General features: G+C 48.0%; 4 protein-coding genes across 6 annotated transcripts; 1 reads left to right on the forward strand and 3 right to left on the reverse strand.

The window, feature by feature from the left end:
* Positions 1-17,346: 17,346 nt before the first annotated feature.
* S100A9 (S100 calcium binding protein A9) lies at positions 17,347-20,216 on the forward strand. Of its 2 annotated transcripts, none has more exons than XM_039218897.1 (3): positions 17,347-17,467; positions 17,767-18,005; positions 19,842-20,216. In XM_039218897.1, exons 2-3 carry the CDS (start codon positions 17,856-17,858, stop codon positions 20,097-20,099), a joined length of 408 nt encoding a protein of 135 aa, XP_039074828.1. In that variant the 5' UTR covers positions 17,347-17,467; positions 17,767-17,855; the 3' UTR covers positions 20,100-20,216. The 2 variants fall into 2 exon arrangements, with proteins under 2 accessions (XP_039074828.1, XP_039074827.1); XM_039218896.1 differs by having other exon boundaries at positions 17,363-17,467; positions 17,840-18,005.
* A 13,499-nt stretch (positions 20,217-33,715) lies between these two features.
* On the reverse strand, positions 33,716-35,160 carry S100A12 (S100 calcium binding protein A12). The gene is made up of 3 exons (XM_039218960.1): positions 35,057-35,160; positions 34,369-34,515; positions 33,716-33,972 (listed from the first exon to the last, which is right to left on the reverse strand). The coding sequence occupies exons 2-3, from the start codon at positions 34,504-34,506 to the stop codon at positions 33,832-33,834; spliced, it is 279 nt and encodes a 92-aa protein (XP_039074891.1). The 5' UTR covers positions 34,507-34,515; positions 35,057-35,160; the 3' UTR covers positions 33,716-33,831.
* A 24,248-nt stretch (positions 35,161-59,408) lies between these two features.
* Positions 59,409-60,415, reverse strand: S100A8 (S100 calcium binding protein A8). Its single transcript, XM_039218961.1, has 3 exons — positions 60,335-60,415; positions 59,758-59,920; positions 59,409-59,608 (listed from the first exon to the last, which is right to left on the reverse strand). The coding sequence occupies exons 2-3, from the start codon at positions 59,896-59,898 to the stop codon at positions 59,480-59,482; spliced, it is 270 nt and encodes an 89-aa protein (XP_039074892.1). The 5' UTR covers positions 59,899-59,920; positions 60,335-60,415; the 3' UTR covers positions 59,409-59,479.
* Positions 60,416-66,532: 6,117 nt separating this feature from the next.
* On the reverse strand, positions 66,533-68,997 carry LOC120221528 (protein S100-A15A-like). 2 transcript variants are annotated; one of them, XM_039218975.1, is made up of 2 exons: positions 68,755-68,997; positions 66,533-66,807 (listed from the first exon to the last, which is right to left on the reverse strand). In XM_039218975.1, exons 1-2 carry the CDS (start codon positions 68,902-68,904, stop codon positions 66,631-66,633), a joined length of 327 nt encoding a protein of 108 aa, XP_039074906.1. In that variant the 5' UTR covers positions 68,905-68,997; the 3' UTR covers positions 66,533-66,630. The 2 variants fall into 2 exon arrangements, with proteins under 2 accessions (XP_039074906.1, XP_039074905.1); XM_039218974.1 differs by having other exon boundaries at positions 68,746-68,997.
* Positions 68,998-69,982: the final 985 nt, after the last annotated feature.

Raw genomic sequence — 69,982 nt, forward strand, 5'->3', positions numbered from 1 at the left:
TCTGAGTTGAATTGGTGGTCTCCAATCTTCCGGCGTCAGCACGCAGTGGCCTGAGCAGAGGCCCTGGGCCAACGCATCTGGAGTCACTGCCTGCATGTTTGCAGGATGGCTGAGGCCTGTGCGGCCGGCAGGTGGCTGTGGTGATGCTCGTGCCTTCTCACACTGAATGAAGGTCCTCGGGTGGAGAGCACCGGGGCGGGGCAGAGAGTCGGAGGGGAGGGGCCGGGCGGAGAATCACTGATGGGGCGGAGCGCTGGGTGGGGGGGCAGCGGTATGGAGACCAGCAGCATTGAGGGGAGCGGGCTGGTGGAGACCTGCTCTCCTCCTCTCTGAGGCTGGGCCAGGCTGGGGCTTTCCTGGCACTTGCTGTTCGTGCAGCAGGGTCGGCTCTGAGCTGTGTCTGCCAGTGCTGATGCAGCTCCTTTTTTTTTTTTTTTTAATATTTTTAATGTTTTATTTATTTCTAGGAGAGAGAGAGAGAGAGACAGCGTGAGCAGGGGAGGGTCAGAGAGAGAGGGAGTCACAGACTGAAACAGGCTCTAGGCTCTGAGCTGGCAGTCAGCACAGAGCCCGACGCGGGGCATGAACCCACGAACCGCGAGATTATGACCTAAGCGAAAGTTGGACGCTTAACCGACTAAGCCACCCAGGCGCCCCTGATGCAGCTCCTTAACTACATCTGAGAACCAGGCAAAGGCGCTGGTTTTAATCTGTTCTCCATAGAAGAGGGTGGAGGGATTGAGTGGTCTCAATCAATTGATTCATCAATTTCACCTGAATGTAATTTCCTACGTCTCATCCAGGTGTGTGGCCTGGAAAAGTAGTGTAACCTTTTTGCTTTGAGTTTCCTGTGTGATTATGGTAAGAAATAATGAGAAAATGTGTTTAAAGTAAACAGCTCATTACTTGACACATAGAAAACACTGAAAAGTCATAATTATTATTCATTAATTTTGTAGAAATTAGGAGTATAGAGGAGAGAGGAAAAGAAGCAAAGATGCTATGGGAAGAATGTTGATATTCTCACAATCAGATCTGCTATAACTCAAGTTCCTTATTTGGGGATCCAAATACCCCAATTCTTCAACCGATGAGTGAAACATTGAGTAACATGATGAGTAACATTGTGATGGTCACCTATTTACTTTCCAGTTTCAGCAACTACACATCTACATAAAAATACATACACTTTAAAACTTTCCACCTACAGGAAAGATGAAATTCACCAAGCCGAGAGAATCATTTAAGGCTCTGCAGTGTCCAATAACAGTTTCTGCATCCCAGATATTAAGCTCATTATGGAAACCTTGATCCCTTTAATACTATTAGTGAAGTTCAAATTCCTATCCTTCGACAAGTTCTTCCTGCGGAGAAGCAAGCTGATTGAAGTCAATGGGAGTTGGGGATCAGTAAACAGATGGGAGCTTGTGCTCTCGGATCAAATAACTTCTGTATTCTCTCCACATGAGCAGTTTTTTCTGTTCCTTCATTTTAAGACAGAGGCACTGTACACTGGTGAGATATTTCTTCACCCAACATCTGTGACGAATTTTTGGAAAACTCATTGGGATTTCAAACACACAATCTACATATTCAGCCATTAGATAATCTGCCAAAAATTGTAAGAAAGAATGAACCAATGAATGACTTCAGGTCTCTACCATTTGCTTTGCTATGGTGTAGCTTGTCACTTTCTGCTACTCCAAATCTATTTTCAAGAGGTCTGCTTTTTAAAGTTTTTTTTTAATCAAATAGTAGAAGATTCATATAAGATACCATTAAAGAAAACAGAGTACAGCATAATGGAACCATTACCAACTCCCTATGTGTAAATTCAGGCTTAGTCTTTGTCTTACATCTTTATCATCTTTCAGGATACAGAGAAAGACACATATACTCACACTAGCAGTGAGGGTGGGCCTCATCCAGTGCACTAGGCCTGAATACAGCAGAAAGGGGAGTAAGCCCCTCTCTGCCTGGCTGCTGAGAGGGACCCAGTCTTCTCTGCACCCAGACCAGAATGTGCACCTGCCGTACTTTCTCTCTCAGGCCTCCTGGCTCAGGTTCTGACCCACACCACCAGCTCCCGGGGCTGCAGCGGGCCAACTGCAAGTCAGGGGGCTCCCAGCCTCCATAACTGTGTGAGCCAATTTCTTATAGTACACACACAGGTACACACACACACATGCACACACACACACCACACACACCACCAGCTCCCAGGTCTGTGTGGGCCAGCTGCAGGTGAGGGGGCTCCCAGCTTCCTTAACTGTGTGCACCAATTCCTTGTAATAAGTGTTATATGTTATGCTTCCCTGGAAAACCCACACTAAGACCCTCACGCTCACTATAAAGACAAGAACCAAAATTATATTTCCATTTCTTTCCCAATTTTCACAATTTTATGTACATAAATACATATATACACATGCATGACACAGTTTAGGAAGAAACACAGCAGAATAGCCTTGTGGGTAAAACTGAGTAGTAGGACTCTGAAGAAATATTGCTATTGCTTCTTTATCCTTTATTCTAATTTCAATGTATAGTACAATCATGATTTACTTTTTTCAGAAAATAATAAATACCCATTTTCTCTAAACTCATACTATCCACTGTTAAAGGCATTTATTTACAACCAACACACACATGGAAACCACCCAATGTGCACCCACTAGTAACTGAATAAACAAGAGGTGGGACCGTGCATACGAGAGACCACACGGACACGAGCAAACCCCTGGTGTGCATCCCCCCGCATCACAGTGAGGCTCAGATGTCCTGCAGAGAGTGACTGTCCTGTCCCATGACCCCGAAGTCAAGTACAGAGAAATCTGGTGGACAGGGAGGGAAAGTAGATGTGTATTTGGCATGGGGTGAGGGGGTTACTTTGAATGGACATGAGGAGACTCTGGGGGGGGAAGGAAATGTCCTGGATCATGGAAGTGGTCTCACAGGTGTGCACATCTGTCAAAACTCACCAAATTGGACATTTTAAATCCATGCAATTGACTGTATGAATGCTATGACTTATTAATGCTAATTTTTTTTTTAAAAAGCAAAAATGCCTGGGGACATCTGGATGGCTCAGTCGGTTAAGCATCCGACTCTTGGTTTAGGCTCAGGTCATGATCTCATGGTTCATGAGTTCAAGCCCCACATTGGGCTCCATGCTGACAGTGCGGAACCTGCTTGGGATTCTCTCAACCCCCCTCCCGTCCCTCCCCTGCTTACTCTCTCTATCTCTCTCAAAATAAATAAATAAATTTTTATAATAAATAAATAAATAGCATGCCTGGTTACATTTAAGTATTTGGATGAATGCGTGAACAAATGAGTGAAATCCAGTGTTGCCTGTCATCTTCCTTATGAGGCCTGCATGTTGAGTCTGCCCCTGATTCGAGGGTCTCAGGGCCGCACCCACACCCTAGCTGCCCTGGAGGCCTCCCTGACTGGGGGGCTCTCTGGCTGGGAAAGTCTCTGCCTGAGGGCAGCCTTCTCCTCTGGCAGCTGGGAGTCAGCAGACGGGACATCCTGAGGTGTGGTCCACAGGCTCTCAGAAGGCCCCAGCAGGATGGACCCCACTTGTCCACAGTTGAGATCTGCTTCTCCCCCACCACCTCGACAACTGGCTCCCAGTACACGAGGCCCTCCTGTGCTCAGCCCTTTACCCCTGGTATTTCAGCTTGGGAGGAAGGAAGGGTAGTACTCTGGATGCAGTCCCCTGACGTAGTGAGCAAGCATGGGAGCAAGCTGTGAGACATGGAGGAGAGAGTGCCAGGCCACCTGTGCTCACCCATCCCCCACACTCATCCTGGTGGGGTCCCGACACTTGGAGACAAACGGGCCTGACTTACACAAGACACAAGAACAGCCACCGTCTGCCTCATGTCAACATTGGGTGGGATTATGTGTCAGCCGTGCATCTCATGCTAATGCCTATTCACTCACTGGTTTGGTGGGTTTGGGGGCTTTTCTGCTAAATACTCTCATTTAATTTTATTCCTTCCAAAAATAATTATCTGTTATATGTACCAACATTGATATGTTCTTAAACCAGGCAAGGGTTAGGGTACTGACCCCTCACACAAAGTCCATGAAAAACTTCTGACTTCCCCAGAACCTAACCACTAATAGCTACTGTTGAGCAGAAGCCTTACTGATTACATCAACAGTTGATTAGTATGCATTTTGCATGTTGTATATATCATATGCTGAATTCTTACAATAAAGTAAACCAGAGAAAATAAAATGTCACTGAGGAAATCATAAGGAAGAGAAAGTATATTTATAGGACAGTACGGTATGATTTTTTTTAATCCACCAAAAAAAATTTTAAATATCCACCTACAAGCAAACCCACACAGTTCAAATCTCCATCCATTACATCTGGATAGACCCTCCAGAGTCCCTACAGATTAAGAATTACTATTTTATGGGTGTCTGGGTAGCTAAGTTGTTTAAGCGTCTGACTCCTGATTCCGGCTCAGGTCATGATCCCGGAGTTGTAGGAATGAGTCTCAAATCAGGCTCTGTTAGTGGTACAGCCTGCTTGGGGTTCTCTTCCTCCCTCTGCCCCTCCCCTTTGCTCATTCTCTCTTTCAAAATAAATAAACATTGGGGCGCCTGGGTGGCTCAGTCGGTTGAGCGTCCGACTTCGGCTCAGGTCATGATCTCACAGCTCGTGGGTTCGAGCCCCGCATCGGGCTCTGTGCTGACAGCTAGCCCAGAGTCTGGAGTCTGTCTCAGATTCTGTGTCTCCCTCTCTCTCTGCCCCTCCCCTGCTCACATTCTCTCTCTCTCTCTCTCAGAAATAAAATAAAACATTAAAATTTTTTTTCAAAATAAATAAACATTAACAAAAAAGAATTACCATTTTAAAGTGTGTCTCCAGACTTTATATACCCACTTAGCCACAATGCTTATATAAAATCACTTCCAAACATGTTTATTTTATTATTAGGGAAGGACATGGGACTCTTGGTTGCAAGTGACAGAAGTTCAGCTCGCAATCTCAAATCATCGAAAGATGCTGCAGGTACAGCTAGATCCAGGGGCTGAGATGCCACTGTTGGGCTTCCTCCTCTCCTCTCTCTGATTGCCTTTGGTTCTGCTTGTGATTGGCCTCCCTCTCCCATCGTAATTCACAATAACGACAATGACTCTCTCTCCCCATACTGACAGTCTCATGGAGGGACTACAGTTGGATCTCATGCCCAACCCATGAAATTATACCTGAACAGGATGGGGAGTCAACTGATCAGACCTGGATCACCTGACTAAGTTCGTGCAGGGTGTGTCCATCATCTCACAGAACCTCGGGCTGGGTGGGAAGAGCACCCTGGCAGAAAGGATGGTGCTGAGTAGACAGAACCAGTACAGGTCCCAATGTGTTAGAGCCAGAGGGTGAATGTGTGATCACAGTGCATCCTTTGGGGCATGCTTTGCTGCCATAATAAAGAGATCTGAAATACAGTGGCTTAACGAAGTTTACTTCTAACATAACATTGCCAGAGGGGGACAGGTAGACTGTGGGCAGGGTGGCCATCCTCCACCTGTGGGGAGGAAGGGCACGCTCACCGATTCAGTGGGACAGGAAGTGGCACGCATCAGCTCTATCACATACCAGTGACCAGAACTTAAGTCACGGGGCCGCTTGCAGCTGCAAGGGAAGCTGGGACATGCAGCCGCTAGCTGAGTGACCGCGAGCCCAGCTACAGGTGCACTACATTAAGGAAGGAGAAATAGATCTGAGTGCACGATTAGGAACCGCTACGCACACTCTAGTGCAATTAGGGCTGTATTAAACGTACGTTTAAACTACTCGCCCACCCGAATTCTAGAGCTGACAATACTCCATGCTGGAGAGGATGTGGAGCGGCAGGTGGGGGCATGAAATGGTGCAGCTGCTTTGGAAATTGTCTCAGGAGCACCATTACAGGCAGACAGGCTCATGCTCTCTAACCTGGCAGTCACTCTTCTGGGTGTTTACCCAGCAAAATAAGGGCACATTTTCACCAAAGGAGTGTGCAAGAATCTGTAGCAGCTTTATTATAACCTCAAATTCAGAACCATCCAGGTGGACAACAGCAGAAAGGCAGAGGAATCCTGGTGCGTTCACACAGTGGAACACCACTCAGCTGTGGAAAAGGAAGGGTCCACACCAGGAAACAGGTGAATCTCTGAGAAACGGCTCTGAATGTCAGGAGTCCCACACAAAGGGCACAGTCTGTATGTTCTATCGAGTCTGTTTAGAGGACCCGCCCCAACTGGAGCGTGCCTGGTGGGCCAGGGCTTGGGCTTCCCCACCGCCAACATGCAGGCAGCATGTGTTGCCCTCATTGTCTGGACACGTAATTGTCCAAATGGGGGCAAGTGGCTTTGGCAGGGGTGGGGGACACATATTTTCATCTGTCCTTGTTAATAAGGCAGGTGAGCGCTTCACTCCAGGGGAAGCTGCCAGGTGCTTGCCCGGTGGCCCGACCGCCTACACTCATACCCGCACTAGCCTCCTGCTGCTGGGTCCCGGCCAGTGTGCACGCTGCCCAGGTCAGTCTGTGCTGGGGCTGAATCCCAAGGAGATGCTCCTGGCATTTCCCAAATGTATATGGTGACAGAGGATTTCACAATTCTGGTGGGAGAAATATACTAGCCTGGGAGACCTTGCTGACAGGTGGAGCCAAGTCTCAGACACATCTGCACAGGGTTCTGATCCAGATCTGCTGGAAGTCCACATTTTGGGGAGCCCCCAGAGAAGCTACCCTTACAGCTGGCCCTGCCTGCATCCCCTGGCTTCATCTTACCTGCTGGAGAGGATCTGTGAGGCCACTGATGCCTCAGCAGGATTTTGTCGGGTGGAGACTGGGCACCAACTCCTTGGATCACTTTTGTTTCAAAGACAAAGTGTGGGATGCAGGATTCGAATGATGAGCTACTGTTGGCTTTGTTGCTCATGTTTTCATGTTCTTCCTTCCCTAATCCAAACACAATCAGGATTTGGCCTTATTTAGGAGCTCTGAACATAGGCCCTGCCTGAAATAAAAAGCAGTATCTGGGACCCTCCCCACCCAACCCCATACTCATTGGAAGACACTGCCCTCTTCCTACTCACTGGCTTCTCACAGCTTTACCTGCCAGAAGAAGCCAATTCTGCATTTATGTAGCAGGCAGAAAACCCTTCAGCTCAGAGAAGAGAGGGTTCCCACATCCTCTGGTCTATACTAGTCACAGCAGTAATATCCCTTTCCTTTCCACCAGTTGCTCCCTGCCAGGCCAAAAAAAAAAAAAAAAAAAAATCAGTGGGGCGCCTGGGTGGCTCAATGAGTTAAGCATCTGACTTTGGCTCAGGTAATGATTTCACAGCTCATAGGTTCAAGCCCCACATCGGGCTCTGTGCTGACAGCTCAGAGCCTGGAGCCTGCTTCAGATTCTGTATCTCCCTCTCTCTGCCCCTTCCCTGATCACATTCTCTCTCTCTCTCTCCCTCTCTCTCTCTGTCTCTCTCTCTCAAAGATAAATAAACATTAATTTAAAAAAATCAGCTGGAGACTCCATCCTTTCACCTAGCCCCTTTCTTCAATTGTGGGATATTGATGTCATGCCTGGAGCCCTGGTAGCAATTTTGTAACTAGGAAGAGGCCAGCATGAGGGTTAAAAGTCCTCATGCTGGGAATGGAAGCAGAAAGTCAGGACATGCCCAGCTGGGGGGCATCATTCAGCTCCTACCCTAGCTCTATTTCATCAGTGACATCACTAAATGCCATTACTGTAAGAGCCACTCTGAGATGGGCTTTCTCATATTTACAGCCCAAACTTCTTGTTTGGAAATAGCAGGTTCAGAGGAGCTGGGGGTATCACCTCCAGATGGAAGAGAGGTGGGAAGCTGCCAGCTGGCCCTGTGGATTGTGGAGTCTGTGTGCAGGTAGGGGAGGATCTGGACAGGCAGTTGTGTCCTGGGGAGGGGGTGGAGCTTTGGGAGGGTTGGCCTCTTCCTGGGTCCCCGCAGCCCCCCAGGCAGGCTCTGTGGCCCATGAGACTCCTGAGGCTCCCATGGATGAAGCCACATAGCTGTGCCTGCTTCTCATGGGACACTTGCTCAGGTAGTGTCCACGTGACAAGCTGGATTCTACTGGCACCCAGTAGAGGGACCGTGTGGGGAGATAGAGAGAGAGAGACTGAGAGAGAGATACAGAGACAGGGCTTGACCTGTGTGTGGTATGTCGTTCAGAGGCCACGTTCCAGCCTCTACAGCCCAGGTCTTAGTCACCGCTCTGAGGGGCCCTGGACGGGATCACTGCAGCGTGGCTGCCCCTGGGACATTGCATTGCACCTCGGGCGGTTGCTGGGGCAGCTGAACAGAGAATCATCTCAGGCTGTTGGAGGTTCCGGGGGCCTGGTGGAGCAAAAAGCAGACACATCACCTGGCCCTCTGGCCTCAGTCTGCCAGCATCTAAAAGCTTCTATGAGGAGGGCAGGGCTGGCGAGAGAGCCAGAGGATTGTTTGCTACTGAGGGCAACTGAGCTCGAACCACCGAACTAGACTTTGCAGGGACCACCCACCAATGTATCCAAACCACAGAAATGCCCAGATGCAAGCAACAGGCATGTATTTTTTGCATGCTTCTGTATGTGGCAAGTGGGTCCCCGCTGATTTCCCCTGGGGTGCCAGTGGCTCTGCACATGTTGGGATGTCTCCAGGCTCTCTCCATGAGGGGTCACAAATTCTAATGCACTGGGCGTCCAGGCAGGGTCACTTGGGCCAATCCCCATGTTTGGAGCCAGTGCAGAGACCAGCACAAGTGACACAACTGCTGAAGCAAAACCCATGGCACATCTGGCCCACATCTGGTCACTGCAGGTGGATGTCCTGGATGAAGGATGGGGGTATCCTTCCTGTCAGCCTCAGCTTAGCAGACAGAGGCTCACAGGGCTTCAGTCCTAAGGGGTGATGGCCTTGCCCCTTCTGCTGACCCACCTCTATCTGTCTACCCGTAGTCCCTGGAGGGCAGGCAACGGCACCATTGGTACGAGACACCTTAGGAATCGAAGTGAGGACTGGAGACACATTCTTGTGGGCCTGTTTGGACTTTACACCTGTGTCCCTAAAATCTCCATACAGGCTGGTTTTATTTTACTTTTAAAACTTAAAAGATTTTAGCTAGGACTGCATGTATTTAGGGTGTTCGGCTGATGCAAGGCACATGTACCAGTGATCTGATGGCTGGAGCCAAGCTCTCCCCTGACTTGGTTACCACCTGTGTGTGGTCGCAGCACCTGAGGTCATACATACTCAGTACAGGGCTCTCGGATGGCCACCGTGCAGGGTGCCAGGTCTCCAGGCTTCCTCCTGCATCACTGATACTGTGTGCCTCGCAACTGTCCCTAACCCAGGTAGATCTGTGCTGAGCTTCTGCCTGTTCTTCCCATTCCACGTGTGAGACCATGCAACCTTTTCTTTGTGTGGCTTATTTTATTCAGGCTGACGTCCTCCAGATCTGCCCATTCCTTTTTACTGCTGAGCAATATTCCTTTGTATATACATCAATCATTGGATGGACACTTAACCTGTTTCCATGAGTGATCATTGTGAACAATGCTGCCATGAATGTAGATGTGCAAAGATCTCTTCCGGAAATCTTCCTTTCCTTTGGGTAAATATCCAGGAGTGGAATTACTGGACCATCAGTTGGTTCTATTTTTAACTTTTGGAGGAACCTCCATACTGTTCTCCACAGTGGCCGCACCAGTTTGAATTCCCAACAAGAGTGCAGGAGGGTTCCTTTTTCTCCACATTCTCACCAATATTTGTTATTTTAAAATAATGAAGATTGCAGCAGTGCCAGCAAAAAGCCAGGACGCACCAGGGAGATAGTCTTTTGGCCTGTGAGGAAATAGCCAGAATGTCCTGAAATTCATTGAGTGTGGGGAGCCTCTCCTGGGCACCCACTTTCCCTTGTCTTTGACTGCTGGCTTGTAGGAATCCTCAGCAGGAAGTTAGGGACAGGGGATGGAAAGCCAGAGCGAAAGGGATGAGAGACACACAAACAGGGAAGGTGCTGGAGAGCAGGTGCTGTGTGGGCAGGGAGGCCAGTCGCTGCCACCAGAGCTGCTCCAAAGCCGGGGGTCACAGAGGTGCTGTCATAGTCTGTTGGGTCAGAGCTGGTGCCTTCCCAGCCACTGTGAACGTTTATGGGCAGGGAGGCCATTAGACATGTTGGTGTGTCTCAGAAGGACCTGATCCAGGCCTCGAAACTGCAGACACTGTGGTTCTAGTAATTATCATGCCAACAGCCTTTTAGTGTCCGTGGGTGTTTCCTTTGTCCACACTCACAGTAGTGATCATGAGCGCATCATGTCTGACAATCCCGAGCACATAAGGGAATGCAGCCTCTTGCAAAGTTTCACCAGCTTTTCCATTTCTCTGCTTGCTTCACGGACGCCAGGAGAAGGATGGGAGCGGAGCAGGGACAGCGCTGAGGGCAGAGCAGCGCCTGCCTGGAGGCCCCACAGCTGCCCACAGACCATTCCTCCACAGGGGACATTCAGGGACAACAAATCCATCCCACTGATGGGCTTTCCCCGGAGATAAATCTCCAGCAATGTAAGACCTGAATCCAGAAAATCCCAAGGGAAACTCCTCAAGATCCAACTTGGGTGAGAGCTTTCCCCGCTCCAGTTGTGCTGTGCAGCCTCTCAGGCACATCAGAGGCTCAGCTGCACATGCTGCAGGCCTGGGCACCCCTTCTTCTTCCCTAAGGAGTGGAGCCCGGGATTTTCCTGCAGGTGCACCGGGCCTCCCCAAGAGCATTTGGCTTTGTCTCTTCCCTCCAACCTCAGCTCCCTGTAACCAGGGCAAGGAGGTAGGATAGAGGCCCCTGGGTGTGTGCAGGGGGGTGTGAAGGCAGGTGGGTGTGTGCAGAGGGACAGATAGGTGCATGCAGGGGAGCAAGTGAGTGCAGGCGGAGGGCTGGTGGGTGCATGCACGGGGGTAGGAGGGTGGGTGTAGGGGGGCTGGTGGGTGTGCATAGGGAGGGTGAAGGCCTGTGGGTGCATGGAGGGGAGCAGGTAGGTGCATGCAAGAGGGCCCATGGGTGCTTGCCAGGGACAAGGTGGCAGGTGCAGGGGGCAGGTGGCTGCATGAAGGGGGGAGTGACGGCAAGCTTTGTGTTCAAAGGGGCCAGTGGGTGAGTGCAGGAGTGCAGGTGGATGCGTGCAAGGGAGTTTGTAGGTGCATGCCGTGGGCACAAAGGGGCAGGTGTGTGGATGCAGGGGTCAGGGAGACAAGTGAGAGCGTGCAGGGGCAGGTGGTTACATGCACAGAAAGTGAAGTCAGGTGGATGCGTGCAGGGGGCAGGTGGGTGAGTGCAGGGGGACTGAGGGGGCAGATGGGTGTGTGCAGGGGGCCAGGAGGCAGGTGCATGCATGCAGGGGGAGTGAACGTGGGTGAATGCATGCAGGGAAGCAGGTGGGTGCATAAAGATGGACGGGGTGGGGGCAAGTGTGTGGTGCAGAGGCCAGGGGGCAAGGTGGGTGCATGAAGCTGAGCATGCGGAGGTCAGTGTATGCAGGGGGCAGGTGGGCGCATGTAGCGGGCAGGTATGTGTGTGTGCAGTGGGACAGAGGAGCTCCTGGGTGCATGCAGGGGGCAGGTGGGTGGGTGTATTGGGGATGGTTGGTGCATGCAGGGGCAGGTGTGTGCTTGCAGAAGGGTGCTTACAGAGGCGTAGGGGGAGCCAGTGGGTGCATGCAGAGGGAAAGAAGGCAGTTGGGTACATGCAGTGGGACAGGTAGGACCATGGAGGGGGGCAGGGATGTGAGTGCAAGGGGGCAGGTGGGTGCATGCAGGAGGGCAGGGAGCAGGTGGGTGGTTGCAGGGGGCTCGTGGGTATGTGCAGAGAGCAGGTGGATGGATGTATTGGGCTGGTGGGCGTGTGCAGCAGGGCCAGGAGGAAGGTGGGTACATGCAGGGGACCAGGTGGCTGTTTGCAGAGGGGCAGAGGGACAGGTGGGTGTGAGCAGGAGACAGGTAGATGTGTGCCAGGAGGTAGGTGGGTGCCTGCAGGGGGAATGAAAGCAGGTGGATGCATGCAGGCGGACAGATGGGTGAGTGAAAGGGGCAGGGGGGCAGGTGAGTATGTGCAAAGAGGCAGGTGGGTGTGTGCAGGAGGGTAGGTGGGTGCGTGAAGATGGGCAGGGGGTGGGTCGGTGCCTGCACAGTGGCAGTAGGTGCATGTAGGTGGGCAGGTGGGCGTGTGCAGTGGGGCAGGGAGGTGGGAAGGTGTGTGCAAGGAGACAGATGGGTGCATGGATGGGACCAAGGAGGTGTGGGCATTGGGGCAGAGCGGCAGGTGGGTGTGTGCCAGAGGGCCCTCGGGTGCATACATTGGGGCAGATGGGTGCACTGGGGTGTCCACAGGTGCATTCAGGGGGCATGGGTGTGTGCAGGAGGTCAGGTGGGTGCACACAGGGGGCTTGGTGCATACTGGGGGGCCCACGGATGCATGCAGGGGGCAGGTGGGTGTGTGCAAGGGGGCAGTGAGGCAGGTCGGTGCGTGCAGCAGGGAATGAAAGCCGGTGGGTGCGTGTCAGGGGCACTGAGGTCAGGCTCATCATTGTCCTGGGGTCAGTCCCAGGCAGGGTCTTGCCAGCCCAGGGCAGTCCTTGCTGCTCAACGGTGTGATATGGCTTCCAGCTAGGGATGCTTTGCCTGTGGGGTCTCTTGCTGGAGGTCAGAGGTGGCTGGAAAAAAAAAACTGAGTCAATTGGACAGTGCAGACCCCAGTGAGAGTGGAGGCAGTGAAATCCTCTTTCTGTTCTTCTTGGCGTCTTCACTGTTGACGCTCTACCCACCACGATGCCCCTCAGGGAGGCAGTTGGCAGTTTCTGTACCTGATTTGTGCTGGTGCAGGCCCGTGATGGGGCCTGTGTGGAGTCCTCCCTGCAAACACATGCAAGGATCCTCATGGAACGTGCTCAGCCACTGTGAGGGATGGAGAAATCACGTCGACTGTTTCCATGTGACTCACAGGGACAAATACACACTATGGCACCATCTCCCAGAGGCACACATGGCTTTCAAAGAGAAGGGTGTAATTACACCCAGACACAGGAAGATGCTGGTATCAGCAATCCTGACACTACTATTGGCTATGGGCCTATAGGGGTCAACCTGCCAGGTCTCAGGAAAGAATAGATTTGGGGGCCATGAGCAGCATAGAAATATTCAGCCAGGAGCCCAGAAGTTCGCTATGACATCTCCATCACTGGGATGGAGATATAGAACTGGATTGTGAGCCAAAACTAAGCCTGATCCACACAATTGGCCAGCCCCTGAAATCAACCCTAAGCCTGACTGGCACCCTAACCCATGCCCTCCACTCAGCCCTTCAGGGAGATCACGGGAGCACTCGAGGTTCAGGCCGTGACACCTCCCATGACCTAATTCTAACTCTAGCCATGGCTCTGACCCTAAAGAGGCCCAACTCTCAGGTCTAAGGAAAAAACAGATTTGGGAACCATGACAGGTGCAGAATCAATGAGGAGCCCAGAAGTTCACCGTGACTTTTCAAAGGGATGGAGATACAGAAGGGGATTCTAAGCCAAAACCTAAGCATGGACCATACAATCAGCTGGCCCTGAACTCGAACTCTAAGTTTGACTCACACCCTAACCTCTCTCACTCTACTCAGTCCTCAGAAAGATCACAGTATCCCTGGCAGTTCAGGCCCTGACATCTCCTGGAACCTAACCCTAACCGTAGCCATGGCTCTGGTCCTATAAGAGCCCACCTGCCAGCTCTGAGGAAAGAACCAGTTGTAGCCCATGACCAACAATGAAATATTCAGTGAGTAACCCAGAAGTTCTTCATGGCATTTCCAGGGTTGGGGTGCAGCTGTTGCAGAAGGGAATCCTGAGTCAAACCTAAGCCTGGACTTCTCCATAAACTGGCCCCTGATCCTGAACCCTAAGCCTGACCTGCACCCTAACCTTGGCCCTCAATTCTGCCCTCCTGGCATATCACTGCGCTGCTTGTGGTTCAGGACTTGATACCTCCCAGGACCTAACCCTAACCCTAGCCATGGCTCTGGCCCTAAAACCTGCCAGATCTGGGGAAAAAACAGTTGTGGACCAATGACCGGGGCAGAAATATTAAGCGTGGAGCCTAGAAGGTTGCCATGATATTTCCTGGGCTGGGATGGAAATAGAGAAGGGGACCCTGAGCAAAACCTGAGCCTGTCCCACAAAAGGGGCCAGCCCTGACCACGAACACTAAGCCTGACCTGCACCCTGACCAGTGCCATAAACTGAGCCTTCTGGGGAGACCACTACACTATTGGCAGTTTAGGCCAACACCTCACTGGACTTAACCATAAACCTAGTCATGGCTCTGGCTCTAAAGAAGCCAAACTGCTAGGTCAGAGAAAAGAAGAAATTTGGGGCCCATAAACAACACATGAAAGTTCATCAAGGAATCCTGAATTATTCCATGGCATTTCCAAAGCCAGGATGGACCTTCGGAAGGGGATTCTGAGACAAAACATAAGTGGGGCCTATACCATCAGCTGGCCCTGAAAACAAACCTAAACCTGCCCTCAACCCAACCCTAAAACTTAACCCTGACTCTGACCCTAACTTCTAACCCCTAACCACTAAACCAAACCCTAATGCTATCCCTTACCCTTAACCCGAACATCAACTCGGACCTGAACCCTAACCTTACATTGACCCTGAAACTAATCTTGACACTAACCCTTCACCCTAACCCTAACCTTAACCCCTAAAATTAACCCAAACTCTAACCCCTAAAATTAACCTTATCCCTAACCCTAACAGTAACTCTAAACCATAACCTTGACCCTGACCCTGACCCTGACCCAGACCCTAACCCTAACCCCTAAGCCTAACTCTAACCATAATCTTAACCCCTAACCCCTATTCCTATCCCTAATACTAAACCTAACTATAACCCTAACCTTAATCCTGACTCTGACCTTGATGCTGACTCTGACCCTAACTCCTGAACCCAAACACTAACCCAAACTCTAACCCTTTTATAAACAGGAGTTTTCATATAAAAATTCGTATTCTCTAGGCCTTAAGGTGAGCTGACAGTGCCTGGCCTCCTTTACCAAGTCAAGCTGAGGCTGACAGCACCACGTTTCCTTCAAGTTAAGAGCAATTGCATTCGCAGGCCAGAGCCAGAGCCCTCACGTTAGTTGCCACACGCCGCCTACTGGTGGCGCTGTTGTTCTCAAGCCGGCAGCGTCCCAGGTTTGCTCCAGTTCCTTCTTCCTGCGAGCTCGTGTTTGGGGTCCTTGGTCCAGAGTGAAACGCGCTCGGCAGAGCCGGCAGAGGGCGCTGTGGGAGCGCACGGGAGAGGCGCAGCCGGCACCTGCCGGGGTGAGCAGGGTGTGGTCTGCGCTTCCTCCACCCGTACAGAGTCAGGGCATGAGTTCCTGGGATGTACCTACATTGTTCATCCAGTCATGGGTGACTTACTCATCCATTCAAGCACACATTCAGCAAGTGGTTAGTAAATATTTGCTGTATGTTTGGCACTGTGCCAGGCCCTGTCCTTAGCTCCCAAGAGTTTAAAATGTGATTAGGAATTCAAGATATAAGACTATGCCCCCGCCATTTTATTATGACTCACTCACCAAGCTCCCCAAAAATATCTAGCACTACTTTCTGGCACACAGTAGGTGTTCTACCAATACTTGTATTAATGAATGAAATGATAACTAATAAGAATGCCTGTCATTTACTGAGCTCTTCCACCTGTACATGTACTGTCTCCCTTCTCAAGATAAGTTATCTTCCTGTTTTAATGATAAAGAAGTGAGGCACAGAGAGGTTATTTGAACTGCCTGAGTTCACACAGCCAGTGTGAACTCTTAGCCACAATTCCATGTTCCATCTCAGCAGTGCAAGGCAGGATGTGCTCAGGGCCAAGGTGTAGCACACACAGGGCTGTCTTGGACTTTCAGAGGCCAAGAAGTAAGACAGGTTGAGAAGGGAGGGAAGGTTTCATGAAGACTGGACAGAGGGGAGATGCTGGACGGAGCACAAAGTTAAGGGACAGCACCCATACAAGTCCTCCACAAGCGCTTCCTGGGTGGAGAGGGGAGGCTGTCAATAAGGACACGATCCTTCAGCAAATGTGAGGTCTCCCATCTGCCCAGCCCTGGGCTGTGAGCTCTGGAGGGTACGAACATGAAGAAGAGCTTTCCTCGAGGATCTACAGGCAATTGTCAGACAAGGCAAAATATGTACAAAACCGACTCCAGGGGAGGAAGTGTTGAGAGCCGGAAGTGGAGTGCAGCAGTTTTTCTGGAGGAACAGTTGTTTCCCATTGGGAAGACCAGAGCAGGCTCCTGGGCAAGGTGGCATCTGAACTGAGCCATGAGGGGTCGGCAGGACTGCACCCTGTCATGGACAAAGGGCACTCGGGTGACAGCACCAAAGATGAAGGCCTGGTGTGCATGTGGCAGGTGGCCCCTCTGTGACCCCAGGGGAGGACAAGGGTGCGGGAGGGGAGGCTGACGGGGCAGGACAGGTGCTTCCTGAGAGCTCTGTGTGCTGTGCCAAGCAGCTCAGCTTTCTCCCCGCCCCCGCCCCCGCCCCCTCCCCGGAGCAGGGAAGGTTTGTAGCCAGGGAGGGACAGGTGTTGCCCAAGGAGAAGCTACATAAAAATATCCGTCTTCTGTGTTGTAAATTGCTAGAGGGCAGGGATCCCAGGTGGGGTCAGGAGTTAGAGCAGTAATGCTGAGGCCTCTGGAAACGTGTTCACCCTGGGGATCTCTTGCTCAGACTGGAAGAGGGGTGTGTAACCAGGATCGCCCCTAACCAGGAACCAGGATGTCTGGGCCCAGTTCCTGCTATGTCACCAACCTGGTCCCTCTCTGGGCATAGTTTCCTCATCTGCAGTGCGAAGGGGTGGAGTACCTCTAACGGCCCTCCTAACCCCGACTCATTCCCTATGAATCTAAGAACCCCGTGCCCCCACCTCAGCCTCCAAGGAGTACTTATCACAGAGCGAGGCAGGCAGGGGAAGGCTCAGCCACCCTTACTGGGTGGCACACATGGGGGAGGCAGAGCCAGCAGCCACTGACTGACCCAGCCTCAGCAGGTCTAGGGGAGCAGTGAGGGTTTCCAGAGGAGAGGCGGCCTGCTGGCTTGCTCAGGTTGGGCAGGGGATTGGGGTGGAGGGGAAGTGAGCTACCCAGCTTCCTCCCAAACCAGCTCCAGACCCAGGGCTGGGCATTTCACAAAAGAGCCCAGGGAGCTTTGTGAACATTTCCTGTCCCACCCCAGCCCCTTTCCTGGCACTGACAGCCCAGCTCAGGGTTACCACACTGCTCACCTGTGAAGCAATCTTCCCGCGAGAGCTGAGTATCCGACCAGGGGCTGCCTATAAATGTTGGACACACACAGTGCTGTCAAACCCCTTTGTGTGGCTTCTTGGCAGGTAAGTGAGCCATCAGCTTCCACAAGCAGGAGCTGCCTGCTGACTCTTTCTTTACTTTCCTTCCACCCATCTTCTTTTCAAGGCCTCCTCCTGGAAGCCCTCCTCGATTGGCCCACACAGTTAAAATTTTCCTCACATTTTTTTGGCTCATATTCTGCTGGAGCCTCTTGTCCTCAACTGCACTGCTCTTTGGCATTTTCTAGATATTCCATCCCTCCTGTGTGTGGAGCAGCATCTTCTCTCGGGCCAGTTGGAGCTATTCTTTCTTTTCCTTCTGTGTTTCCCCTTTTGTTCCTAAGGGCAGCCTGTGGGAGGGGAGCTCTGCAGCCTTTTCTTCTCAGCACCCGAACCCTTGCCCGCCCCCCTCTGCAGACAGAGTGGCAGAAAGATGGCGGACGAGCTGTCACAGTTGGAGTGCAACATTGAGACCATCATCAACATCTTCCACCAGTATTCTGTGCGGCTGGGGCACCCGGACAAGCTCAACCAGAGAGAACTAAAACAGATGGTGAAAAAAGAGCTGCCAAACTTTCTCAAGGTAGGCTGGGCTCCTTGCAGGCCTGACACAGCCTGGAGACAGTCTGGGCTAAGGATGGAGGGTGGGGTGCAGTCTGCAACGGTCAAGGAGAAACGTCTAGCTCCTTCAGCCCAGCCTCCCTGTCACTAGAGTTACTCCAAGTTAGACAGCAGACAGAGCTGAAAAGGATTGACTGACAGAAGTGCCGTGTGGGGGGCCCTGTCCTGGGGAGGGGCGCATAGTGGCAAACAGGGACCTGCTGTCTATAACATACAGCAAAGATGTTGGCCAGTAAAGAGCACAGGAAAACCCAGTGCCAGTAAGTCCCCCAAAGAACGTAAGAGAGAGTGCTGTGGGTGACATGGGCTGGGCGGGGACAGTGGCTATCTGGGTGGACAGAAAGGGGCCCTCCAAGGAGGTGATTTTGGGCTGACGCCTGAATTGAGGAGGGAAGCAACTGAGGACGACCCTTGGCGGGAGCTGAGCAGACACCAAACCTCAGCTGGTGTTGGAATGCAAAGGCTGAGGGGCCTTTCTAACCTAAGTTTCCATAGAAACACAGGCACTACATGCAGGAAGCACCCAGCTATCAGTGGCATGCACAAAGCACTCAGTAACATGTTCATTTATTCCCTGATCTGAAAATAAGAGGCAATTCTAGGAAAAAGGATTAGTTCCACTTGATCTTTCAGTTTTCTTTATAAGTTTGGGGACTTGGGGTACAGAGGCCTGGACCAAGAAGGGTGAGACGCCCGCGTCCCAGACTCAGTTCTGTTCCTAGAGCCGGTGGCAGCCCTCCCTTCCACTTCAGTAGGCAGTACTGGGGATGCTGACTCGGGGTCAAGGTGCATAAGACACTGGGAAGAAGGGTGCTGGGCCAGGATAAACAAGAGAGATACAGTCAAGAGTTTGTAGGGTGGGTTCTCCTCAGGGTGACCCCTCTGCCTGCCCCACCACCCACCTCCCTCATCCTCTGCCAGAAGCAGAATGGTAGTCCAGGAGGAGAGGCTGGGACCCAGCCAAGCAGCTGCTCCAGAATGAGTTCTCTGGCCGGGCAGGGGAGACGTGTAGAAAGAGAGCTGTGTGGGAGCACCGCAGACATGGGAAGGGCCTGGGAGCAGAGCAGTGCTGGGAGGGGACCTGGCTGAGCTACCCCAGCCAGTGGGTAGGACCCACTGAAGCTCCCCTCTGCCCTGCCTGGACCCTCCCCTGCCCTGGCTGCTTCATAGCACCCTGTGGGGTCAGTGGAGAACCAACACTGCTCTGTGTCCCCACAAGCTATGAGCCATCTTGCTTTCCTCAGGGGCTTACCCACTGTGCAGGCTGAGATGCAGATGGGTGTCCCAAATGAGAGACCTAGAGAGGGAAGAGAGGGGGGGAAGGGGAGGGAGCAGGATGGACAGGTAGAAGGACTGGGACAGGGCAGGGCTCGTTTGTGCTCTGCAGCTCCCAAGCTTCCTCAATCTGCAAAAACCAGCTGCCTTTTTCTAAGTGAGTTTCCTCAAGTCTTCCTCAAGGAAGATACCAAGTCCACCTGTTAGACTTGTTATAAAGACCAAATGAGATGACATTCTGTACATACTAATTGTGTGACCTCAAGCAAGTCACTTGACCTCAGTTCCTCTGCAAAATGGAGAGAATCGTAGTGCTCACATCATATGCAGACTAAATCAGAGTGTCTAGAGCAAGCTCAGCATCTGCTACCCTGTGGGCATCAGTCAATGGTCATTTTTAATTTTATAACTGAGGTCCAGGAGCCAGGCTTCCCTGTACCTTTGCCTAGGGTCATTTGCTGAGCTCCCTGTCCCTAACGCTGGCAGCACTCAGCCCTGACTGCCATGTCACCCCCACCCACAGAAGCAGAAGAAGAATGACCATGCCATAAACAAGATAATGGAGGACCTGGACACAAATGGAGACAAGGAGCTGAACTTCGAGGAGTTCTCCATGCTGGTGGCCAGGCTGACGGTAGCCTCCCATGAGGAGATGCACAAGAACGCCCCGGAAGGAGAAGGCCACAGCCATGGGCCAGGCTTTGGGGAGGGTACCCAGGGCCACTGCCATAGCCATGGTGGCCACGGCCACAGCCATGGTGGCCATGGCCACAGCCACTAATCAGGAGGCCAGGACACCCTTCCCCCACCGACCTAGGGCCACAGGGTGGCAAAGCCAAACTGCCTTAGCTGGGGGGCTGGGAACAGGGAGCAAAATAAAGTCTTCCATCAAGTCAGAGCTCTGTGTGCTTCTTTCAACTCTCCCTTCCCACCTGTCCTTCTGGGGGCCTGGGTGTTACATGGCCCTGCCCGTTAACTGGGGCTCAACCCCTTCATTTGGTAATAACAGAGTGAGAAACCACGATAATGCGTGTCTGCTCTGAGCCCCTTGGGTTCACTGCCCTATTTCCTTACCTCTGACCTTAGGCACCATGGCTCAGTCCCAGTCAACCCACTCCAGCTCAGGACTTCCTTGTACTGCCTGTCAAATTGGCCCTTGTCTCCATAAAAAACAAAAGGGGTTATCCCTGTCCCTCGACATGCCAGCCACCCCCTACCTAGCCTTGACCTCCCCCTTCCCCCAGTGCTGTCCAACATCTTCCACAACCACCTGTCTCCTAAGAGAACCTTATTTCTCTGGAAATTGTCCAGAGATACACCTATGGCCACATCTGGGGAGGAACTGTATTGGGTGTATTTACCCACAAATTTGGTTTTGAATCAATGGGAGCAAATACGTGTCTTTCTGTAGACCTAGCCTCCTTATCATGGATGGACACTGGGGCAGGTGAAGGCATAGATGAGAGTGGGGGATTCTGGCCCCACACCCATCCAGCCCCAGCAGGATGGAGAGAGAGAGCTCCTGCCTGCTGATTGGAAGAATGAACTCTTCCAATGGCCCTGCAACTATAAAAGGCTCAACCACCACCATGAGGAAGGTGGACTTTGGGTCCAGGGAACCTATTGCGCCTGAGGATTCTAATTCTAAGCCTTAAGGGCAAGCTGACCTCCCTGAGGTGACTGAGGTTCCTGAAGTCCCTGGTGGAAGGCTGAGAATCCAGCCTAGCAGGGGCATTTGCTCCCAGTCACAAAAACAATGCCAGGGCTTGGCTCACAGCTTCCCTATGGCTGCTGCTGAAGCTGCTGCTCCTGCCTCAAGCAGCCTCCATGCCCAGTCTCTCATTTCAAAGACTCTCAGACGACTCCTCTGCCACCTCTGGCCTGAGCGCTTCAGCAGAAAGTGCCTTTCCCACCAGGCTGGGGTTGGCCTTCTAAAAATCAGAGCCCAAATCAGGGTTGTGTGCCCTGCTCTGCCTTTCCAGCAGAGAGAACGCTTTGACAGATCTAGGATTTGGGGAGCTGGAAAGAGATCAACACTCATCTATCCCCAACAAATGAAGGGAGTGAGACACAGAGTGGAGAAGAGACCAGTACAAGGCCATAAAGTGATGTAGCTGGTCAAAATAGTGCAGAAGGGAAAAGGCCTTGAATCCCATCTTCTCCATAAGCTAGATATTCCAGCTCCTTCCTCATTGCTGAGCATGGGGAGAGTTGCAAGTCAGGTTCCACCTTCTCACACTGCTTGGCTGTAGTCAGCGGACTGTGCAGGTCTCTGCCCAAAGGGCTCAGGGGCCTCTGCTATGGGCACAGGGATTTAATGGCGCCCACTTGAGGGTGTTTCCAGGAACTGCTCCAGGCTGTGAGCTTGGGGAGCAAAGTTGTTTTTGCTTTGTCTTTGTTTTTAGCTTATTTATTTATTTTTTAGAGAGAGAGTGCAAGCAGGAGAGCGGCAAAGAGACAGGGAGAGAGAGAATCCCAAGCAGGCTCCGCACTGTCTGCACAGAACTCAGTGCAGGACTCCATCCCACCAATTGTGAGATCATGACTTGAGCTGAAATCAAGAGTCGGATACTTAACCGACAGAGCCAGCCAGGCACTCCAGAGAGCAGAGTTTAGAAGCCCCCAGTCCCTTCCCTGCCTGACTTAAGGAGCCAACAGCTCAGGAAACTCATCTTCTGACAGCCCTTCTCCCTAACCCTCACGTCCAGGCAGAGGTCACCTTCTGGATGCAGCTTGCTAGGGGAAAGAGAACCAGGGATTGGGATACCCCAGGTAGGGCAGCTGCCCCCACACCCTCTACCGACCCTCACTTTTCGCAATGTGCCGTAAATGTTTGAGACTCTGCCTCCCCACTATCCTGTGAGCTCCATGAGGGCCAAGTGTCTGCTTACCTCTGCTCTCGTGGGCGGTGTGGAGAAAAGGAGGAGGAGGCAGTGGATTACAATTGGCAGATGGAAGGCTTCTGTATATCATCACAGAGTCTCACACTGGAAGGTAGGGGGCAGCAAGGTGATGAGAATCTGAAGCCCACCACCCCCAAAGCTTTATTCAGTCATCCCAGCTTTATCTGTTGCACGCTAGAAGCTTCCATTTGTAGAAAAGGGGATTTATCTTGAAAAAAGTTCGAAAATTGCTGCTTAAGCCCAACCTGCTCCACCCCCGTGCTTGATGGATTCTCCCCAGTGATGATTCGGGCTGAACTCCTCCAGGTAGGGGACCATCTTAATGTGACATCTAGAAAGTTCTCCATCACACCAAGCTAAAATCTGTCTCCTGTGCCTGCTGGGCATTAATCCTAGTTTCCCTCCCACATCCTTAGGGTTACAGAATAATTCTAACCCCCTCCATCCATGCAGCCACCCACCCACTTTTTCAAAGTATTTTCTGCAAATGGTATCCAGGCCTTCTCCAGCCTCTGCGCCTTTACACCAGGAATGCTCTTACCGCCCTGGTGTCTCTAGCACGTCTCCTGGGACCTGTGAAGGCCCAGAGTCTGTCACTCCCTTCACGAAGATGTCCCTGACCACCTCCTTCTGCAAACATGCAGGGTCTTACCCCTCCTACCATTGCACTTCTAATAGACTTGTAACCCCTTATCAAATCTGATGATGGTGCTGAAGGCAGAAATTATGGCTGACTTGCTCCAAATCCCCAGGTGCTGGAATGAGCGTTACAGATGAGCAAGTAAAAGTAAGGTGGTCCTAGGACCCTGTGGAGCCAGAGAGGTTCCTGGAGGGGGCAACTGAAGATCGAGAAGGCAGGGGACAGAGCTTCATAGATGCCAAGGGTTCTCCCCTTCCCTTCCCCCTCTCTGCTGCACTCAGTCTGAGAGTAGGACATGGTTCTAGAACCCAGGGGAAGGTCTAAGAGTAAGCCACTTTTACAGAGCCCTGTGGGGTTTTCCTCAAACACAGTTCAAGAGAGCTAATAAAGGTGATTTAGCCTTTCCCATCCCATTAGCCCCTTCCATTCCAAAAGGCTGGTTCTGCAATTGATCCTGAAAGTTGTATGGAACTACAAAAGACCATGAATAGCCAAAGTAATCTTGAGAAAGAATAACAAACTAGGACGCCTGGGTGGCTCAGTGGGTAAAGCATCCAACTTCAGCACAGACCATGATCTCTCGGTTTGTGAATTCAAGCCCCGCATCAGCCTCTGTGCTGTTGGTGCAGAGCCTGGAGCCTGCTTCAGATTCTGAGTCTCCCTCCCTTTCTGCCCCTCCCCTGTTCACACTTTGTCTCTCTCTCTCTCTCAAAAATGGATAAACATTTAAAAAAAATTTTAAAGAAGAACAAAACTGGAGGTACCACAATTCCAGATTTCAGGCTATATACTACAAAGCTGTGGTAATCCAAACCGTGTGGTATTAGCACAAAAATACCACATAAGGGCACCTGGGTTGGTTAACCCGGTTGGTTAACCATCTGACTTCAGGTGAGGTCATGATCTCACAGTTTGTGAGATGGAGCCCCACATTGGGCTCTCTGCTGTCAACATAGAGCCTGCTTCACATTCTCTGTCTTCCTCTCTCCCTGCCCCTCCCCACTCTCAAAAATAAACATTTTTTAAAATTAGACACATAGATCAGTGGAAAAGAGTAGAGAGGTCAGAAATAAACCCATGATTATATGGCCAATTAATCTATGACAAGGAAGGAAGAATATACAACGGAGAAAAATAGTCTCTTCAACAAATGGTGCTAAGAAAACTGGAAAGCCACATCCAAAAGGATTAAGTTTTTCTAACTTCCTTAATGCCATAGACATAAATAAACTCAAAATGGATTAAAGACCAAATGTGACCCCTAAAACCATAAAATTCCTAAAACATGGGCAATAAACTCTTGTACATTGGCCTTAGCAATATTTTTCTGGATATGTCTCCCCAGGCAAGGAAAACAAAAACAAAAATAAGCTATTGGGAGTTCATCAAACTAAAGAGGTTTTGCATAGTGAAGGAAACAATCAACAAAACAAAAGCAACCTACTGAATGGTAGAAGATGTTTGTAAATTATATATCTGATAAGGGATTAATATCTAAAATATAGGGATGGCCTGGGTAGCACAGTTGGTTAAGCATCCAACTTCAGCTCAGGTCATGATTTCATGGTTCATAGGTTCAAGCCCCACGTTGGGCCTGTGCTGACAGCTCAGAGCCTGGAGCCTGCTTCAGATTCTATGTCTTCTTCTCTCTACCCCTTCCCCATTTGTGCTCTCTCTCTCTCTCTCAAGAATAAATAAACATTAAAAAAATTTTAATCTAAAATATATTACATAATTCATATAACCCAACATCAAATAACTCCAAATAATTGAATTAAAAAATTGACCAAGGACCTGAACAGATATTTTCCCAAAGAAGACGTACAGATGGCCAATAGACCCATGGAAAGATGCTCAACATCACTCATCATTAGGGAAATGCAAATCAAAACCACAATTAGATATCAATTCATATCTGTCAGAATGGCTGTTATCAAAAAGAAAAAAAATAAGAATGTTGGTGAGGATGTGGAGGAAAGGAATCCTGGTGCACTATTGATGGGAATGTAGATTGGTCCAGCCACTGTGAAAAAGAGTATGGAATTTCCTCAAAATTTAAAAATAGAAGTGATTCCATTTCTGGGTATTTACCTGAAGAATACAAAAACACTAATTCAAAAAGATATATGTGCCCTTATGTTTATTGCAGCATTATTTACAATGGACAAAGTATGGAAGCAGCTCAAGTGTCCATCAGTAGATGAATGGATAAAGATATGCTGTGTATATAATATTGACTGAGTAATATCCCTCTGTGTGTGTGTGTGTGTGTGTGTAGTATCTTCTTTATCCATTCATCTATGGATGGACATTTTGGACTGATTCCATAGCTTGATATTGTAAATAACACTGCAATAAACATGGGAGTGTATATATATTTTTTAAATTAGTGTTTTCATTTTCTTTGGGTAAATAGCCAGTAGTGGAATTAATGGATCATATAGTAATTCTATTTTTAACCTTTTGAGGAATCTCCATAATGTTTTCCTCAGCCATAAAAAAAAAAAAGAATGAAATCTTGCCATTCATAACAACATGGATGAACCCAGAAGAATTATGCTAAGTGAAATAAGTCAGAGACAAATACCATATGATTTCATTTATATATGGGGTCTACAAAACAAAACAAGCAAACAAACAAATAAAACCAAAAGAAGCACAAACAGACTCAAATACAGAGAATGAATTTGTGGTTGTCAGAGGGGAGAGTGAGTTGGGGGGATGAGCAAAACAGGTGAAGAGAAATAAGAGGTGTGAATTTCTGGTAATAACATAAATAAGTCACAGGGACAAAAACTACAGCACAGTGTTGTGTGATGACTGACAGTAAGTACACTCACCGTGATGAGCACCGGGTAACAGTACTATGTTGTATGCCTGAAACGAATAGAATATTATACATCAACTAGACTTCGACTAAAAATTAAAAATTAAAAAGCTGGTCCTGTTGAGTAGACAGGAACCAGCTTCCTGGTTCAGGCCAAGGTTCGGGTTTCCACCCCACATGAGAATCATACCTCTGTGATTAAGGAGTCCTTTTGGGAAATGAGAACTTTTGGGGCTTCCCCACCTCATGGTGACTAAAGAATGGAGAACCTGTCATGAGATGGCTGCCCCCTGGTTCCTATAAGAGGGAGTTGCCCTCCCTAGCAGTAGAACCTGAACTTCTGGGTAGTTTTTCTGGGAGGGATGAGGAAGAGAGGCACCCTAAGCTGCCCAGACGCTTAATAGCGCTCTGAATGTGCTCTGGGGCCTGGGTGGCGTAGGATGCTTTAGACTTGGGGGAAGAGGTGAGTTATCTTATCATTCACTTGTTTGTCTATTCATTCATGCATTCAACATACATTGATGGGGGTGGGGGAGGGGCATGGGAAATAAGGCCTTGCCCTGTAATTAAGAAGCCCCCAGGCCTATAGGTCAAATAAAACAGCTCCTCAGATTATTTTAATAGGGGAAATAAAAGACCAGAAAAGGTAAAATTTGGTGGGACTCTGAGGTGGGCATGCTGTCCTCCAGTGGGAGCTGGAGGGTACATATTAGAGCTACATCAAAGCTGTGGGCAACCCTGAATAAATATGTGGGTGCTCAGAACAAGGAGAATGTGTGTGTGAAGGCCTGGAAATGGGCAGATATGGGATCTGATCAGGAGCGAGGAGCCGTCGGGTTGGGAGAGGGAAGGTAGGAGAGGCAGAGGGGAGGAAGCCAGGTTCTAGACCTGGAGCTTGCACTCTCAGCAGAAGGGAGGGCAGAAGCAGTGGGGGTTTTAGGAAGGGATGTGATTTAACCATACTTTAAAGTCTCTTTCTGTGTGGCTTATGGGATAGATTTGGGGTGGGAACGAGCAGGCAGGCCCTGGGCAGGTGAGGAAGCTACCAGATAGTCCAGTGGGAGTTAAAGAGAACCCAAGGTGGAACTTCTCAGAGAAGGTGAATCCAGCAGGGGATCTCCAGTTCCCAGGTCCCACCTCATCCAGGACAGACATGTTCCCCAAGCCCTGCAGGATAAAGAAGATGATTCTGTACTGTTTCCCAAGACATAACCAGGAAGAAAGGCCTCAGCTTTCAGCAGCCTGGTGAGGCAATCTTACACAACCCTGACACAAACCCTGCTCTGAGGTAAACTCCAAACCCCCACCCCTCCCCGAAATTGCTGTAAAGAGCCCTGTGTCATGGGTTTTGACATTCCAACTACCAAAGTGACAGTAGACCTGAAACACATGGTTGCTCAAGTCGTATTGCCTCTCAGGGCTCGGGCCTGGGACAATCCCATACCCCAAGACTCCAGCTGGCTCCACTGCCTGATGGGACCCCGACCCTGTCTGCAGAGATCCCCTCACATACAGGAGACAGGGAATGTGAGCACCGGGGAGGGCCAGCTGGCCCCTTCCTGCAAGCACCCCCACATTTTCCCCATCTGTTGTGAGCTTCCCGTTTTTACCCATGTACAAGAATTGTCACATGCAGATCAGTGAGAAAGGGGATTGTGGCCAAAGCCTGAAGGAGAAGCATGGGACCCAGTTCCAATCCATCCCTCTCTCCTCCTTTCCTAGGGGCTGCACTGTCCTTCTCCCTTCAGTCTACGTTCTCTCTCTGAGTCTTTTCTTCATATGTTGCTTTCTGCCCTCCTGGTCTCAGTGGCAAAGTACAGTGCCAAGTAGCTGGAGTGTTTCCAGGAAGGGCAATGCCTTTAAGAAGTAATTCAGAGTCATTTCTAGCCAAAGATGATTCTTCCAAGGCAGAACATGCTCAGCTTCAGAGGCACCTGCTAATAGCGGAAAGAGAAAATCACAAGGAGCTGAGGGTCGTGAGCCTGAAAATGAGAAGCAAGGGGAGCAGGGGCAGGATCATGACAACAGCCTTCAAATATTGCTGAGGTCCAGGGAGAGGAGTTCACCACACAGCAAGACCTCCAAAATCCTCTGAGGTGGGGCCCATCTGTTGCCGGAAAGTTCTGTCCTCCCGACCACAACCACAAGCATCTCACTTGCATTTTGGATCAGCTGCTCATTCCCCCAGTTAGAAAACACTGACTTGATTCCACTAAACCAACACCCATTGATTATTCATTGATTCAGCAGCCGGGTGTTAAGGAGCAACCCCCTGCAAACACTGTCCCTGGTGCTGGGCCAACAGAGCAGATGAGTCCCTGCGCTTGTGAGTTTATGTCTAGAGGAGAGTCAGACAGTAAACAAGCCAAGGAATAAAGAATAGATAATTCCAGAGGTGATGAGCTCCATAAGGAAAATTAAAGAGCGAGATGTGATGGAGTGTTGTGTGGGGCGGGGAACCAGGCAGGGCCTCCCTGGGAAGCAATATGAAAATGAGCCCAGATGACAAGAACCGGAAAGGTTCTGGCAGGTTTTAATCAAGTGACACAATGTGATTTGTGTGTGGAGGAGGGATGGGGTCTAGACTAGAAACATAGGGACCATGTAGGAAGCTGTTGCACTGAGCCTGATCTTCACATCAAATACTACATTAGGTCTCTGCCGTCGAGGAGCCCTTGGTCTGATGGGGGCAACAAACACCCCAATAGACATTTACAATATCACGGTATGGACAAAGGAAAAGTGAAGGTGGGTTATAATCACAAGGCGCCCTGGAAGCACAGAGGAACCACCTTTTGTCTGTCTTCTCAGCTTGGGTAGAGGCTGGGAGAGAGAGAAAGAAGGTTGAGGAAATCTCCTGCAGATTAAGGCCCAGGTGAGTGCTGAAAGGGCAAGAGTTGAGCTTCTGTGTGCCCAGAGCTGTGTTAGGTAATCACAGAAATGAGAGAAGCATAGTCTAGTTTGCTTCTTTTGACTTGGATGACTTTTTGTCTTGGCTAAGCTAAAATGATGAGTCCTAGTCATTCTTGCACTGGGAGCTCCCGAAAGCCATCTCGTTGACTCCAGGCCTTTTCCTAACTTCCAAAGTCTCAATATGTACTTTGGCTTGGCTTGCCTTACCTTTGTGTGCCAGCAGCCTGCCTGAGATATATTTCCAAAGGGCAAGGTATTGCACCCAAGACAGTGACATTGGTGTCCTTCATCGAATAATAACACCTTTAGGCAGGCACTCTGTCAGACTAATCATGATGTGCAGACAAACCCCAGAGTTCCCAGGAAACCTCCTCTGGATGGGAGAGTGGGAACATGTGAGGGATGTTAAGGGGTGAGTTCCCTAGTGGATGTGACATTTGGGTGGGGCCTTAGTGGGTAAGCAAGAGATCTAAATCTCTGTGATCTGGTGCCAAGATCTGGTGCATCTTAAAGGGACGAGAGGGCACTTCAGACAAAGAGGACAATAGTACAGCAGGTGAAGAATCTAAGAGGTCCAAAAGTTCATGGGGAAACTGGAGAACATTCTGGAATGACTGGAGACCAGGGCTCAGAGTGGTGAGCACGAAGTTGATGGCACGATGCTGGAGAGGACAGGTCCAGTCTCTGGGGTCCTATGGTTCTAACAGTGCTCATGTCTGCCCTTTTGTTTCCTGAAGCCTGCCATCATTGGGGGACAAGGCTCTGCATTTTCATCTAAGTCCAAATTACACTTTTCAGGAGGGAAGACTGAGGCTCACACAAAGGAGGCCACTTACTCAAACTCACAGAGCCAAAGAGCAGTGGACCTGGGAGGCTATCCAGGCACATTTGATTTCAGGCAGAGGTGCCTTTCATTGCCCTCAAGTGCCTCTGGCTGATAAATTTTTACCAAGTGCGAGGGCCCTAAAAATATCTCTAAATAAGATTTAAGTTAAGTTGGCAATTCAGTTGGCTGTTTTGAAACTAAATCATGGCTGCTGAATTTTTCCACAAGGGCAAATACACTGGGTTTTGTTCTTATTCGTTGACTGTTGTTTTCTACCATATTCTGATAGGACTCTGCATCTCAGGAATGCTCTGGTTTGGGGAACAACAGCCTAGTCTGGTTTCAAGGCCTTTAGGGAAAGATAGTGCTTAGCTGTCCTTGATTACTTGTCCAGCACTGGTCAACTTTATCCAACTTTATCCCAAAAATAACCTCAATCTTTGGTTGAGTTTAAAGTAAACTGCATCTATTGTGGCTGCAGCAGCAAGTAGCCGACCAGCTATTACATTCTACAAGAGTTAGTATCTTACTGTTAATGCTAATGGCTGTTGGGCGCTTGCTTGGTATCAGGAGCTGCGCTGAGTGCTCCACACAGTGACTGGTCCTCACACAAAGTCTGGAAGAGAGGGATCAGTGTTATCTCCACTTTATTGATAGGAAAACTGGGACTTAGAGATTTTGAGTGACTTGTTCAAGGTCTCACAGTAAGTGGTAAAACTAGGGTCTGAACCCAGAACTATAACCCCAACCCTTTCGCTACTGGCCACTATCCTTTAGTGACCCAAAACTCCCTATCTTCTGACCCTTCTAGATCTCACTCAAAGTTCTCCTCCATCTTATTAAAGTTTCCAAACCAGTAAAACCGGATGACACCTGAGTGTTCATCTAGTCTAAACTCTTCAAAATGAGTTTCTTGAATTCCTTTGGATTCTCCAAAAATGAATAAAACAGAGATGCAGAGAGGACACTGTGGTCACCCAGCGAGTAAGGGCCGTCCCCAAATGTCTCCTCATTCTCATTTAGTAATGGAACATTTCCAGGCTTGGACCCTTCTCGGGGTCCTGAGTCCCTTCCTAACCCTAACCCACTGCACCCTGCCTCAGCTATACCACAGAGCCACACCCCACAGAAGCAGCAGTTTCCTCAGGGAAGGGGCCCTGCAAACCTCCGGCCCCGGCCTCAGGGGTCAGGACCCATCACTTCCTGGGCACTGTCCTCAATCCCAGCTTCCTCTGCATCACCTCCACAGGGCTTTCCACGGAATAAACTGAAAGACAGGCCCACCCCTCCCCCAACGGGAAAAAACAAACAAACCCTTCTTGCTTCGCATATCATACCTGGGTTCCAGAAAATTACCTGATCTTTCTCAAATTGTGTCACAAAGTCTACCCCTTTGGCCTGTTCTTCCTGCTGAAGAGCCCAGGGGAGCCAGAGGGTCTGCCAGAGCCCAAGGCTGTGCCCTGGCTGCTGTTTCTGTGGCATCTTATTCTGCTCAGGCTGCTAGAGAGAAATGCCATTGACTGGTGGCTTCAACAACAGTATTTCTCACCATTCATCAGACTAGAAGCCAACATGGTCAGGTCATGGAAAGGGCTCTCCTCCTAGCTTGCAGACAGCACCTTCTGCTGTGTGTTCACATGGCCTTCCCCCTTCCTTAGAAGGGCACTAATCCCATCATGAAGGTTTCACCCTCATGACTTGGTCTAAACCTAATTACTTCTCGAAGGCCCCCTCTCCAAATACCATTACAGTGATGGGCCCACAAACATTCAACCCACAACATATACGTATTCTGACACCCAACTGAATGGAGTGTGATCCAAAGTGGCACCCATCTTCCCCAGACCAGACTTGGCACCAAGCAGAGATTAAGGGCAGGGACACTCCCCAATGATTTCTGCTCAATCAGACTGAATGCACTTCCCGCCAGGGAACACTGACACTGTCCCTTAGAGGCCATGTTCTTTCTTCTTTCTTCTGGGACCATTTGTAAGGAACCAAACCAATAGCCATACTGATTTCCATACATTCATTCATGTAAGAGATATTCATGAAACCCTCCCACGTGCCAGGCACAGTGCTACAGCACCTGCTCTCAAACACTCTCGTCCACTGGAGATAGACATTTTTTTTTAAACAAAGTTTGTTTGTTTAATATTTTTATTTATTTCTAGGAGAGAGAGAGAGACAGCGTGAGCAGGGGAGGGTCAGAGAGAGAGGGAGTCACAGACTGAAACAGGCTCCAGGCTCTGAGCTGGCAGTCAGCACAGAGCCCGACGCGGGGCTCGAACCCACGAACCGCGAGATCATGACCTAAGCGAAAGTCGGACGCTCAACCGACTAAGCCACCCAGGCACCTCCACTGGAGATAGACATTTAACAATGAAAGCAGCGAATGCAGACTCACAACAGGAGTGAAGAGCACAGAAGAAGAGCGGTAGAGTCCTAGAACCTGGCCTAGGCCACACTGAGGAGGGAGTCTGGGCCCGAGAAGTGTTCCCTCGCCTTGCCCTGGGCTGGAGAGAGCTAACCCTCTTCTCCATAATCTTGTGTCCCTTGTTGCTCTCTACGCCTTCCTGTCCCTTGCCCACCGCCTTGAGAGAACCAAGGAAAGTTTCATGTAAATTCTGCATCATTTCCCCTCTTCCAAAGTCCTGCCACAAATTTCGTGTCCAAGGGATCTCCTCAGGAACCCTAACTGACCCCCCCTAACTGACCCCTAACCCTAACTGACCCCAAGGCTGGGCCACTCCCCTGTCCTCCTGTGCTTACTTCTGTCGAAACAAATATGACACCGTGTGAGGATTTCTGTTGCTCAAGTTCTCCCCTGGCAGAGACTTTGTCTCTCATCTCCGTATCCTCAGCATCCAGCACATGTCTCAGGGAAAAACCTTTGCAGTAATCTTTGATTTCTCATTTCCAACCTTCAAATGTTTGCAGAGCCTGCCTACCCTTACTACCAGCATGCCTTCCACCCTAGTCCAGCCCCCTCATCTCTCAAATGGGCTAAGGCTGCACTTCCAATATGATCACCATGAGCTCCATGTGCCAGATGAGGCGTGCTGGACTTCAAAGGCTTAGGGAAAAAAAGAAAGAATGCAAAATATCTCAATAATAACGTTTATGTTGTTGAAGTGATACTTTCTTGTTCTACTGGGTTTTCAAAATGTATTGTTAAAATTAACTTCCTCTTTATTTTCACCTTTTTAAAAATATGACCACAGGTAAACTTAAAATCACAAACTTAGGGGCGCCTGGGTGGCTTAGTCGGTTAAGCGTCCGACTTTCGCTTAGGTCATGATCTCGCGGTTCGTGGGTTCGAGCCCCGCGTCGGGCTCTGTGCTGACTGCCAGCTCAGAGCCTGGAGCCTGTTTCAGAGTCTGTGACTCCCTCTCTCTCTGACCCTTCCCTGCTCATGCTGTCTCTCTCTCTCTCCTAGAAATAAATAAAACATTTAAAAAAAAAAAAGTTAAAAAAAAATCACAAACTTGGCTCATAGTGTATTTCTACTGGCCAGCACTACTCCAGAGAACTGATATTCACTGTTCTTGCTTCCTCTCTGGTCCGACCCCTACAATTCCTTCTCCACAAAAGGAGTGAAATTTTGAAATATAAATGAAATCATCTCAATCCCTTGCTCAAAACTACCCAGTGGCTCCTTAGCACCCTTAAAATCCGAAGTCCACCCCATGGTCTTCGAGCCCCTGCTCCCTGCTTCCGGCCAGTGCACACCCCATCTCAGTTCCTGCACATGGTCTTTCCTGCTGGCTTTTGAGCAGATTAAATGTGTGTCCACCTCAGGGCCTTGGCCTCCCACTGCCAGCAGCTCTTGGCCCAGATATTTTCAAGACACTCTCCTTCCTCTCTCCGGTTTCTGCCCAAATGCATTCCTTGAGCATCGTATTAAGCCAGCATGCCCCTCCTTCTCCTTCCACCCCAACCTTACCTCCCTCTTTAGCTTACTTCATATCCCTCATCACTACCTACCACTGTATCATATGATGTACTTTTATTTTTTTGTCTATTTGTTTGTTTTCTATCCTTCTCCAATAGAACACAAGCCCCAGGTGGACAGGGATTTGTGTCTTTGGACTCTGGCTAGATATTCAGTGAATATTTGTTGAATGATTGAATAAATGAACAAACAGTGTACATTCAATAGTTGGTGAACAAATGAACAAACAGGTAGGGGGTTTCAAGGGTCTAAATTAGGTTTATAAGAATCACAGGGGCGAGTGTGATCCAGTTTGGGGACCATGGGCATGGAAAGAAAGTGCACACTGTTAAGAACTTTTCAAGAATATATTTATTAACTCTCATTTCCCTCACATAAGGCTGGGCTTTGGTGATTAGAAGGAAAAGCCTTCTTGGGAATGTTGCTGGAGAAAAGCCCCTCAGAGCTTTCTACTCTTTGTGGATATTCTCATGGGCGGTCCGTAGCACGCGGCACACCAGGACTACAAATTCATCAAAGGTGACCTGTCCATCTTTATCAGCATCCAGATCTTGGAATATCTTGTCAATGGTAGGTTGGTCTTTGGTATTCTAGAAGGGGACATCAGAGACAGTAAGCTCAGACTCTCCTCCCCTTTCTCTGGGCCTCTCATCCCTCAGAGCTCAGCTCAGGGAGGTCCAGGGACATTAACTCATTCACCAAAACTGTGTTGGAGAATCCAATGTAATAAAATAGAAGATGGAGGGAAGCAGCTGTCATGAGCCAACATAGAGCCACACAAGTCCCGACCTAGAAGGTCTCTGTAGCTCACTAATCCCCACAGGTAAGGAAACAATCCCAGAGAGAGAGGCGAATAGAGCCCAAGGTGGCAGAGTGAGCTATGGAGAGAGGGAGGCAGATCCCCTGCCCCACAGCTAAGGAGAGCGTCCTCAGCCAACTCCACCCCCGTCCTTCAGTGGGCAAGTTTGGAGAAGGGTATCACCTACCTTGATGGAGTTTGTAAGTTCCCTTGTGATCAGCTGCTTCAGCTCACCCTTGGAGAGGGTGTCAAAATGCCCCACTCGGACTGAGTACTGGTGGAAGACATTAATGATCCCCTCCAAGTGGTCTTCCAGCTTAGTCATCCTCCCAACCTTCAGGAGACAAGAAAGTTCTAACGCAATCCCTCTCCCACCCCACCCCACATCCACTCTCTCCTCTCTTTCTGGTTTAGACAAAGGATGACTTTCCCCATGTCTGCTTTCTGTTCTTTCTGCTCTGTTTGGTCTGTGGTGAATTTTTCATTTGTAGACAGGCTAGCAGAGAGGGTTCACATAGTGCCGTCCAAAGTCTAAAAGAATCAGCCCCAGCTGCATAGCTCCTCTGGAGTATAACTCAGGGGGTGTTATTCACCCAAGCACACCTGGGAAGGGCTTGGAGGTTAGCCAAGCCGTTCCCTTTACCCAGGTGATGGCATTTTGGCCGTAGGTCTCTTACAGACATTCACCAGTCCCCTTCCACCTTCACCATCCCTAAGTTCTGAAAGTCTACCTAGCACAGCAAGGGCTGGTCTCCTTGGGTCCAAAGTGCAGTCAGACCAAAGAGGCTCTGGCAGGCAAAAGGCTGTGGCTTCCAACAGCCTTCAGCCCCTACCCTGTGAGTCCCTTGAAGGCACAGCCAAGACAGGACACTTACCCTTCAATGTGCAGGAGAGTAGAAATGTAGCAAGAAGACAACACTGGTGAGGAGTACAGAGGGAGGTTTTTATAAGGTACTCCAGGCTTCAACTTCAACTTCAAGTGAAGAAATCTCTCTGATTCATCTTGAGGCAATTGCTAGACAAGGCTTTGTTGCTCAACAGAAGCTTCGGACCTGTGGCTTTTACTGCAACACCAGCAGCCCATATTGCTCCCATGGCAGAAGCCAGCCCTGCTCAGACTGACACAGAGCCCCACCCCACCCCAATCCCACCCACCCACAGGGCCTCATCTCTGGGGCAAGATCCAGGCTTCTGGTTCAGCTCTGTCCCCTGCTTCCTACTAAAAGGCCATGGGGACGGGTTTTGCTGCTTGGGTGGCAACTGACTGGAAAGGAAAGGACTGGGAGAGGTGCTTGTTGAGTTTCTATTACAAGAAAAACAATAATGATAATAAAAACAATCAAGTTAATATGTAGTCCTGGAACAGAGAAAGGCCACTTACTTAAAACTAAGGGAATCTTAATACAGTATGGAATTTAGTTAATAATAATGTATCAAGAAAGGTTTGTCAATTGTTACAAATGTATCATAGTTAAAAGATATTAATCATGGGGAACTGTGTGCAGGTATTTGGAAACTGTCTACAGTATCTTCTCAATTTTTCCATAAATCAAAAACTGTTCTTAAAAACTTCAGTCTCTGTTTTAAAACGTGGGCACATTTTCATCATTGCAGACACTGCTTTATACAAATTCTCAATTCTCCCAATAGCCCTATGGGATGAGTGCACCCATTCTGCAGATGGAAAAAGTGAGTTTCTTTTTTTTCCTAATGTTTATTTATTTAATTTTGAAGGATAGAGAGAGAAAGAGTATTAGCAGGTAAGAGCAGAGAGAGAGGGAGACACAGAATCCGAAGCAGGCTCCAAGCTCTGAGCTGTCAGCACAGAGCCTGATACGGAGCTTGAACTCACAAACCATGAGATCATGACCTGAGCCAAAACTAAACACTTAACCAACTGAGCCACCCAGAAGCCCCAAGAAAATGAGTTTAAAGAGGTGAAATGTCAAACCTAAATTTGTCCACTTTCAAAACCTTTGTCATTGATGTAATTTCACCCCTAAATCAGAGTAGGGTTTTTTTTTGTTGTTGTTATAAAAATGTGATACATGTTCATACTTTTTGTAAAAAATATAATTTGGGGGTAGATTTAGACAATCTTATATGAGACCCAGATCTTTTTATTCCAGTTTTTTGCCTAATACAGTCGATTCTTTTTAAGTTTATTTATTTATTTATTTATTTATTATTTTAAAAAATGTTTGAGTTTATTTAGAGAGAGAGAGAGAAAGAACAAGTGAGGGAGGGGTATAGAGAAAGAAAGAATCCCAAGCAGTCTCCACACCATCAGTGCAGAGCCTGATGCAGGGTTCGAACTCACCAGCCATGAGATCATGACCTGAGATGAAATCAAGAGTCAGAGGCTTAACTGACTGCACCACCCAGGCATCCCACATTTTATTTATTTTGAGAGAAAGCAGGGGAGGAACAGAGAGAGAAACCCAAGTAGGCTCTGCACTGTCAGCACAGAGCCCCATGAATGGCGAGGTCATGACCTGAGCTGAAATCCAGAGGCAGATGCTTAACCCACTGAGCCATCCAGGTGCCCCAACAGTCAATTCTTGATTAGCTCTTTCAAAAATTCTTTCCTCCCTGCACCCCACCCCACCCCCAAATCACTGTGTGGAAAGTGCCATGCTGGACTCAGGGACAGAGGAGCACAAATTCAGGGGCTGCTCTCCCGGACTTTAGAACCAAGTGGGTTCAGACACCTTCCTAAATAACAACATAGGGAGCTCACTGCAGATGGGGCCAAGGGTGGGAGGCGGTTGAGGAGTCCAGGGCAGGGTGGCGGTTGCTGAGCGTCAGTCAGGCCAAGATTAGAGACCCAGATTGCACATGGGGATGGGCTTTGCAGGCGCAGTGGGAAGCTGTGGAAAGGTGTTGGAGAACAGTTCTGTGTGAGCTCTTGACTTCTGTGGCCTGTGTCTTCATTTGTATGGCCATCTCACTGCCTCTTGTGTTGCCCAGAGTTGTTACAAGGCTCAACTAGGGGAATGTGTAAGAAAGTGCTTGAAAAGAGTGAACTGTGATCTTGAAATTTGTTTTCCTTTGTACCCACCTAACTTGGATGTGGGTCATTCAGTGCAGTCCAGCATTTGAGGGGCCCAGCCACCGGGGCTGCAAGAAGGACAAAGAGACCCAACAGCAGCCTTCACTCCAGCCCCCGTCCATGGAAGACCCCCTCACACCTGCTCAAGCACAGGCCCAGATCTGTGCCACCGGCAAGGCCTGAGGGAAGACAAGGGAGTCAACACGCAGTAGGCACCTGGCACTGCTCTCGGCAGGTAGAATCACGTCTGCTGTCTTACCTTCCTCCCTCCTCCCACCTGGGGCCCGGTGAAAAGGTAGAATTAGCCCCAAGGGGAAAGGCCAAGCCCGTGTAATGCTTCCTCTGGCTCTGTGGTGAGTGCCCTGCTGCTGGCCTTGTGCTACGGGGGCCCCTGAGACTGTGCCTGACTTGGGTGACTCAACAGGAAGTCCTCAAGGGCAGGGCTGGGCAGGAAGGCTGACACTCAGTGCAACCAAGGAGGATGGAAACATTCTGTGTGCACAGTTCGACCCAGATGGTAACACGATTGTACAGACATGTCGTCATACATCTGTCCAACCCATAGAATGTACACAGAGTAACCACTAGACTATGCACTTTAGTTAATAATAATGTATCATTGTTGGCTCCTCAATTGTAATAAATCTAACACAAATGCAAGCTGTTAACAACTGAGGAGCTGGAGGAGGGGGAGGCTGGGGGAGCGAATGGGAACCCTGAAGTTCCTGCTCGATTTTTCTCTAAACATAAAACTTCCCTAACAAGTAGAGTCTATTAATTTTTTAAAAAAATACTGCTTCGGTGCGCCTGGGTGGCTTAGTCGGTTAAGCGTCCGACTTTCGCTTAGGTCATGATCTCGCGGTTCGTGGGTTCGGGCCCCGTGTCGGGCTCTGTGCTGACTGCCAGCTCAGAGCCTGGAGCCTGTTTCAGTCTGTGACTCCCTCTCTGACCCTCCCCTGCTCACGCTGTCTCTCTCTCTCCTAGAAATAAATAAATAAATAAATAAATAAATAAATAAATACTGCTTCATCTAGGGCGCTTGGCTGGCTCAGTGGGTTAAAATACTGCTTCATCTAGAGTCACTTACGTACAAAAAGCAATAGCATAATACACAAGAAACAAACTTTTTAAATACATTTTAGGCCAGATTGATACAGATTCACTTTTGCAACTCCCTCTGTAAACTTATTGTAAAGTCAAAATGCTTTGACAATGTTGGAAAACCTAGCACAATGTGAGAAAATTTTAACTACTAATGAAAACATGAATTCGAACTCTTTAACCTCAACTTGAAGTGCTCTAATGGAAACATCCTGTAAAAGCACCTCATGACAATTTCAAATTTTGTGATATAAGGAAAAGTGGATCAAGCTGGTAAATCTGAGGGAAGTGTGTAGGGAGTTTCTTGTGAGGTACTTGCAATTTTTCTGTGAATTTAGAATTATAAAATTAACTTACCTAAAATTGAAACTATATAAAATTTAAAATTACCCCAAAAAAGTACTCATGACAACCCAAATGGCTCTTTTAGTCACGCCCAAGAAGCAGGAAGAAGCACACCCAGAGCCTAACGTGGGGCAGGATGGCAGAGGAGCAGGATGGCAGCCACCAAGCTGGTTTTGGAGCCCAAGTCAGCCCAGACCCTGGCCTTGAGTAAATATAATAAATAGGAATGTCCTGCCCTCATGAGGCACTTTCCATGCAGCTACCATCTCTGAAGAGAAGTGAACTCCAGAGCACCTGGATGGCTCAGTTGGTTGAACATCTGACTCCCAATTTTGGCTCAAGACATGATCCCAGGGTCGTGAGATAGATCCCCTCATCAGGCTGTGCTGAGCATGGAGCCTGCTTAGGATTCTCTCTCTCTCTCTCTCTCTCTCAAAAATTAAAAATAAGTCAGGCAGAGAAGGACAGCTGCCATATGTTTGCACGTATAGGAGGGAAGCAAACCATGAGAGACTCTTGAATGTTGAGAACTGAGGACTGATGGGTATGGAAGGGAGGGGAAGGGGGGTGATGGGCATGGAGGAGGGCACTTGTGGGATGAGCACTGGGTGTTATATGGAAACCAGCTTGACAATAAACTATTTTTAAAAAATTAAAAATGACAAAAATAAAGGGTGGGGATGAGAAACACTGGGCCTAAAGGGATTCCAGCCCTAGAGATGGAAGAGAGCCTCACACAGGCTCTGGCCCATGAATGATGGCAAGGAAAGAGAGGAACCTGGCAAACACTCCCCTCGCCTTGGCATCTGCCAGCCGCTGGCTGGGCAGGCAAGGGGGAAGCAGGGAAGATACAGCCCAGCCCTCACTGCACTCATCCCGGGGAAGGAGTCAGATCCGGAAAAGGTTCCTTGGTAAGATGGGGACAGAGGCAAGAGAGCCAGGGAAAGAGAGGCATTGCTTCTTTTTGTTCTTAATTTTAAATTATTTTTATCATGTAATATTTTCCCTTGCACCTCTACTTTGGGTATTTGTCTCTTCATCCTTTTGCACAGCTGTCTATTGGATATAGGAGTGGGGGGCTTGCAGATTTTAAATTTTAATTGAAGAGCAGCTGTCATATACCATTTCAGGTGTACAACACAGTGATCCCACAATTCTATACATTACTCAGTGTTCACCACAGTCAGTTTAGTCACCATCTATGACCATATAACGTTATTACGATATTAGTGACAGTATTCCCTATGCTGTACTTTCCATTCCTGTGACTTATTTTTTTTTTAATTTTTAATGTTTATTTATTTTTGAGAGAGAGAGAGAAAGAGCATGCATGGGGGAGGGGCAGGGAGAGAGGGAGACACAGAATCCAAAACAAGCTCCAGTCTCTGTCTGTCAGCACAGAGCTTGACATTGGGCTCAAACTCACAAACTCTGAGATCATGACCTGAGCCACAGTTGGACGCTTAACCGACTGAGCCACCCAGGGGCCCAGATTTATTTATTTTATAACTGGAAGTTTGTATCTCTTATTTCCCTTTACCTATTTCATCCATTCCCACCCCTGCCCCCCTACCCCTCCTCTCTGGTAACACCAGTTTCTTCTCTGTTTTTTTGAGACTTTCTGTTTCTGTTTGTTTGTTCATTTGTTTTGTTTTTCAGATTTCACATCCAAGTGAAATCTTTATTTGTCTTTGACTTATTTCATTTAGCCTAAGACCCTCTAGGTCCATCCCTGTTGTCACAAATGGTAAGATTTCATTCTTTATTATGGCTGAATAATATTCATTGTAAATATGTATCACATCTTATTATTAATATCCATTCACCTATCACTGGAAACTTAAGTTGCTTCCATATTTTTCTATCATAAATAATACTATGATAAACATAAGGGAGCATGTATCTTTTCAAATTAGTGTTTTGTTGTTTGGACAAGAAAGTTTCCAGCTTTATCCTGTTTTGACAAGCAGAATATTAACTTAGAGAAGATATTTTATGTTGATGGGGGAAGGAGGCTAAGCAGAGGGAGACCTCTCCCTAAGTGGTTCTAAGATGCAAAGCTAATCACTGGGTCAATTTTCAAAAAGAATCCCCAGGTTTGGGGAAGTGAGACCCCAATACCTCCATACCTTGCCCCATCTTCCTGTCACAATCTATGAAATTAGCAGTTAAAAAGAGGTACCAGGTTGGACAAGGATGACCACAGCCAAAGCATCAAAGGAGGAAGCCTCCAAAATGCAGTCTCTTTAAGTCTGGTGACCACAGACTCCCCTGCATGCTTTGTGTTAGCCCAGTTACCATGGCAACATGAACTGAAAGGAGCAGAACCCCAGGGACCCTCATGGTACCACTGAGGATGTGGACCCAGGACACCCCTGCAGCACCAGGCTCCTCCCTACAACTGCACCGCCGGCTTCAGCAGCCACATCGTACAGCCCTGAGACTGCCCTACAGGGACAACCGAGTGAGACCCCCAGCTCCCTGCCGCCTCAACATGTGGAAGCAAAGCAATTTCTAACAACAGAGTAAGGATGCCTCTGGAATATTTGGACTTTCAAGGGTAGGGGAAGCCACAGGAGGAGAAACTAGACAGGAGCATGAGACACATATGATTGTATTTTTATCCTGAAGGTTGGATTATGTCACAATTGTACTTTGGAATCCCATCCAGCTTACTCAGCATCAAGTCTCCTTGCTCCTTCAGAATTCAATGGTTTATGATGGGACAAGGCTGTGATTCTAGTAGGAAATCAGTTGGTGGAATCTATCTAAGGTCCATAGTTCTATTTTTTTTTTTTCAGCTGTAGTTTGTTTTATTTTTTTCTTCCTTTTTTTAAAATAGTTTGTCAAGTTGGTTTCCATATAACACCCAGTGCTCATCCCCACAAGTGCCCTCCTCCATGCCCATCACCCCCTTCCCCTCCCCCCCATACCCATCAGTCCTCAGTTTGTTCTCAGCATTCAAGAGTATCTCATGGTTTGCCTCCCTCCCTCTCCCCACTATTTTCTCCCCTTCTCCTCCCACATGGTCCTCTGTTAAGTTTCTCCTGTCCCACTTGTAAGTGAAAACATATGGTATCTGTCCTTCTCTGCCTGACTTATTTTGCTCAGCATAACACCCTCAAGATCCATCCACGTTGCTACAGACGGCCAGATTCCATTCTTTCTCATTGCCATGTAGTATTCCATTGTATAGATAAACCACATCTTCTTGATCCATTCGTCAGTTGATGGACACTTAGGTTCTTTCCATGTTTTGGCTATTGTGGAGAGTGCTGTTATGAACATTGGGGTACATGTGCCCCTATGCATCAGTACTCCTGTATCCCTTGGGTAAATTCCCTACAGTGTTATTGCTGAGTCACAGGGGAGTTCTATTGTTACTTTTTTGAGGAACCTCCACTCTGTTTTCCAGAGGGGTTGCGCTAGCTTACATTCCCACCAACAGTGTAGGAGGGTGCCCGTTTCTCCACAACTTTGCCAGCATCTAGTCTCCTGATTTGTTCATTTTAGCCACTCTGATCGGCATGAGGTGGTATCTCAGTGTGATTTTTATTTGTATTTCCCTGATGAGGAGGGATGCTGAGCATCGTTTCATGTGTCTGTTGGCCATCTGGATGTCCTCTTTGGAGAAGTGTCTGTTCATGTCTTCTGCCCATTTCTTCACCGGATTATTTGTATTTCGGGTGTGAAGTTTGATGAGTTCATTATAGGTATTGGATACTAGCCCTTTATCTGATATGTCATTTGCAACTATCTTTTCCCATTCTGTCAGTTCCCTATTAGTTTTATTGTTTCCTTTGCCTTGCAGAAGCTTTTTGTCTTGATGAGGTCCCAGTACTTCATTTTTGCTTTTGATTCCCTTGCCTTTAGGGATGTGTGAAGTAAGAAATTGCTGCGGTTGAGGTCAGGGAGGTTGTTTCCTGCTTTCTCCTCTAGGGTTTTGATGGTTTCCTGTCTCACATTCAGGTTCTTTATCCATTTTGAGTTTATTTTTGTGTATGGTGTGAGACAATGATCTAGTTTCATTCTTCTGCATGTGGCTGTCCAGTTCTCCCAGCACCATCTGTTAAAGAGGCTGTCTTTTTTCCATTGGATACTCTTTCCTGCTTTGTCAAAGATTAGTTGGTCATACATTTGTGGGTCCAGTTCTGAGTTCTCAATTCTATTCCATTGGTCTATGTGTCTGTTTTTGTGCCAATACCATACTGTCTTGACGATGACAGCTTTGTAGTAGAGGCTCAAGTCTGGGATGCTGATGCCTCCCGTTTTGGTTTTCTTCTTCAATATTACTTTGGCTATTCAGGGTCTTTTGTGGTTCCATACAAATTTTAGGATAGTTTGTTCTTTTTTTAAAAAATATTTTATTGTCAAGTTTGTACTAGTTTTGAGAAGAATGCTGGTGCAATTTTGATTGGGATTGTATTGAATGTGTAGATTGCTTTGGGTAGTAATGACATTTTAACAATATTTTTCCAATCATGAGCATGGAATGCTTTTCCGTTTCTTTGTGTCTTCCTCAATTTCCTTCATAAGTTTTCTATAGTTTTCACCATAGAGATCTCCTATATCTTTGGCTAGGTTTATTCCTAGGTATTTTTTTTTTAATTTTTTTTTTTTGTGAAATTGTGAATGGGATCAGTTTCTTGATTTCTCTTTCTGTTGCTTCATTATTGGTGTATAAAAGTGCAACCGATTTCTGAACATTGATTTTGTATACTGCAACATTGCTGAATTCATGGATCGGTTCTAGTAGGCTTCTGGTGGAGTCTGTTGGGTTTTCTGTGTAGAGTATCATGTCGTCTGTGAAAAGTGAAAGTTTGACTTCTTCTTTACAGATTCTGATGCCTTTTATTTCCTTTTGGTGTCTGATGGCTGATGCTAGGACTTCCAGCACTATGTTAAACAACAGTGGTGAGAGTGGACATCCCTGTCGTGTTCCTGATCTCAGGGGGAAAGCTCTCAGTGTTTCCCCATTGAGGATGATGTTAGCTGAGGGCTTCTCATAGATGGCTTTTATGACGTTTAAATAAGTTCCTTCTATCCCGACTTTCTCGAGGGTCTTTATTAAGAAGGAATGCTGTGTTTTGTCAAATGCTTTTTCTGCCTCTATCGACAGGATCATATGATTTTTATCTTTTCTTTTGTTGATGTAATGTATCACATTGATTGATTTGCGAATATTGAACCAGCCTTGTAATCCAGGAATGAATCCCACTTGATCTTGGTGGATAATTCTTTTTATGTGCTGTTGAATTCGATTTGCAAGTATCTTGTTGAGGATTTTTGCATCTGTATTCATCAAGGATATGGCCTGTAGTTCTCCTTTTTGCTGGGTGTCTGTCTGGCTTGGGAATCAAAGTGATGCTGGCTTCATAAAATGAGTCCGGAAGTTTTCCTTTGATTTCTATTTTTTGGAATAGTTTGAGAAGAATTGGTATTAATTCTGTTTTAAATGTCTGGTAGAATTCCCCAGGGAAGTCATCTGCCCCAGGCTCTTATTTATTGGGAGATTTTTGATAACTGAATCAATTTCCTCACTTGTTATGGGTCTGTTCAGGTTTTCTGTCTCTTCCCGTGTGAGTTTTGGTAGTGAGTGTGTGTTTAGGAATTTGTCCATTACTTCTATGTTGTCCAGTTTGTTGGCATATAGTTTTTCATATTATTCCCTGATAATTGGTTGTATTTCTGAGGGATTGGTTGTAATCAGTCCATTTTAATTCACGATTTTGTCTATTTGGGTGCTCTCTCTTTTCTCTTTAGAAACCTGGCTAGAGGGTTGTTAATTTTATTTATTTTTTCAAAAAACCAACTCTTGGTTTCATTGATCTGTTCAACTGTTTCTTTGGTTTCTATATTGTTTATTTCTGCCCTGATTTTTATTATTTCTCTTCTTCTACTGGGTTTGGGGTGCTCTTGTTGCTCTCCCTCTAGTTGCTTTAGGTGCACTGTTAGATTTTGCACTTGTGCTTTTTCTAATTTCTTGAAATAGTCCTGGAGTGCAATGTACTTTCCTCTTAGGACTGCTTTCGCTGCATCCCACAGAGTTTGGATTGTTGTATTCTCATTTTCGTTTTTTTCCATATATTTTTAAATTTCTTCTCTAATTGCCGGATTGGCCCATTCATTCTTTAGTAGGGTGTTCTTTAACCTCCATGTTTTTGAGGGTTTTCTAGACTTCTTCCTGTGATTGATTTCAAGTTTCATAGCATTATGATCTGAAAGTGTGCATGGTATGATCTCAATTATTTTATATTTATTGAGGGCTGCTTTATGTCCCAGTATGTGATCTATCTTGGAGAATGTGTCATGCGCACTTGAGAAGAACGTGAATTCCATAGTCTCAGAATGTAGAGTCCTAAATATATCTGTCAAATCCATCTGGTCCAATGTGTCATTTAAGTCCATTGTGTCTTTATTGATTTTCTGTCTAGTTTATCTGTCCATTGCTGTAAGTGGGGTATTAAATTCCCCTGCTATTAGCACATTCTTATCCATAAGACTGTTTCTGTGTGTGATTAATTGTTTTATGTATTTAGGTGCTCCCATATTTGGTGAGCAGACATTTATCATTGTTAGCTCTTCCTGATGGATAGACCCTGTACTTATTATATAATGCCCTTCTTCATCCACTGTTACTATCTTTACTTTAAAGTCCGGTTTGTCTGATATAAGTATAGCTACTCCAGCTTTTTTTTTTTTTTTTTTTACTTCCTGTAGCATGATAGATATTTCTCCATCCCCTTACTTTCACTCTGAAGGTGTCCTCCAGTCTAAAATGAGTTCCTTGTAGACAGCAAATAGATGGATTTTGGTTTTTTTATCCATTCTGCTACCCTATGTGTTTTGATTGGGGCATTTAGTCCATTTACATTCAGTGTTATTATTGAAATATATGGGTTTAGAGTCATTGTGTCCTTTGCGAGATTCATGCTTGTGGTGGTGTCTCTAGCATCTTGCGTTCCTTGCAACATTTCCCTCATAGAGTCCCCCTCAGGATTTCTTGTAGGGCTGGTTGAGTGGTGACAACGTCTTTCAATTTTTGTTTACCTGGGAACACTTTTATCTCTCCTTCTATTCTCAATGACAGGCTTGCTGGATAGAGGATTCTTGGCTGCCTATTTTTTCTGTTCATCACATTGAAGATCTCCTGCCATTCCTTTCTGGCCTGCCAAGTTTCAGTGGATAGGTCTGTCACCGCTCTGATAGGTTTCCCTTTGTATGTTAGGGCCCTTTTCTCCCTAGCTGCTTGCAGATTTCTCTCTTTGTCCTTATATTTTGCCAGTATCATTATGATATGTCGTGCAGAAGTTAGATTCAAGTTACGTCTGAGGGGAGCTCCCTATGCCTCTTGAATTTCAATGTCTACTTCCCTCCCCAGGTTGGGGAAGTTCTCTGCTATTATTTGCTCAAGGACCCCTTCAGCGCCTTTCCCTCTCTCTTCCTCTTCTGGGATTCTTATGATATGGATATTGTTCCGATTGATTGTATCGCCGAGCTCTCAAACTCTCCTTTCATGTTCCTGGTTCAGTTTATCTCTCTTTTTCTCAGCTTCCTCTTTTTCTATAATTGTGTCTCTAAATCACTTACTCTCCTTTCTGTCTCTTCAATCCATGCATTGGACGCCTCCATTTTGTTAAGCATATCATTTATAGCATTTTTAAATTCAACACAGCTATTTTTAAGCTCCATAGTCTTTGTAGCAATAGTTTCTCTGATGTCTTCCATGCTTTTTTCAAGCCCAGCGATTAATTTTATGACTATTTTTCTAAATTATTGTTAGGTTATTGTTGCTTATATATGTTTTGAGTAGTTCTTTAGCTGTCATTTCTTCCTGGAATTTCTTTGGGGGAGAGTTCTTCCATGTCATCATTTTGGTTAGCTTTCTATTTCTTGTTAATTTTAAAAGCTTGTTATGCACTCTGAATGTTGGTGCTACTGTATTAAAGAGGGCTCTTTGACTGTCCAGGTCCTGTCTATTCAGGTAGTGTTCTTTGAATGGCTTCTCTTGGTTTCTCTTGTTGAGACTTTGGTTATTTTGTTTCCCTACTCATAGTGGTATTTGGGACTCTCCACCATGTGTACTTTGACTTGTTTCCTGAGGTAGCCCTGGAAAAGAAGACAGACAACCGCACAGGGAACAAAGGTACACAACACACAGACAAATCCAATAAACATGCAAACTGAAAGGGAAAAAGAAAAAGAAAAAAAGGAAGGGAAAAAAACAAAACAATATCAAAAATAAAGAGGAAAGATGGAATACAAATAATAAAAATAAAAAGAAAAACAATAAAAATTTGAAAAAAGAAGAAAAGAAAGGAAAAAAGAAAAAACCCAAAAGACAAAGGACAGTCTAAAGGCATAAAACCAGAATTCCCAGTTACAAATAAATAACCAGGTGTATGCAGTGCTGATGGAAGAGCAGATACAAAGAGAGAAATGACAGGATGGGGAGGAAGCAAAATTGGAAATGAAGTGACCAGGCAGAGAGACTAAGAGGCTTGATTCAGAGGGAGCAATCATAGAATATGTTTAGAAGCAATGAAAAAGGAACGAAGATGTTACTCAGAGAAACTATATAGTCTGATTACTCCAGAGAGAGAGAAAAAGGTAGCAATGGAGATGTAGAGTGTATGGCTAGAGAATGGATTAAATGTGACTGTTTAAGCCAACCAGTGACCAGAGTGCCCCTAACCAGCAGAGTAGAGGGTTACCAATGAGAAAAGGGAGATTATATCTGAATAGAAAGAATTATCTAGGATTAATCATGGCAGTGCATACATGTTGGTTTTGCCCCAGGCTCAGGTTAAAACAAAACAAAACAAATAAAACCAGCTCTCTGGCGGGAATGGGTGTGGTTTGGTGTCAACAGGTCTCGCTTCCATTGTGTCTCCTGGCCACTCCCTGAGGCCCCACCTTGGTGGTTGTGGGGAGAAAAATGGCGACGCCCCAGTCCCTTCTCAACCAAGCGTTGCAAATCACACCTTGGGCTCCGATCTCCCTGTGCTGCGGACATAGCCAAGGTGGGCTGAGTTCTATGCCCCACACCCTCCCTCCTTTCCAGGTCTCAGTCTACGCACTTTGTTTATACCGCCCGAAACACAGTCCCGCAGGTCGCTGCCTCCCTGCTGCCGGGGGTCGAGTTGGGGGGCGGTGTGTGTGGAAGTGTCGCAGCCTCAGATCCTAAGGGGTCCAGCGGCAGTACAACCTGGGATCTGCCGCCTCCGCGCCCCGCGACCGGAGAACTCCTCCTCGGCCCGCTGCCTCCGTGTTTCCAGGATTTTCCGTCAATCCCGGGGAACTGCAGCCTCAGGCCCACAGCGTCCACGCCGCTGGGGGGGACGGTGCCAGGAGTGCAGCAGAGCAGTTTTTCCGGGCACCCTCTGGGACCGGGGGCACCTATTTCAAAGTCAGCACCCCAGCCAGAACTAAAAAACACTCTCTTTCCAAGCCGAGGTTTTTCTCTTCTCCAGGGAAGGTTCTACGAGCAGCCTCACCTTCTCTTTCCTTTCCCCTCAACTCGCCGTGCTCGCCGCGGTTCCCTCCCCTCCCTTCGTATCTCCGGGTCCCGTCCCACTTTTACCTTCTCCAGTTCGCACTCAGCACTTAGAGGTGTCCTTCCCAGTGTACTCTGTCTCTTTCTCTTCCCAAACTCCTGTGGCTCAGTGTCCTACGACTTCAGGCCTTCTCTGTTTGAGAAATGGGTGCAAGGGAAATGCACGGAGCTCCCTACTTCTCCGCCATCTTGCCCCCTTCCACCATGGTTCTCTTTTTTACACTTTTACTGAGGTATAATTGGTATCCCCAAAGCTGCACATATGTAATGTGTAGAGTTTGATGAGGTCGGATATATGCACACACCCATGATACCATGACCACAATCAAGGTAATAGACATATCCATCACCTCCAAAATTTCTTGAGTCCCTTTGTTTTATTTTTGGTTTTTGTGGTAAGAACACTTAGCATTAGATCTACCCTCTTAAGAAATGTTCAGGTACACAATACCCTGTTGTTAACTGTGGGCCAGCAGATGTCAGAGCTTCTTTATCTTGGGTGACTGTAACTTGACATCCATTGAACAACAATGGCACTGCTTCCTTCAAGGATTCTGCTCAAAGCAGATGAACCTGCTGGAAAGGCTCCTGCAGGATGCTTACTTTTTATTTGGTTTGCTTTCCCTTTCTTTGCTACTACATTCCATATCATTTTGAGACCTACAAAAGACTATATGAAGCATCTAAGTTCATTATAAATCAAAATAGAAGGCAAACACCTGTGAATCTATAAGATGCTTTCGGTCCTCTGGACAAGCACCTATTGACTGACAAAATATTCCAGAAAGCAGAGGAGGAAAGTAAAGAATTGTTGTTTGCTACAAAAATTAATTCTTTGAGACCCCGAGATGAGCTAGTAAGAGTGGTCAGGTGTACTTCAAAAGTGATTTTTTTAGGGGCACCTGGATGGCTCAGTCGGTTAAGCGTCTGACTTCGGCTCAGGTTATCATCTCACGGTTTGTGGATTTCAGCCCCACGTCGGGCTCTGTGCTGACAGCTCACAGCCTGGAGCTGCTCCAGGTTCTGCTTCTCCCTCTCTCTGTCCCTCCCATGCTCACACTCTGTCTTTCTCTCAAAAATAAATACACTTTAAAAAAATTTTAAAGAGTGATTTCTTTTTTAGTTTCTGCATCTTAGACTGAGTTTCTTAAGATGCTGAATCTCTTCCTGGAGAAGGTGGGGCTGTCCCACAGGGCCTGGGTGGGGTGGGCGGGGGTGCCAGGAATGAAGCCACCCTGTAACTCTGAGAAAACCCCGAGGGAAGGGACCAGTGAGGTGCCAGGAAAGATTGTGATTGATAAATCTTGACATTGCTGCCCTAGGAGCAGGCATTCTAGACAGGATTGGGAACTAGGCTGAAAATTGTAAGAGTGGCAGACATCAGAGAAAAGGAGAAATTAAGGAAGTCGTAAGACACCTCACAGGACTTTCATGGGCTTCATGTGGAGAAAGCCTAACAGGGCACAAGGCTGGCCGGACCAGGCCCAGTCATGGGGTCCAACCTTTCCCAAAGGGCTCAGCACTGAGGGCTTCCAGCTTACTGGAGTCACTGAGGCTAATCCCAGAAGGGGAGGAGAAGACTCTGGTCCATTGCAAGAGGGAAAAGAGAGTGGGACACACTTCATTTGAGAAAGCAGCTAAGGGTCCTGTACAGGTCAGGGCACCAAGCTGGGGCTTGAGTTCCACTCAAAAGATCAATCTGCTTGGAACTTCTAAAGCTCTGATGGTCCGAGAAGGGGCTGTTTATGAGATAACCTCAAAGGGCCTTAAAAAAATAAAAACAGGGGCGCCTGGGTGGCTTAGTCGGTTAAGCGTCCGACTTTCGCTTGGGTCATGATCTCGCGGTTCGTGGGTTCGAGNGGGGCGCCTGGGTGGCTTAGTCGGTTAAGCGTCCGACTTTCGCTTAGGTCATGATCTCGCGTTTCGTGGGTTCGAGCCCCGCGTCGGGCTCTGTGCTGACTGCCAGCTCAGAGCCTGGAGCCTGTTTCAGTCTGTGACTCCCTCTCTCTCTGACCCTCCCCTGCTCACGCTGTGTGTGTCTCTCTCTCTCTCCTAGAAATAAATAAAAATATTTTAAAAATAAATAAATAAAAATAAAAACAGCTACTCTTTTACGTAACCTGTGGGGAAGGTGGCCATTTTCTGGTGCCCTGAGCCCATTCTGTGAATCTGTCTTTAGCATCCCAGAGACTAAAACTCATGTGCACAGAAAATGAGTGTGTGGAGCTCCTCCTCCCACTGGGAGTCAGTTTAGTTAATATGAGGACCTCCTCCTGCCCCCAGCTGCAGAAACAGACATTAGGGGAAGGTGAAAAACACTCAGGTCAGGGGAGAGGCAGCCAGACACCTATCCCATGGCCACCCAAAAGGAAGTCAGTGGAGGTCTCCACTCCCCCAGCCTGCATCCTACTGCAGAGACCAAGGGAAAGAAAAAAGAAAGTTCCCTCAGCAGGGATCAAGGGACACCCCTTCCCAGCCTGCAAAAGCCCCAGAACTGGAGAAGTCCATCACCCTGTGGATGAGATGGTGCAGGTGAAAACGTGCACCGTGTGTTAGTCCCAATCACCACACCACTGGCTCCAAGCCTGTACCAGGAGCCATCCACCCCCAGGGTACCTGGGCCCATCAGAGACTCCGCCAGACTAAGTGGGAGCCCAGACAGAGCAGGTGCTGGGCTTTCTATGTCAGTGCACACAATTACTGACCTGCAGGAGATGGCAGGACGAGGGTCCTCACTCACGTTCCCCTCCAGGGTTCCTTGGGGTCCCCAGGGGAATGCACCCTCACCGTGCACTGGTTTTCAGTAAGGCACACCACTTTTTTTTAAGTTTACTTATTTATTTTTTTAGTAATTGCTACACCCAAAGTGGGGCTCAAACTCGCAACCTTGAAATCAAGAGTCGCATGCTGTTCCAACTGAGCAGCCAGGAGCCCCAAGGGACACCATTTCTTGCTCTTATGGAACAGATTTTAGAAGGAATTGAATATCCTTACAGGCTACATAACACTTTAAATGGGTGAATTCTGTGGTTATGTGAACAATATGTCAATAAAACTGCTTTTTGGTTTTTGGGTTTGGGTTTTAACAAGATTGCAAAGACATTTTGGGACAAGGAGGATTTAAAACAGAGACTCTCTATTAGCAGATATAAACAGATGCTTGACCAGCCGGGAATTGTGTGTGTGTGTGTGTGTGTGTGTGTGTGTGTGTGTGTGGAAATTGCAGCACATTTTTCATAACAGACAAGGCAGAGAGCTATCTTGAAGAAGTTTTGTTTTACTCTGTTGGGCAATGGTGTTGGGATGCCTGGCCTCTGACCTCTAGTGCACAGTTAGTTATTCAGCAGTGTCTTTGGCCAATTTGGGGTTAGGGGGTGGAATCTCATGGAGATATGAGGTAAGAGAGACATATTTGCCCCATCCAGATCCTAGGGCTGGAAAAGTTTCCTGAAGTCAAATTACCATGAGGAAAAGGGGAAGGAGCATACCAGTGACAAAGGACACACAGAGCCAGTAAGAGCTGCTGAAGGAGGCTCTTCCAAACTTCCTGTGTGCTTTGGGTTACAATGCCAAATCATCAAAATAGCAACAGAATTTGTTTCCCAGCAACGAGCACCACTGAGCCTGGGCTTTATAAAGGGTTTCCCAGAAGGCTGATAAAGAAACATCACCTATGGAATTGTGCAAACTGACTCACAACATCAGTTCTTAAAGCAAAAAGAAGCAACTTTGAAAGAGGCTGCTGCTGTCTGTCCACCAGTCATGAGAGCAGAATTGATCCCAGAGCCCCACTGGCCTGAGTGAGCACTTGGCTCAAAAAAGAGATGACAGGAATCCTCCAAAAAGGGTATGTGGGACAGGTGCCTAGGTGGCTTGGTCAGTTAAACGTCAAATTCTTTTTTTAAAAAAAAAATTAACGTTTATTTATTTTTGAGAGACGGAGCATGAGCAGGGGAGGGGCAGAAAGAGAGGGAGACACAGAATCCGAAGCAGGCTCCAGGCTCTGAGCTGTCAGCACAGAGCCCAACATGGGGCTCAAACCCACAAACTGTGAGATTATGATCTGAGCTTAACCAACTGAGCCACCCAGGCGCCCCTAACGTCAAATTCCTGATTTCAATTATCTCACAGCTGTAATTGTGTCAGAAGTTTGGTGTATGGAGACAGATATGACATTGACTATCAAATGCCAGTGATTGGGTTAGGCTGAGCTTTAACGATTCCTACAAGATACCTTCAAACCCTTGGACAGCACAGAGCACTTGGCAAAATACTCTGGAGGAAAAAGAAGACAAGCAAAGCACTTTTTGAATTTATTGAAAAGTTAATTCTCTGCGAAACCCAGGTTAGATAACAGAAAGGGAAAGTGCATCAGAAATGAATTTGAGGTCATGACCTCAGACTGTGAATTTCTAAATTTCTGAATGTTTCCCTGGTGGAGGGGACTCAAGAGTAGCAATGTCTCCAGAGTCCTAGAGTATGGCACCATCTATGCTACTCTTGGCCTGGGAGTTCCAGATGCAGGCTGGGGAAAAGGTTTCTTAGCCTGCAGAGAAAACTAAGACATACCAGCAAGTGAGTATGTTTTCCAATAATGAGACTGATAGGATCAGGGGAAGAACTAAGTCCAACTTGGCTGGAGCACATGACTAAAAATTCTGCAAGAGTAGCATTATTCAGAAGGAGAAATGAAGGAGGCAATGAAATGCATAAGCAGGAGTTCTCCCCAAGTTATTCATTTACTTCATGTGGCCAATGCCTCCAGAGTTCACATTGCTTCTCATTTATGTTTTCTTGTCTTATAATGCTGGCTAAGGCCTCCAATACAATTATTCAATAGAGTGGTAATGGGGCATCCTATATTCTTCCTGGCATTAAAGAAAAATGTCTAGGGGTGCTTGGGTGGCTGAGTCAGTTAAGTGTCTGATTCTTGATTTTGACTCAGGTCATGATCTCACTGTTTTTGAGATGAAGCCCCTCCAGGTGAGCTCTGCAATGACAGTGGGGAGCCTGCTTGGATTCTCTTTCTCCCTCTCCCTGCTCCTCCCCTGCTCACACACACGCGCGCAGGCTCTCCCTCTCTTTCCCAAAATAAAAAAGTAAACATTTTTCAAAAGAGAGAAATGTCTAATATTTTTCCATTAAGTGTGATATTAATGATTTGGTCTTAATAGATCCACTTATCATGGAGGATTCTAGAACCAAAGCAGAAAAGAAACCCAGAGCATACTCCTTTGGTTAGATATTTTGCTCTAGAAAGCACAGAGTTAAAAAATGTGCCATAGCGAAACAAGATGCTGAGGAAGCTGAAATGGATGGAGCCTTTACTGGTCGATGAAGAGCCTCTGTATGGGTATTGGTTGTATTATCCTGTATTGGCTGCAGGATAACTACATGCTTTCTGCTGCTAAATAAAGTTTGCACATATAGGAGGATTAGGAAAAGGGGCGCCTGGGTGGCTCAGTGGGCTGAGCGTCTGACTTCGGCTTAGGTCATGATCTCACGGTTCATGGGTTCGAAACCCGCGTCGGGCTCTGTGCTGACGGCTAGCTCAGAGCCTGGAGCCTGCTTCAGATTCTGTGTCTCCCTCTCTCTCTGCCCCTCCCCTGCTCACACTGTCAATCTCTCTCTCTCTCCCTCAGAAATAAATAAAACATTAACCCAAGTGCCCCTAAAAATTTTTTTAAAAGGAAGATTAGGAGGAACTTAATGGAGGACTATGGGGGAGAAGAAGGAGGAAAATAGTGGGGAGAGGGAGGGAGGCAAACCATGAGAGACTCCTGAATGCCAAGAACAAACTGAGGACTGATAGGGGTGGAGGGGAGGGGAAGGGAGGTGATGGGCATGGAGGAGGGCACTTGTGGGGATGAGCACTGGGTGTTATATGGAAACCAACTTGACAATAAACTATTTAAAAAATAAATTTAAAAAGAAGTATAAAAATAAAATAAATAGGCCTATTAAGGAGAAAGAAGAGAAGGCTCCTGCCCACTGAAAGAAGGGTGCCTACAGATCATTGGAAAGAGTTGCTAAAAGTCTACACCCTGACCTGAGCAGCCAGTTCATACTGTGATTTTGCAAACCAGAGAATTATTCACATTGGAACTTCCACAGCTCCTAAGATGGGAAGAAAGGCTACCCAACCCAGGAGGAAGGGATAATTGTCACTGGGACAACCCCTAAATGCTTAAGGAGATCAAGATGCTAATCCTCTTATTCTGTTGTTGATGTCTGGAGGATTGCTGACACCAGAAAATTAAAAAACAACAAAAATTTTAAAAATAAAAAAAAAGGTAATTCGGGTCCTGAGGCATGCCTCATGATGTCTTGGACAAAGGAGAGGAGCCCAAGTGAAAAGCTCATTCTGACATCTTCTGTGTCAACCCTGGATAGCAGAGAGCCAGCAGCAAAGAGGCCAGAGAGCAGAGGAAGGGCTGGCCTTCTGCAATCTCAGGATGGAAGCCTACTAGAAAAGAGCATTTCTGGGTCTTAACCAGGGTTTCTGCCTCGGAGACAGTCAGGGATCCAAGCTTCTACTTGCCAAATTAATAAATTTTGTCAGGTTTTTAACTTCTCTGAACCTCTTCATATGTAAAATGGAAACTGGGATTACCTCTCTCATGATATTGTTACAAGAAATGAATGAGATAAACCATCATAAAGTCTAGTGCTGAAAACCAGAATTATCAACAAATATAGCAGGTGCATGTCAAACTTCTTGTTTTAATTCATTAATGAGAGAATCAGCAAAGAGTTTTAAAAGCTGACTTGAAGAGTCTTGGAGATTATATACAGTCAGGAAAGGAATGCCTAAGTAAGACTCTTCAGTTAGATAGAAGACTCAACTTTCAATGGGGTGAAAAACCATGACAGTTAGGGGTTTAACATCTCTACCAGACTATGAAATCATATCACCACATCGAGCTTTATCCATTCTAACTTGCTAATCAATTATACTGTGCCGACCATGTTACATTTTCCAAAAGTGTCAGCTGATAGAATATTAACAAGTAGTAAGAACTTGCTTCTATTCAGACAGACTTTAGCAAGGGATCAAAGATTTCAGCAACCACCATTTTGTCTTTTTCCAGGTTCAAGATGACCTTTTCCCTTCACACTGACACCCAACAGGAACCCAGTAAGCTGTTAGCTTTCCGTGCCCTCTTCACCCCCATTTGAATTTAGACTGAATTCCCCAGATCAGGGGGCCAGAGAAAAGGCTGGTATCTGGAACTTCCCAAGTGGAGGGAGACATGGGGAAGTCTTTTGCATTGGAATAGTCTCTTTTGTTCAGATGCTAGATAATCAACTGCCTAATTCCAGATCCTCTCCACTCCCTTTAGGACTTTTCTTACAAACGTGATGAATTTGGCTAAAGTCAGGAGACTTGGGTAGAGAACATGGGGAGAGAAGCAGATTTCAGACAGATCATCCTTACAGTCCGGAAATCTCAGCGGCCGGATCTGCCTCAATCGGTGAGCCAAGGTCTCCCTGGTGGACTCAAACATTGCATGAGGTTTCCTGCTAAACAACTTATTTCTCAACTTCCCAATACCTTGTTCTTCTTTTGTCGCTGGAGAAACAGGAAACCAAATCACCTTGCTCTGGGCTACAAGCTATATCTGACTCTGCCCAGGGATTCCTGTCATGGGCACAATTTGCTTATTAATCACAAGCTTCCCAGCACTGCCTCCCTCACCTCCACCTCTTTCTCCAGGCTGCCAGTGACAGCTGGGCCACATTCTTTGGCCAACCATGAGTTAAGGTATCAACTGTTGACAGCTCTGTGTCAATGTGATTCTTTACAACCAGTGGCCCATCACTTATGGTGAAACTCCAAAGGGCACTCTGGGCCACCTTCCCCATGCTCTCTGCAAGCTGACTCAGAAAAAGCAGACATATTGACTTTCAGAAAAACGCAAATGATTAATAATAGTAAATCTCTTCCCAAAGAATCCATTAACAACGATTCTAACAATCCATTAACAGCAAATCAAAGGTACTGGGATATGTCTCCCCAACCCCGACTCAGACACACACATGCACACCACACCACCATCAATGTGGATGGTCACGAGGGAGATTGGGTTTCTCTCCCCTTGTGTGCACTCTACCATTTTATTTAATAAATGCTGAGTGAATCCTGGTGTGCAGTTTAGTGAACGCTGTAAACCTTTCCCATCTTCTTTTGCCTGGGCCACATTTGCGCCAGCAACTCACCTTTAAAGTACCTCTTAGAACTACATCATCTCCATTTCTGCAATGCAGAGAGGGCATTCACACTCCTGACAAGGTGGAAGCACTTATTTTGGGGATGGACAAAGCTGTCCTTCAGGAAAATGAGAAGGAAGTAAACTTGTCCCTGAGCCTTCCCATTTGCCCAGCAGAAAACCATCTCCATGTACAATGATATATTCCTTCATCCCATTCTAGGTCCCAGTCTTTTATTGTTTGTAATTAATTTTTTATTGAAGTATAGTTGACACATGTTACATTAGTGTCAGGTGTGCAACATAGTGATTTGACATCTCTGTATGTTGTGCTGTGCTCACAAGTGTAGCTACCATCTATCACAAGTGTAATAACCATACAATGTTATTACAATACTATGGACTATATTCTCTGTGCTTTTATTCCCATGACATATTCATTCCATAACCAGCAGCCTGAATGTCCCCTTCCCTTCACCTGTTGTGCCCATCCCCATCTGGTAACCACAAGTTTGTTCTCTGTATTTATGGGTCTGTTTCTTTCTTTTGCTTGTTTATTCATTTGTTTTGCTTTTTGGAATCCACATATAAGTGAAATCTTATGATATTTATCTGTGGCTGACTTATTTCACTTATAATACCCTCTAGATCCAACCACATTGTTGCAAATGGCACTATCTCATTCTTTTTTATGGCTGAATAATACTCCATTGTATGTATATATGCCACATCTTTATCCATTCATCTATTGATGGACACTTGGGCTGCTTCCGTATTTTGGCTATTGTAAATAATGTTGTAATAAACATAAGGGTGCATGTATCTTTTTGAGTTAGTATTTTCATTTTCTCTGGGTAAATACTCAGCAGTAGAATCACTGGATCACATGGTATTTCTATTTTTAACTTTGGAGGAACTTCCATACTATTTCCATAGTGACTGTACCAGTTTGCATTCCCACCAACAGTACACAAGGGCTCCTTAGGCCCCAATCTTAATTTTCTGCTGGCTGCCAACCATTTTCACCAATATGTTAGCTGATAATAAAACTGATCAGTATTTAAAGCCTTGGTTGATGGATAAGAGTTTAAGCTGTTACCTTTTCCTACTCATTTGCATTGTTACGTGATTAAAGTTTACTACAAACAAAAAGCTCAGTGATCTGCAGTAAGTAATCTTCCACGTTGGAAGCCAGTTAATCTGAGTGGCATCTTGTTGGGGAAGGGGGGGGTGCTTGTTCCTCCCGAAATCCTGAGGGAATTAGCCACCTTCTCTTCTCCCCTTGGGCACAAAGCTCTCCTGGCTTCTCAAAGAATCCCTTCTCTCCCACCTGACCCCCACAGAGCTGGGTTCCTCTTCAGCCCAGTCTCCAGGGGTCAGAGGCACACAATCACCCCAGAGAGGGCTGAAGAATCCTTGCTCTGTTTATGCAGCGACTCAGTGCCTCTTGCATGCAGAGGGACCCCAAGTCAGCCTCCGTGTCGTAGAGCACAGCGCACCCCCAGCTCCCAGGGCAAGAGAGCTTGGAAGGGGTGGGGGCAGCAGGAGAGAGCCTGAGAGAGCAGCACACATTCCAGAGTCCAACCACGCACAAACAACAGCAATCGTAGAAATAGTCCAGCTTTCACTGCTAAAATCCAGCAGCTAAGACAAGTGTTCTTAACCTCTTTTGAGAATCTGATGAAAGCCGTGGAGAAATGTGCTATGTGTTATGTAAACACTCAAAATGATGCATTCAACTCCAATTCTGTTTCAGAGATGCACAATAGACCAAGTTAAGAACTCTGACTGACAGATTCTCGTGACAGCACCTTACTCCCTTCTCCATCACTAACACTACTCTCCCCATCACTTAAGTGAGCACAAAAGAAAATTTCCCAAGGCACAGCCCGGAAATTCAGCTTGGGGCTGGGTTCTGGTGAAAGGCGCCCATTCATCGCTGGCCCTCTCATTTTACCAGACCCCTGGAAAATCAAGGGTGCGGATTGCGAGGTTATTGTAGACAGTAGCATTGTAGACTCATCAGCAGAGCCTTCATCCCCCCACTCTTTGAGCACCCTATTCTTTGAGTTAAGTTTTAGGGATACATTGGCCTATTTGCCCATTTCTTTATTATTTCATTGCATTGGGAGGTTGGGGGCAGAGCAAGAAGGGAAGCTTCATAAATCTCCAAGGAGAAATTGCAAGTGTGGGACAAGGGAGCTGTTAGCATTACTTAATGTAGGACTCTGAACAACTACTTACCATCACACCACACACAGAATCAGTCTCTCTCCCTCTCTTTCTTTCTTTTTTTAAAATGTTTTTATTTATTTTTGAGATAGTGTGAGCAGGGGAGGGTCAGAGAGAGAGGGAGACACAGAATCCGAAGCAGGCTCCAGGCTCTGAGCTGTCAGCACAGAGCCTGACGTGGGGCTCGAACCCACGAACTATGAGATCATGACCTGAGCCGGTCAGAGGCTTAACCAACTGAGCCACCCAGGTGCCCCCCTCTCTCTCTTTCACACACACACACACACACACACACACACACACGCACACGCACACACACTCACACACACCTTCTACTACTACCTCACTAATTTCACAAGAGTCGCATCTAAGATATTTTGCTCCATATTAAACTTTACTCTAGAAAGCAGTATGGGCTTTCCCTACATCACTCTGTTCCCATCTCACCCATTTGGGAACAATTAGGAGAATCATCAGCTACAAGTGTCATGGGCTTTTCAGAATCCTTGAGTCCCAGAACCAATTTCTCTGGGCCATGGGACTGGAAGAGATGAGAATAGTTTGGGGGAGAATCTGGGGAGGAAACCAGATGAGTGGAAAGCACTGAAGGTTTGTGAGAGACTGGGAGCGGGGACAATAGAGGTCTGTTTTAGTTCCTTTGGGTTTTCCAGCCCTCCCTCCAGCCACTAGGAACCTCATTCCGCAAGAGAAAGACAAGACACCAAAAGAGGCCTGAGGTATCAGCTACTTTATTGTTCTGCAGGGACAGGCCCAGGGCCCAGCCCCAGGGCAAAGGGCTCTGTTACTCTTGATGGATATCGTGGTGGGTGGCCACGCCCACCTTTATCACCAGTATGAGGAACTCTTCGAAGTTAACTGCACCATCACTATTGATATCCAACTCTTTGAACCAGGTGTCTGCATCCTTTTTCTGTCAAGATGGAGGAGAAAGAGAAGAGAATGTAAACACTTCGGAGAGAGCTGGGGCACAGCTGTCTACATAGGGTGACATGGAGGACCAGCGACCTAGGGCTTCATCCGCCAGGCAGAGAATCCCAACCACACCCAGACCCTCCTCACCTTCATGTACCGAGGACATTCTGTCTCTAACAATTTCTTCAAGTCATCCCTATAGAGGGCGTGGTAATTCCCCTTCTCCAAAGAGTAATTGTGGAAAACGTCAATGATGGAGTTTATGGCACTCTCCAGTTCGGTCAGCATGGTGCCCAAGGATCTGCCCCACCTGGAACACAGAACACATGGGGAATCCCAGGGTGAGGATGGTGTCTCTGCCTCCAGCAGAGTGAAGACTAGTGGGACACTCATTACCTCAACTGATGGCTTTGTCCTGGCCTGCACTATTCAGGTAACTAAGTCCAGTGGATGGCTGTGCTGATGGAAAGGGCTGTGGGAGGCGGGGTGTCCACACACAGTGCCTGCCAAGTCTCCCTGTGCCCTCACCCAACCAACACTGTCAGAGGACTCAGCTCCATCTGTATCCCTATCTCACTGACTTCCTCCAGGAGCTCTGGATCGAGCTCCAGACCTCCCTGAGCTTTCTCTCCTCTCTCACAGAAAATGCAGCTCCACTTCCAGCCCTGTTTCCTGTGGGGGCCCAGCCCCAAAGCATGGAACCAACTGAGGCAGTCCTACTTACCAAGTCTCCTTGAAACAGAGTTGACAGAAGACATGCAGAGCTGAGTGTCCGCTTCCTTTTATAGCAGCCAGGCTTTGGCCAGCTGCCAGAGCCACGCAGAGGCAGCTGCTCCCTTCCTGGGTTGCCACAGCCCCTGGTTTCCCAACCAGGTAAATGGGGCAATCACTGCACAGAAGGTGGAGGGGGGTGGGTAGTGGAAGGAGAAAGGCACTTGTGAGGCAGTAGTACCCAGCAGGAGAAACCAGAAAGAGGCCATGGTGAGGACTCCTTTAGTGGGCCTCTGGTATCCTCTGGCTTGACCAGCCAGGATGCCCACTCCTGAGTTCTTCTCGCTGTTGCTGCTGCTAATCCTGTGCATTGTAGCCTGTCTATGCATCTCTGAAACAGAATTGGAGTTGAATGCATCATTTTGAGTGTTTACATAACACATAGCACATTTCTCCACGGCTTTCATCAGATTCTCAAAAGAGGTTAAGAACACTTGTCTTAGCTGCTGGATTTTAGCAGTGAAAGCTGGACTATTTCTACGATTGCTGTTGTTTGTGCGTGGTTGGACTCTGGAATGTGTGCTGCTCTCTCAGGCTCTCTCCTGCTGCCCCCACCCCTTCCAAGCTCTCTTGCCCTGGGAGCTGGGGGTGCACTGTGCTCTACGACACGGAGGCTGACTTGGGGTCCCTCTGCATGCAAGAGGCACTGAGTCGCTGCATAAACAGAGCAAGGACTCTTCAGCCCTCTCTGGGGTGATTGTGTGCCTCTGACCCCTGGAGACTGGGCTGAAGAGGAACCCAGCTCTGTGGGGGTCAGGTGGGAGAGAAGGGATTCTTTGAGAAGCCAGGAGAGCTTTGTGCCCAAGGGGAGAAGAGAAGGTGGCTAATTCCCTCAGGATTTCGGGAGGAACAAGCACCCCCCTTCCCCAACAAGATGCCATTCAGATTAACTGGCTTACAATGCTGAAGATTTATGGTACATTTCTCTTGTTACAAAGAACTTACAAAGCACAAAAAGCTTCAGAAAATGCCTATCAGGAAGGTGGTGCACAGATCCCACCCAGTCTACAGACACGGAAGCAGGAAGGTGAGGCAGTTCACTCAGAGTTTCCCAGTGAAGAAATGTCATGGCCCAGGGTATCATGTGCCCGAACATGACCTGACAAGAATATGACTCTGCTGAGAAAACACTCTGCTTCTTTCATCCATCCAACAGACATTTACATTGTGCCTCTCCACGCCATCATCACATCCTGGAGGGAGTAGATGACATTAGCCCCCTCTCCTTCATGTTTCCATACCTCTTTGGGCTCCGTTATATTGTTAACTTTATAGCTGTGTAACTTTGGGTCAATTACTCTCTCTGTGTCTTTGTTACCTCAATTATTAAGAAGAGATTAAAAATAGAATCTCCCTGCAGCCTTCGGAATAGGTGAAAATATTTGCAAATAGTTTATCTGATAAGGGAATAATATCCAGAATATCTAAAAAACTTCTACAATTCAACAAAGTTACCCCGATTGAAAAATGGGCAAAGGACTGGAAGACATGTCTCCAAAGAGGATTCACAAATAAGCACCATGAAAACCGTCACTAACCATTAAGAAAATCACCTCAAAACCACAACGAGGTACCACTTCAGACTCAAGTGATAGGATGTGGAGAAACTGGGACCCTTTTGCACTGTTGGTTGGAATGTAAAATAGTGCAGCTGCTATGGAAAACAGTGTGGTAGCTCCTCAAAAAGTTAAAAACAGAATTACTATGTGATCAAGTAATTCCACTTCTGGTGAAAGCAGGGATTCAAATAGATATTTATACATCCATGATCATAGCAGCATTATTCACAATTGCCAAAATATAAAAACAACTCAGTGTCCATCCAAGGATTAATGAATAAATAAAATGTAGTGTACACTTAAAATGGAATATTATCAGCCTTTAAAAAGGAAGGAAATTCTGACACATGCTACAACATGGATGAACCTTGAAGACATGATGCTACATGAAATAGTCCAGTCACAAAAAGACAAATATTGTTTGATTCCACTTATATGAGGTCCCTAGAGTAGTCAGATTCCTAGAGACAGAAAACAGAACGGTGGCTCCCAGGGCCTAGGGGAGGAATGATGAGGAGTTAGTGCTTATTGGGTATAGGGCTTCAGTTGCAATATAAAAAGAGTTCAGGGACACCTGGGTGACTCAGTCAGTTAAGTGCCCAACTCCTGATTTCAGCTCAGGTCATGGTCTCACAGTTCATGGGTTCAAGCTCCACATTGGGCTCTGTGCTGACAATGTGGAGCCTGCTTGGAATTCTCTCTCCCCCCCCCTCTCTTTGCCCCTCCTGGGCTGGTTCTCTGTCTCTCTCTGTCTCTCTCTGTCTCTCTCTCTCTCTCTCTCTCTCAAATAAATAAATAAATAAACAAACTTTAAAAAAAGATAGAGTTCTGAAGATTGGTTGCACAACAATGAGCATGGATTTAACACAAGTGTACAATACACTTAGGTGGTAAATTTTATATTTTTTTGCCACAATTAAATTTCTTAAATTTTTAAATGCTTCCACCTAAAAAACTAATAAGATCTACCTTATAGTGTTGTGAAGATTAATAATAAATGAAAAATATTTATGATTTGTAGACTTTTAAAAAGTTTATTTATTTATTTTGAGACAGAAAGAGAAAGAAAGCAGGAACAGGGGAGGGACAGAGAGAGAGAGGGAGAGAGAATCCCAAGCAGGCTCTGTGCTAATAGAGCTGTATGATCTCTGTGTGAGATCATAACCTGAGCTGAAATCAAGAGTCGGGGCACCTGGGTGGCTCAGTCGGTTAAGCTCCCGACTTCGGCTCAGGTCATGATCTCGTGGTTTGTGGGTTTGAGCCCCACGTCAGGCTCTGTGCTGACAGCTCAGAGCCTGGAGCCTGTTTCGGATTCTGTGCCTCCCTCTCTCTCTGACCCTCCCCTGCTCGCTGTCTCTCTCTCTCTCTCTCTCAGAAATAAATAAAACGTTAAAAATTAAAAAAAAAAAAAAAGAGTGAAACACTCAATGGACTGAGCCACCCAGGCACCCCTGTGGACTTTGTTAATATGTATTATACTTTAATAAGCAGTTTGCACAAAGGATGTGTGGTGTACTTAGCACACTGCAGAGTGAGCACGGGGCGGGTGTGCACTGTGACCACTGCCCTTGAGTGCCTGACTCCCAGCTGGGCTGTGAGCCCTGAAGGACCAAGAATGGACCGTTGACTACTGCCTCCCCAGGACTCAGCACAGGGTCCGGTATGTACAAGAACAGCAACAACAATCAATAATAAGAACAAATAATAGCAAAATAACATTTATTGGGCTGTCACCATGTACCAGGATCTGCTGTGAGTGCTTTACCTACATCAATCCATTACTCACTATAAACTATGAAGTTTGTACTACCATAATCCCCATTTTACAGATGACGAACTGAGGCCCACAGAGAGATATAACATTCAGGCATCGAATTACTTAGGTGACATGATGTGATATCATGCACTTCCTGCCTCTGCCTGGAATGCCTCGTTACCAGTAAAGTCCTTCCTGTTCTTCCTGACTCAGCCCAGGCACTGTCTGCTCCACATCATCTCTGACCCTCCTCCCCACACCCCTGCCAACACTGAGTTAATTCTTCTCTCCTCCCTGCTACCCAAACCTTCATACAACATGGCACTTTCCCCCCGTGTTATGACTCCTCTGTTTCTTGTCTGTCCTTCCTTTGGGACCAAGAGCCCCTTTAGAGACGAAATCACATATATCACTAGGGCCTGGTACATACTAGGTACCCAATTAATACCTATTGAGGGAATAGGTGAATGCAAAATTGAACACTTGATCCATCTCTTATCTGATACAGAAATTCCCTTTATCACATCCCACCAGTTTAAATCAGTTACTCAATCTTCTGACAGAAAAATAGGGCCATTTCTGACATATATAATAACAAGTTTTCAACTGATGATCAAACACTCAGTCTATACCTGCTGTTCAACAAGCCCCTCCCATGTACCTGGCATAATAGCACCTTAGTTACCTCAAATAGTACAATATATTTTCAAAGTATTTTTATATCACTGCCTCACTTGATAACCTTGCAAAGTGGACATTACAGGCACAATTATCCCTATGTGACAGATAGGGAAGCTGAGGCACAGGGTGTTACTCAAGTTTCTTCCTATGGGCATGTGTTCTGCTTATGTGCCAAAAAGCACACATTAGAATTTTAAAAAGTGGCTTTTCTGAGACTCTTCTTAGGATCCATTCACGAGCCTGGGACGGAGCTCATGCTGACCTCTCCCAGTGGGGGTGAGGGTGAAGCTGATGCAGATGATGTCTTCCCAGACCCCTGAGGCCTGAAGAGATGCCTCCGTTGAAGGCAGGTCCAGTGGAGACAGCTTTCTTCATCCAGGAATTAGGGAAGCCAGGCCCCAGGTCCAGTGGGGGGACCCAAAGCAGACATGAGCCATGGCCTCCTTCCAGCATCATGCACTTGTCCATGGAGCTGGCACCAGCGAGGCCATGAAACTCGCCCCAGAGCTGCTCCCCCCGCCCCCAGACAGACGGCCTGGGGGGCTTCAGGGAGAGCAGGAACCGCACTGAGTGACCTGGCAGAAGGGTGTCAAGGGTTAGGCAAGCACATCAGGGGAAAAGGCAGAGCCTGTAATCAGACTGACGGACATGGGGCAACCCAGGGGAGCGGAACCTGCTCCTACTTACAGGAAAGACCTCGGTCCTGCGTGTGTGTCCCAATAGCCCAACCAGGCCTGTGCCCAAGGCTGAGGAAATGAGGCCACACCAGCAGAGCCAGTGTAGAAACACCACTCCACGCCCCGGGAAAGGGCAGGAGGTCTAGGCTGAGCTGCCCCTTAGCACTCAAAGGTCTGTGGAACTCAGCAGTCTCAGCTGAGATAGGCGGGAAGAACTCTCCGCTGGGCCTGGGGGAGGCCGGTGGCCTGGCCATCCATGCCTCTGCTTGTGATTAAGAGACCCACGGGAGGCAGCACAGATGCAGGCATCAGAGTCCATCCACAGGCCCGGTTCCTGAGTTCCTCCTCCAACACATGCACCCACTCGCTGGCAAAGAACACAGACAGTAAAACACTCCCAAGGTGCAGCAGGACGCGCACCTCCACATGGCAGTGCAGACCCCATGGGATGCCCAGGAAGGTCCAAAGGGAGTCAGCCGGGGCGCAAGAGGCGTCAGTGGCCAGCCAGGCCCAGAGAGCAGTGGGGACAACTGCTTCAGAGCTCAATTGGTCGGAAAAGAAGACCCCAGCTCAGTCCCCAGGGCACTGCCCCCTTGCGGCACACAGACCCAGCTGCTGGAGGAAACAAAACCAAGTCCCGTAAATGACCCCCGTCTTTGGCATAGGACCAATGAGGATTGCCCACCATTCTTTGAAAACACATCCTTTTCATCACAATACACTCAGGACATGGATTCCCCGACCATCCTCTGAGAAGAAACCCACCAACATGGGCCCCAGCAGGGCCTAGAGGCAAAGGAGATGCTTCATAAAGGAGAGGTTCTTCATCAGACTCTTGGGCTCCCAGGGAGAGAGAAAAAAATAAACACGGAGATGAGGGGGGCAGGGCAGATCCCTACTGGGAGGGGTCAGAGACCACAGAGGACTTGGAGGGTGATTCACAATAGCCCCAAGTAGAGTAACACCCACATCAGCCTGTATTAGTAAAACCCAGACCCAGCCCTTCCCTCCTCCAGGAAGTCTTTTCTGACTGATGGTCGCCCAGGTTCCACTTTTCACTCCTCGCCGTAACAGGTTGTGCCCTTGTCCCTGTCTCTGACTCAGTGTGTGCAAAACCCACCTCACAATCTTTCCTTGCCGACTACCTGCATCACTCTCCCTTCTCAGGCCCAAGCCATTCCGCTTGTAAACGCTGACTGCTCGGGGCTCTCCTCTAGACCCTCGAAGCGGGCCCTTGTCCGGCGTGCGTCAGCTCTCCTGCACGCTGTCCCATCACGTACGTGCAGAGAGTGAGTGGTCAGAACATCACTGGTGAGGCCTGGCTTCCTTGTAGCGAGCCAGCTCCCCCAAGAGAAGGGGCTGCTCCCCTCAGACAGGGGCTCCTGGAGGCGAGGGCTGTGTCTCTCACCCTAAATGAATGATCCCCGTTGTAGGACCCACAGCAGATGCCCAGATCCATGAACTAAAGAATTCCAGGACACATTCATGGGGTTGCTTTATTCTCTTCCCTCACAGCTGTCGGCTGCACATACATGCTCTCCATCTGCTCCCAGGCAGGCCCCTCGGGCAGACGCTGCTAGCGGAGGCCGTGCTGGGCACAGTAGCCGGCAAGCCGCCGCCGGTGGTACCGCAGGTGGTAGTCCCTCACCAGCCGGCCCAGGACGAAGAGGAACTCGTCAAAGCAGATCTGGTCGTCCTTGTTCTTGTCAGCAGCCCGGAACAGCTCTGAGATGTAGTAGGGCTCCTTCCGGCCCTGGGGGGATGGGGGGGGGGGCGGGAGAGGGTCACCATCCACCCAGGCACACAGCTCACAGTGAAGGACCATGCCCCCATGGCCCTGGGAGGTGGCCCGGCCACAGGAGGCTTGTGGCAAACAGCCCCTCACTCCGGCAGAGGCCAGGGCACCTTATGCTAGAGAATCAGGCTCAGAGACAGAGACGTGGTGGGCACCTCGGCCAGCTGGACTTGGGGCTGTGTGGCTGACCGTCTGGCTGCTGAGCAGAGCTAAGCAGCCTGGCACCTCCTGACACGTCTGTCCGCCACTGGTGGCTGCCGCAGCCTGTCTGCTCAGCTGCCCTAGAAGCTGCCCTGCAGAGGGCTCTGGAAGGCCGTGCTCCCTCCTCGCACTGGGAGCTCTCCAGGGCAGAGCCCACCTGCCCCTTGTGTCTGCACCTCCAGCACTATCACAGGGTCACCAGGGGGCGGATCAGATGTGTGTGTGCTGTGGCGTCTGCCCAGAACTTGTTGATGACACTTGGCCTGTGTGCCCTGCAGAAAGTGCAGAATGAGGGGAAAGATAGTCCTGAGCCCTGGAGGCGTCCAGCATGTCCCAGAGCAGGCGGCTCTCACCAGAGGGTGAGGATCGGAGATGGCATAGGGAGGAACAAACGCACGTGAGGCTGAAGGGGCAGCGAGAGGGGAGGCAGGCGTCAGCGAGCAGCGCAGCGAGAAGACAGAGACGAGGACAGGGTCCTGGGCAGGGCCCGTGGAGGAGGCTTCAGCAGGCTTTGCCTGGCGGGTGTGAAGACTCAGGGTGGAGTCCCCAGAAAGCTTACAGGGAAGGAAGCTGTTGCATGTGTCAGCAGCTGGGGGCCTGGAGGGTGGCCCTCAGCCCCATGGGGAGCTTTGCACCCTGTCTGTTTCCCCCCACCGCCCACCACCGTCTAATTTACCTACTCTTATCTCCTCCACAAAACAGGTTGATCCCAACACTGAAGGCTTCCTGCTGGGGCAGGCTCCCCACCGCTTCCCTCACCTCAGCCCCCCTGGCCCAGTGTCTGTCCCTGAGGGCCCTTACCCGGGTGGGGCTGTGAACATCCTTGCCCAGCCCCATGGGCTACAGGCAATGGGCCTTGACAGAAAATCACCCTAGTCCCCTCTGTGACCCTCACAGCTACACTCCAGTAAACTGAGGGCAGGACCCTCCTCTGATGTTTCCCAAAGGTAGGTAAGGGGAGATGCAGAGTGAACAAAGGAGGCGCCCCTTCAGGAATGTAGTCTGGTCAAGGCATGGACCTGAAGTCTTCTGGAGATGACAGTCCAGAGACAACCGCCCCCCCCAGGCATGGAGCTGAGGGCAGAGGGCATTACCCCACAGACACCCCTCCTAGCCTTGCAGCCCCCAAAATGCCTGGTAATCACAGAGCCTGATGATGGGGAAGATGTGCAGGCAGGAGAGGGTTTCTGAGCCCCAGTCTGGTCCAAGGGCCTCTGTTGCCCTTCAGACAGCAGCTGGAAGGGGACGCTACATTCTCCACCCCGCTTGGCTTCTGCCCAAACTGTCCTCCCCCAGGCACAGGGAGAGGGAAAGTTTGTGCTAGTCCCCAAATGGGTCTGGGGTTAAAAGGGCAGGTTTAGGTTGAGGCCAGGAGGTCTGACTGAATGGGGCTTCAGGCAGAGGAAGGACTCAGCACCTATTCTCTCAGGAAACAGGATGAGCAGAGGAATAAACAGGTTGGGGTTGGGACTAAGTCTCAGGGATTAGTTACTCTTGGGGCTGGAGTGGGGCCCAGCAGGAAGTTTCAGGAGAGGGACAGAGGGGAAATAAAGCTGGCAGACCCTGCCCTCCCAACTCCCTCCTCCTCCCCTGAGTAAGAATTCTCTTGGGAGATAACTCCCTATACCTACACCCTCACTACTTGCTTCCAACTCCACAATCAAACCTATATGTAATCCCCACCTGACCCCGCACCTCACACACCAGGCTCTCCACGAAGCAGGGTACACTGTCCATAAGCAGAGCCTTCAACTCCTCCAGGGACAGCGTCTCCACGTCCCCCTCCCGGGCCGCATACTGGTGGTAGCAGCGGATGATTTGGAAGAGGGATTCCTCCACAGGCGTGCCTGTCATGGTGGCTGGACAGGGAGAGCTCTGGAGATGTAGTGCTCGAGGCCCTGGGGACAGTGGGGAAGCTGAGGGGAGAACGGCTTCTTGACAGATAAGCGCTTCCTCCAAGAATCTTCTGCCCTCTCATCCTGTCCACCTCCCTGCACTCCAGCTGACCCCTTGCAAACGTGGCTCAGAGTTCCTGCTGTGAAGGAAGCTGTGCTGTGAGCACTCAGGACAGGGCTCCGTCCCTTCCTTGGGACAGTGGACTTCCTGAAGACAGGAGCTGTGTTCTCTGTCCCTAGACTCTACTCTCAACTTAGAGTCACCCAAAATCAGAAATGAAAAGAATCTAAACTCTTTGGTGCAAGATAATGCTTTCTAATGGAAACTTTTAAACCCTCAAGAAGGCAAGATCCTTACTACTAGGCTACTTCATAGCACAAATGAAATATTAAAATTATACCACCCAGAACCCCCAGCCCTACTCAAGTGTTATTATTTTCCTTTCTCCATTGAATGTAGAGACAACACAAGGGTGCCCACCTTTGTTCTGACCACCGCCTGACCGCATGACCCTGTAAAGGAGGGACTTGCCATCCACACGGTCCCTTCTGCCCTGAGTTGGGCTGACCAGCATTGGGGCAATTGAGGGCACCCACAGCCACTCCCGGTCACCCCTCAGCACCGATCCCAGTGCTCTGCACACGGATGACGTACTGATGCCCACGATCTCCCCCTCCCCACACCCTTCATAGATAAGATTCTTGTTTTCAGGAGGCAGGGTTATCCTGTCAGCTCAGTGGTCCCCTCCAGATTCTGTGCAGAGAAGAACCAGCAACTGCTGGTTTTGACTATTATGAAGCCAGCCAAGCACTAGATAAACCCTTCTATACAGAGCATCCATGTAATCCACATGAGGCAGACATCATTTCCACCATTTTCTTGAGGAAGAAATGAAACCCAGAGAGGTTAAGTAAATTTCCCAAAATCACACAACTGATCCACCTGGACCTAGATTCAAACCAATTGGGGGACCACAATTACCCTGTTGGGACTTCCATCCACTGCACACATCCTCCAAAACAAGTAAGCCATCCAA

Source organism: Hyaena hyaena, unplaced genomic scaffold (assembly GCF_003009895.1).
Source record: "Hyaena hyaena isolate Hyena2069 unplaced genomic scaffold, ASM300989v1 scaffold_783, whole genome shotgun sequence".
Classification (NCBI taxonomy): Eukaryota; Metazoa; Chordata; class Mammalia; order Carnivora; family Hyaenidae; genus Hyaena; species Hyaena hyaena.

Bases quoted from the DNA above. Each gene is read 5' to 3' on its own strand.
- S100A9 (XM_039218897.1), top strand. From the start codon at position 17,856: ATGGCGGACGAGCTGTCACAGTTGGAGTGCAACATTGAGACCATCATC. The intron at 18,006-19,841 runs GTAGGCTGGGCT...CCCCACCCACAG, and splicing joins AGCTGCCAAACTTTCTCAAG to AAGCAGAAGAAGAATGACCA.
- S100A12 (XM_039218960.1), bottom strand. From the start codon at position 34,506: ATGACTAAGCTGGAAGACCACTTGGAGGGGATCATTAATGTCTTCCAC. The intron at 33,973-34,368 runs GTAGGTGATACC...GTCCCCTTCTAG, and splicing joins AACTTACAAACTCCATCAAG to AATACCAAAGACCAACCTAC.
- S100A8 (XM_039218961.1), bottom strand. From the start codon at position 59,898: ATGCTGACCGAACTGGAGAGTGCCATAAACTCCATCATTGACGTTTTC. The intron at 59,609-59,757 runs GTGAGGAGGGTC...CCATCTTGACAG, and splicing joins AATGTCCTCGGTACATGAAG to AAAAAGGATGCAGACACCTG.
- LOC120221528 (XM_039218974.1), bottom strand. From the start codon at position 68,904: ATGACAGGCACGCCTGTGGAGGAATCCCTCTTCCAAATCATCCGCTGC. The intron at 66,808-68,745 runs GTGCGGGGTCAG...CCATCCCCCCAG, and splicing joins TGGAGAGCCTGGTGTGTGAG to GGCCGGAAGGAGCCCTACTA.